This window comes from Prunus avium, chromosome 7 (genome assembly GCF_965620075.1).
Source record: "Prunus avium chromosome 7, drPruAviu1.hap1.1, whole genome shotgun sequence".
NCBI lineage: Eukaryota > Viridiplantae > Streptophyta > Magnoliopsida > Rosales > Rosaceae > Prunus > Prunus avium.
The window spans coordinates 28,058,927-28,119,257 of record NC_142290.1 but is presented as its reverse complement, the minus strand read 5'-3'; the positions used below and the strand labels follow the sequence as shown (position 1 = coordinate 28,119,257).

General features: G+C 36.9%; 11 protein-coding genes across 19 annotated transcripts; 8 read left to right on the top strand and 3 right to left on the bottom strand.

The window, feature by feature from the left end:
- The first annotated feature begins 1,480 nt into the window (after nt 1-1,480).
- Nucleotides 1,481-10,585, top strand: LOC110754980 (ubiquitin carboxyl-terminal hydrolase 8-like). Its single transcript, XM_021956116.2, has 13 exons — nt 1,481-1,866; nt 1,981-2,166; nt 3,033-3,174; nt 4,441-4,500; nt 4,590-4,685; nt 5,185-5,541; nt 5,654-5,794; nt 5,920-6,090; nt 6,235-6,492; nt 6,821-6,969; nt 8,939-9,487; nt 9,722-9,995; nt 10,203-10,585. The coding sequence occupies exons 1-13, from the start codon at nt 1,547-1,549 to the stop codon at nt 10,317-10,319; spliced, it is 2,820 nt and encodes a 939-aa protein (XP_021811808.1). The 5' UTR covers nt 1,481-1,546; the 3' UTR covers nt 10,320-10,585.
- Nucleotides 10,586-11,217: 632 nt separating this feature from the next.
- On the top strand, nt 11,218-14,117 carry LOC110754984 (dihydroneopterin aldolase 2). Of its 4 annotated transcripts, XR_002526427.2 has the most exons (6): nt 11,218-11,512; nt 12,124-12,286; nt 12,363-12,479; nt 12,711-12,915; nt 13,261-13,524; nt 13,732-14,117. XR_002526427.2 is itself a non-coding variant. In XM_021956118.2 (5 exons), exons 3-5 carry the CDS (start codon nt 12,398-12,400, stop codon nt 13,463-13,465), a joined length of 492 nt encoding a protein of 163 aa, XP_021811810.1. In that variant the 5' UTR covers nt 11,219-11,512; nt 12,124-12,286; nt 12,363-12,397; the 3' UTR covers nt 13,466-13,638. The 4 variants fall into 4 exon arrangements, 3 of the variants coding, with proteins under 3 accessions (XP_021811810.1, XP_021811814.1, XP_088100301.1); XM_021956118.2 differs by lacking the exon at nt 13,732-14,117 and having other exon boundaries at nt 11,219-11,512; nt 13,261-13,638; XM_088244175.1 differs by lacking the exons at nt 11,218-11,512; nt 13,732-14,117 and adding an exon at nt 11,702-11,875 and having other exon boundaries at nt 13,261-13,638.
- Nucleotides 14,118-14,618: 501 nt separating this feature from the next.
- Nucleotides 14,619-17,240, bottom strand: LOC110754983 (uncharacterized). Of its 2 annotated transcripts, none has more exons than XM_088244173.1 (7): nt 17,083-17,240; nt 16,809-16,949; nt 16,648-16,730; nt 16,400-16,558; nt 15,611-15,721; nt 15,252-15,318; nt 14,619-15,167 (listed from the first exon to the last, which is right to left on the bottom strand). In XM_088244173.1, the coding sequence occupies exons 2-7, from the start codon at nt 16,924-16,926 to the stop codon at nt 14,887-14,889; spliced, it is 819 nt and encodes a 272-aa protein (XP_088100299.1). In that variant the 5' UTR covers nt 16,927-16,949; nt 17,083-17,240; the 3' UTR covers nt 14,619-14,886. The 2 variants fall into 2 exon arrangements, with proteins under 2 accessions (XP_088100299.1, XP_088100300.1); XM_088244174.1 differs by having other exon boundaries at nt 17,036-17,212.
- A 4,515-nt stretch (nt 17,241-21,755) lies between these two features.
- LOC110754975 (agamous-like MADS-box protein AGL62) lies at nt 21,756-22,403 on the top strand. Its single transcript, XM_021956110.2, has one exon. The coding sequence runs from the start codon at nt 21,756-21,758 to the stop codon at nt 22,401-22,403; it is 648 nt and encodes a 215-aa protein (XP_021811802.1).
- Nucleotides 22,404-23,206: 803 nt separating this feature from the next.
- On the bottom strand, nt 23,207-26,074 carry LOC110754972 (L10-interacting MYB domain-containing protein-like). 3 transcript variants are annotated; one of them, XM_021956106.2, is made up of 5 exons: nt 25,759-26,074; nt 24,708-25,047; nt 24,492-24,624; nt 24,026-24,357; nt 23,207-23,947 (listed from the first exon to the last, which is right to left on the bottom strand). In XM_021956106.2, exons 2-5 carry the CDS (start codon nt 25,038-25,040, stop codon nt 23,393-23,395), a joined length of 1,353 nt encoding a protein of 450 aa, XP_021811798.1. In that variant the 5' UTR covers nt 25,041-25,047; nt 25,759-26,074; the 3' UTR covers nt 23,207-23,392. The 3 variants fall into 3 exon arrangements, with proteins under 3 accessions (XP_021811798.1, XP_021811797.1, XP_088112083.1); XM_021956105.2 differs by having other exon boundaries at nt 24,026-24,363; nt 25,759-26,073; XM_088255957.1 differs by lacking the exon at nt 25,759-26,074 and adding an exon at nt 25,144-25,353 and having other exon boundaries at nt 24,026-24,363.
- A 1,648-nt stretch (nt 26,075-27,722) lies between these two features.
- Nucleotides 27,723-32,452, top strand: LOC110754985 (polyketide cyclase/dehydrase/lipid transport superfamily protein). 3 transcript variants are annotated; one of them, XM_021956125.2, is made up of 12 exons: nt 27,723-28,188; nt 28,368-28,409; nt 28,604-28,835; nt 28,976-29,106; nt 29,629-29,737; nt 29,843-29,882; nt 30,120-30,209; nt 30,328-30,427; nt 30,547-30,683; nt 30,770-30,872; nt 31,094-31,782; nt 31,930-32,452. In XM_021956125.2, the coding sequence occupies exons 3-12, from the start codon at nt 28,697-28,699 to the stop codon at nt 32,213-32,215; spliced, it is 1,824 nt and encodes a 607-aa protein (XP_021811817.2). In that variant the 5' UTR covers nt 27,723-28,188; nt 28,368-28,409; nt 28,604-28,696; the 3' UTR covers nt 32,216-32,452. The 3 variants fall into 3 exon arrangements, with proteins under 3 accessions (XP_021811817.2, XP_021811816.2, XP_021811815.2); XM_021956124.2 differs by having other exon boundaries at nt 28,299-28,409; XM_021956123.2 differs by lacking the exon at nt 28,368-28,409 and having other exon boundaries at nt 27,724-28,188.
- A 1,192-nt stretch (nt 32,453-33,644) lies between these two features.
- On the top strand, nt 33,645-37,246 carry LOC110754991 (DNAJ heat shock N-terminal domain-containing protein). The gene is made up of 8 exons (XM_021956130.2): nt 33,645-34,075; nt 34,391-34,487; nt 34,595-34,684; nt 35,138-35,203; nt 35,852-35,920; nt 36,142-36,284; nt 36,772-36,856; nt 36,965-37,246. Exons 1-6 carry the CDS (start codon nt 33,729-33,731, stop codon nt 36,277-36,279), a joined length of 807 nt encoding a protein of 268 aa, XP_021811822.2. The 5' UTR covers nt 33,645-33,728; the 3' UTR covers nt 36,280-36,284; nt 36,772-36,856; nt 36,965-37,246.
- Nucleotides 37,179-40,677, bottom strand: LOC110754990 (Pentatricopeptide repeat (PPR) superfamily protein). The gene has a single exon (XM_021956129.2). It carries the CDS (start codon nt 40,453-40,455, stop codon nt 37,312-37,314), a length of 3,144 nt encoding a protein of 1,047 aa, XP_021811821.2. The 5' UTR covers nt 40,456-40,677; the 3' UTR covers nt 37,179-37,311.
- Nucleotides 40,678-41,545: 868 nt separating this feature from the next.
- On the top strand, nt 41,546-43,432 carry LOC110754970 (Mal d 1-associated protein). Its single transcript, XM_021956104.2, has 2 exons — nt 41,546-41,773; nt 42,827-43,432. The coding sequence occupies exons 1-2, from the start codon at nt 41,580-41,582 to the stop codon at nt 43,203-43,205; spliced, it is 573 nt and encodes a 190-aa protein (XP_021811796.2). The 5' UTR covers nt 41,546-41,579; the 3' UTR covers nt 43,206-43,432.
- A 1,292-nt stretch (nt 43,433-44,724) lies between these two features.
- On the top strand, nt 44,725-48,908 carry LOC110754978 (calcium-dependent protein kinase 26-like). The gene is made up of 7 exons (XM_021956114.2): nt 44,725-46,504; nt 46,917-47,060; nt 47,180-47,332; nt 47,611-47,726; nt 47,814-47,981; nt 48,162-48,386; nt 48,486-48,908. Exons 1-7 carry the CDS (start codon nt 45,517-45,519, stop codon nt 48,609-48,611), a joined length of 1,920 nt encoding a protein of 639 aa, XP_021811806.1. The 5' UTR covers nt 44,725-45,516; the 3' UTR covers nt 48,612-48,908.
- A 6,040-nt stretch (nt 48,909-54,948) lies between these two features.
- LOC110754979 (TPX2 (targeting protein for Xklp2) protein family) lies at nt 54,949-59,147 on the top strand. Its single transcript, XM_021956115.2, has 9 exons — nt 54,949-55,266; nt 56,278-56,524; nt 56,639-57,001; nt 57,090-57,145; nt 57,323-57,400; nt 57,514-57,592; nt 57,945-58,016; nt 58,148-58,255; nt 58,448-59,147. The coding sequence occupies exons 2-9, from the start codon at nt 56,288-56,290 to the stop codon at nt 58,904-58,906; spliced, it is 1,452 nt and encodes a 483-aa protein (XP_021811807.1). The 5' UTR covers nt 54,949-55,266; nt 56,278-56,287; the 3' UTR covers nt 58,907-59,147.
- Nucleotides 59,148-60,331: the final 1,184 nt, after the last annotated feature.

The window sequence follows — 60,331 nt, the reverse complement described above, 5'->3', positions numbered from 1 at the left end:
CGAACCGGGATGTCACGAACTTCGTCGCCAATGGTCCTACTACGGTTGCACATGTGTACCATGGTTGTTTGGCAGTATTATTGTTGTAGTGTGAAAACTTGGTGTCCGTGGAGTGGCAACAAGGGCATTGGGGGGGTTGGTTTGGGGCGGTGGTGCCAGACCCAAAAAGGCTCGTTTTGGCATCTGGCTTCTCGAGAGAGAGTTTCAGTCTGAGTGGGTGAGGGAATGTGAATAAAAAAGGAAGAAAGAGGAAAAATGCGGTCGTGAACCAAACAAGGCCTTATAATGTATGTGATAACGCTCTTCTCATTAGGAAAGGTCCTAAAAAAAAAAGTGTCATAAATAGTCCTAATCAGGTTTGTCCTCCAACATGTTACTTATAAAAATTTGAAACTTAATAGAAATTGGCTTAGACAATTTGAAACTCTAACTTTCGAATATTGGTCGGCGATATGCTCCTGCCTTTAATTGGTCGTGTTGTGCATCCGGTGCTGTTACTTTAAAGAAAATAGAGTGCTCCAAGCAAGCTTACGCTTTGGATACATTAGCATGGGATAACATCATAGGATTTCGCTCTTATTCTATTGGACTTTGGGATCAGAGTAATGATTAACAGGGATAGTTGGGGACATTCGTATTTCTTAAATAGGGGGTGAAATTCTTGGATTTATGAAAGGCGAACAATTGTGAAAGCATTTGCCAAACATTCTTGTCCCTAAGTTTTCTTGTAACTTAGGCTAATGATGTTTCTAGTGTGGCCACTGCTAAAGTTATCTCAATGTAGTTTCATTGTTGTTTTCACTTTAATCCAACTAGTAAAAAAAAATACGCACAAATTTGTGTCTTTACATTAAATCAAATAGACAAAAAAAAAAGAAAAAAAAAGAGGGACAAATCAAATCAAAATTCGTGTTTATTTATATGGTTTATGGGTAAAATATTCCCTTATAAATTATTGGAAAATGCTAGGGAGACCAACTTGGGATACCAACTCTCTAATAGAGCGTGGGACCCATTGTATTGGTGGGCTCCACCTCTATTAGAGAGTTGGTACCCAAGTTGGTCTCCCAAGTTGGTCTCCCTAGCATGACCCTAAATTATTTACAAGAAGAAGATAACTTTTCAAAGTCGATTTTTAGAGTTGTCTTTAAATCAAATGAGGAGATCTTCAAATGACCCAGAACATTTGAAATTCCTAGACAAACTTGATTGATGATGATGACGATCATAATTTGAAGCTTTGATTCGGAACAAATTAGAAATTAACAACAATTAAAACTTTTGCTAAACACAGTAAAGAGATTAAGCAAAGAAGAACCTTCTAGCCTTCCCTCTCACAAAAACTCTAGAAACGCCTCAACTCCCCCACCCTCAATTTTGCGCGTGCACTACACTCGTCCAATCCACTCATATATAAACACGGGTGGGTCCAAAATTATTTTGGTTTTTATTTTATTTAATTGGAGAAAGCCGGTGTTCGATTGAATATTGATTGTGTGGCGATGAGTGAACAGGTAAAGGCGGGCTCTGACTCACTCTTTCTATTATGACCCGACTCTCCGAGAAGCTCCGTCTCTCTCTCTTCCTGTACAAGCCAACCCGCTTTCTCTCTCTAAACCTCCTCCCCAACCTCTCTCTCTCCTCCACGCTCCACCTCTGCAAGTCCCTCGCACGCGCCCTCGCCTCGAAAACCCTAGCCTTCTTCTCCTCCTCCTCCGCCATGGACGACCCCTACTGGGACCTCGATTTCCGCCCCAGCTTTCGCTCCCAGCGCCTCCGCCTCCACGACGACTACGACGACGACGACCGCTCAAACGACGACGTTTCGCACAATGCCGTCGATAAGCTCTACCTCGTTCCCTACAGGTGCGCCTCCAGCGAGTGACTTGGCTACTGAATTGCTCTCGAGCCCTTGTTTGAGTTGTTGAGATGGTTCTGTTGCTGCATTGGATTTCATTTCGTGTTTTCGTTTGGTTTCAGGTGGTGGAAGGAGGTTCGAACCGAAGACGATCAGATGGGAGGGGTCTTGTACACTGCGTCTACGGACGACGATGCTGGCTCGGAGATTTTTCTGAATTTGAAGAAGAAGGACGTCGCTGAAGAAGGGTTTTCGGGGCGTGAGTATGCATTGGTCCCTGAACCTACATGGTGTCGCGCTCTCAGACGGTGAGGAAGCTTTCTGTCTCTTATTTTGCAATTCTTTTTCTCATTTTAGATGGTCCGAATTGTGGTATCTTAAGTTGCCATTAGATTAGGGTAGGTCTTAATGGAGGGTTCATTGTAAGTCCTAACTGTTACTCTAATGCTGTCAAATGAGGCCCATTTTCAATCATTCTGGTAGCTTGCCAAAATCTTTGATTGCCCGTTTACTAGACCTTTAATGATAATAATAGCACATTTCCCTACTTAGCCCTTTTTTTTTCTTTCTATTTTTCTTTTTTGTGGAAAGAAAAGGGGTGTAGTAGTTCTGGGGAAATGTGGTATGATGGCAATTTTCTTGATTATAATGGCGTAAAGGAATAGGAGGGTTTTTGAGAATGTTCTTGGTGAAGAGGGTGGAGTGCTTATGGGATTAGGGTCTGCTTTTTGTCTTCTTTGTGGGCGTCTATGGTTTGGAGTTTAGGGAGCTGTCTTTCTATGTTATCTTATCGGATTCGAAAGCAGATGTTTTGTAGTTTTTCCAGAAGAGGACTCCTTGTTCGCTATTTGTACATTTTTTTAGTACTTAATGAATAGTTTTGTTTCTCATAAAACAAAGTTGCTCAAAGCGTAAAAGGGGTCTTGATTTCATTGTTTAGGCTTATGTTTACTGTGCTTCCTGGGATTATAGGAGAAGGTAGAAAACAAACTGATTTTCTTATGCGTTCAGGGATTTCTTTCTTTCTTCTCCAATTTCTCCTGAAGTGCCTTAAGTTATTGTTATTTTTATGTCTATATGATTTGACAGTGATTTATGAGAATGGAGCTTTCTCTCTTTATTCTCCACCACCTCCTAAATAATAATGGCATTGATTTGTCCACTTTTCCTGTAGGCATAATGATTTCTACGCGGCAGCAAAGGATAACGTGAGCCTTTTTGGTGCAGAAATTTTCTTGAAGGATGTGTTTTCTTTACAAATTAGGCTATTTGTCTCATGGGAAACGAATTCATTGGTTGTAAAGATCAGCCAAAGGGTTAGTTTTGTAATTTAGCCTTATTTTGCATCCCTTTCCCTCTCATTACATTCCTGTATTGGATGAATTCTAAAAAAATTAGTTATGGAAGTTGGATACCTGTTGTACTTTGGAAAGGAATGTCTGGGAGAATAATGCCTCAGATTAGAGTTGGCATAATCTAAAGTATGTAAATTGATTTCGTAATTTTTTTTTTTTTTTAAGAACTTGTGATGCTCAAAACATTATAGGTAGGTGAAGTTGCTGGATAATACATGCATTAATCCTAATTTAATTTGAGGTAGCAATTTACCAACTGTGTTTTGTGGACCAAAGTGGTGAGGAACAACAGAATGATATAGTTATTGAACAAGATGCTAAGAAGATGAGTAAAAGAGAGAGATCAAGAAGCGGAATGTACTTTGAATAGCAAGGATTGTAGTCCCAATAAGTGATGATGAACTATTTTTTTATATCAGCTTATCAGATATTGGATTGGAATTGTTGTGTGATGTTTGGAGGTGGCATGAGTCAAAAGGAAGGTTATTTGAGCTAAGAGGAGTCAGATTAAGAAATTAATAAAGAATCAGAATAGAAAGCACACGGTTGATGGATTATGACTTTTAGCAGTTTGACATGAAGCGGAAGAGTGAGCTTTTACAATTTAAATGTTTGAATGTGGTATTTGTGTGGCATTGGGATCCTACTGAAACTTGGGCTGTGCAACTTTCACTTTCTTTTCTTTAAACTTTTGTATGTTTGTGACATGCATATGATTCTCATTATTGCACTTTTTTGATACATTCCCTTGTTTAAATGTGATTGTTTCTATGGTCTTGGTCACAACATCAATTTAGGAAAGATGTTATCACTTGGACCCAGTTAGTTGGGGGTATAATGGAAACACAATCCAGTGAATGGACTAGCAGTTGTTTGCCTTAGAATCTGCTGGAACAGTTGTAGTTGGGAAAATTCCATGCAACTAGGCAACAAATCAGTAGATAGTTATGCAAGCAACAAATGTTTTGTTTTATGGACTCTTGCTTCACAAACACTTACAAGTCTTTTTGTCTGGCATATATGTTGTAATTACTAGGAAATAGTGATGTACATGCCTTGGAATTGCTATATATATGTGCCCTTGCTTAATAGGGTTCATATGCTGTCATATAGAATACATCATAAACTGTGTTTTACTCTTCATTTTAGTAAAGTTAATAACCACTTTTTATTTCTTTAGAGTTTCGATTGATTACCTTCTGAATTTGACTAGACTGCAATTTTCAGGATAATACAGTTGATTCTTACAAGAGGGCCTGCAATATTTTCAGTTCAGAGTATGTTCCGGTGAGTTACCGATGAGTGACAATTAGTCATTTACAATTGGTCTGATATGTATGTGATGATATTTGCTCATCCATGGATTGATTTTACAGTTGCATATTTGGGACTTCTCAGGGCAGACAACCCAAATTTTCATGAATGACAGTATTAATTTGCCAAATGATATTCCTGGACAACTGAACAAAGAGGTGAGTGATTATAATGTATGGTTCTTATTTATTTGTTAACTCTCATATTTTGTCAATCTGGTGGGTGCCTTTCACCAGAAATCGGATAGATACTTTCTACATGATATTTCATAATCTACTGGAGTGTAGCGGCTCAACTTTTTACTGTTTGTGCTACCTTTCTAGCTTTGGACTTTGAATTTTTAATTCCATTTACTGAATTTTGGAATTGCCATACTGTCTGAATTGCATTGATGGTTATGTTAGTAAATATTATTATGATTGGAAATTGGTTGGCGTTGAACTTTCGCACCAGCACGCCCACGTTGATCCTTTGTTACTGGGAAGTATGCTACATCGAGTCTCAATTTTTTTCTTAAAAAATGGATCCAGATTTAGTATACAAATATCTACCAAAATTAATTTTAATTCTCAGTGTTGCAGTTTATATATATCTTTACATGCAGATTAATTTCTACAGTTTAGTTATATGGCCTTTCGTTTCATGTTGTCCTTTCAGATTCTCCTTGAACTGCGACTCCATGGATTTTCATATTATATGAAAGGTAGAGATTGGAGGAGCGATGAAGTGGCTGATAAACATCCCAGTATGGATAGTTCTACTTATGGTGGCTCTATGAAGATGAATGGGAGCACTGACTATGTGAATCCTTATTTAACTCCAACCAACTCCTTGCAAAGTGGTACAATCTATAGAGGAGCTGGTTCCTTAGGCCTTATCGGACTAGAAAATCTTGGGAATACTTGTTTTATGAACAGTGCCATCCAATGCTTGGTGCATACCCCAAAGCTTGTTGATTATTTTCTAGGAGATTACCGGAAGGACATAAATTATTCAAATCCACTAGGAATGAAAGTATGTAAATGGGTTAATCCTTTAGTTTTCATTTTAAATGGCTGCTTTTTTGTGGCATGTTTTGCTTACTTTGATTGTTGGCTCTCCTTTTTACCATAGACTTATTTTCCAGGGAGAACTTGCTTTAGCATTTGGAGAGTTGTTGAGGAAGTTATGGGCTCCAGGTGCAAAGCCAGTGGCTCCAAGAATGTTCAAGCTAAAACTTGCGAGTTTTGCTCCCCAATTCAGTGGCTATAATCAGCATGATTCCCAGGTTAGTTCATTTGGCTTTATGTTTAGTTTTTCTTCTTTTCTTTTTTTTTCATAGGCGCAAATGTTTAATTTTGTTGCGTGGGAAATAGGTTTATAAATTGTAATTTGTCGAAGTGCCTCATGTAGGAACTTCTTGCTTTTTTGTTGGATGGTCTCCATGAAGATCTAAATCGTGTGAAATGCAAGCCGTATATCGAAGCTCAGGATGTAGAGGGTCGTCCAGATGAAGAAGTGGCAGAAGAATATTGGCAAAATCACCTTGCTCGCAATGACTCCATCATTGTTGATGTGTGCCAAGTCAGTTTTGTGGTTTAAATGCATTTGTAATTCGTAGATTTAAGTTTCACCTATTCCTTCTTAAGATAAGTTTATTGGGACCAACTTCATTAAATTTATTTTTTTAACACTATATTGCAATTTCTTTTCCCCTTGCTACTGTAGGGCCAGTACCGGTCAAAATTGGTTTGTCCTGTTTGCAGCAAGGTGTCCGTTACATTTGACCCATTTATGTACCTTTCTCTACCATTACCTTCAACAACAATGCGGACTATGACTTTGACGGTCCTAAGCACAGATGGGACTGCATTGCCATGTACATTTACTGTGACAGTGCCCAAGAGTGGAAGGTCGTTGGATCTGACTAATGCCTTAAGCACTGCATGTTCTTTAAGAGATGATGAAACCCTAATGCTTGCTGAGGTATATTTCTGGGGCTCTGTTTTTAGAGTTATTGAAACATTGCTGTATGTCATTGGAGCGAGGGGGTGGGGTGGGAATGGGAGTTGTCATATGGATGACATGCATGCATAGTAGCTACGGTCATGGAGCAGTCATGCAGTGTTGTGCGTGGACTCTGGTTCTCTAGCACCATTTGTTGGCATTTTGACAATTACGTGGCCTGTATTTGCTTTTTGCATGCCATCATAGTAAAGTCATGTCCATGATTGATTTTGTAACTATTTGTAATCTTTTAAAGATCCTTCACTGAGAGGTTAAGAATGCTAAGGCATTGACCCTTTGTTTGTAGGTATACAAGTGTCGCATTTTTCGTCTACTGGAAGATCCATTTGATTCATTAGACTTGATCAGAGATGGTGACCGATTGGTCGCTTATCGGTTACCAAAGGGTTGTGAGACGTCCCTTTTGGTTACGTTTATTCATCAGCAGATGGACATGTAAGTTTGGTTTCTTGAGTAAATCATCACTGCTTTATCAGTTGCCTAACTCAAATTACTTTATTAAAAAATTAAAAGTGATAATGCTTCTAATTTTTGCTATAACTAGTTCAATGACCTTTTTCCCCTTGCATTTTAAACTAACTAGGTTAGTGAACTCAGTGAGCAACCTAAAGAATTTTTATGTGATTGCCAAAATAGCTGAGGGACCTTTTGGGAAATGTTCAACATGATAATTTCAGTTACCTGGTAAAATCAAGGTATGTTGTATGCCTACTATAAGTTTAGACATGAAAGGACACATGATGCTAATAGCAATGATGGTGCCTGGTTCGCACAATTCAATAGAAACTGTGTACAAAATGTACACTTTGTGATATGTTACCCCTAAAACGGTACTTGCTAGTATGTGTTATTGCTCGTGTAATAGAAGCTGCTGTTGAATAATGCAAGTAGTTGGTGTGGTGAGAAGTATCCCTTTTCTTATTTATGTTGTCAAAATGATGGAAAATCTGGTCAGACTCCCAGAGTATATTGTAACATTTTGATTCATTTGAAAGTTTATGGCATAGAATTTGTCTTATGGGATGGTATTTTTGATATATACATTTTTTTTGTTTCTTTTAGTAACTAATGATATTTTTTGTATGCCAATAAACTCAATTCTACCAGACTTTGATATGGTAATGATAGAATTAAACAAGCAACCTGATTCCAGGCTTGAATCTTTGGACACTTTGAAATCTCTGTAACCAAGAAAGAAGTCAATTTGCTCCTGAACCAATTTCCTTCATTTATGTACTTGAGAAGTCTATGATTTTTTGAAATATAAGATCTTCCTCATAAAACTTTACGACCAACATAACAGTTAGTCTCAGGTCCAGATGGTAAGTTGTCACTTTTTATCAAGCATTTCATGCGTGAATTGTGTTTAGGTTTGAACCCAGATTTTGTTACTCTTCCAACTATCATCTTCGGGTGTATCTTGTTTAAAAGTCTGTATGAAGCATTGCCTTGTCAAATATAACATGAGTTACAGCTTACATATTGTTTTTATTTATTATTATTTTGGTATCTGGTATTGCGAACTGTTTGTTGAAGATTTTATTTATGTTAGGGAATGATTGCATATAGAAACAGTCCAATTTTGTTGGCTTGTTCATTCCATCTCATTCTGACATGTTGAGTCATTTTCGTTCACACCTTATATGTCATGGCTGAAATTATTTTATCGCAGAAATAGAAAACAAATTTAAAAAAAATGAAGTTGAAAGGTCTTGAGCAGCTGATGACCATCTATGAGTGATACTGGTGGTGCGTAATATGTTTTTGTTTGATATAGTTGGGTCTGTTTAATATAAATCACAGCCTTTGTATATGCAAGACAAAGGGTGGTTCAATGCATGACACTCCTGTGGAGTTTGAAGTTTTGATTGAATTCAGGGTTCTATCTCTATGCAAACTTTCTGAATTTTGGATAATCCTATATGTATTTAGCAGATGTTTGCAAATGTGTACTGAATTAATAATTTTTAAATGTTTTTATTACCCAACCTTGTAACTATCTCCTGCAGTAAATTGGGCCTTCTCTGTAAGTTTCTTGACCGATTTGAAAGTCTTCCCTTATTACGTTTTTAGGTTGTAAATAAATACCACTGGCTTCCTGTTCTTTGGAGGCCATATGGCCACCAGGTTTCAATAACTATTTTATTACAAGTACATGTGAATGATTTCTCTGTGGAAAAATGCAATGGACCTCATAAACGTAGATAATGATGTTAATTTGTTATGTTGTGACCGTTATGTGTTGTGATGATAATGTTTTTATCTTTTCCCTCTGTTATATGATCTCTTAAAAGGATACAGCTTGCATTTCTATGTTTTCACTATTGAAGATATTAATATTATTATTACTGTCTTTGCTTTTTCCTGTAAAAAAGCCTAAATACATATTTTTGTCTGGGATCAGGTGTCACAATAATGGGGAGATGAGATTAGTCCCACAGGCGTTTGGCATTCCCCTTGTAGCAACATTGCCTGATGTTTGCAATGGATCTGATATTCGTAACGCGTTCCTGAAAGTACTAAATCCATACTTGATGAGCCCTGGAGATGTATTGAATATTTTTGATGATGATTTTGCTAATGAAGATTCTAATGCTACTACTACTACTACTACAATTATGGATAATGATGCCGACTCAGACAGGGAATCAAGGGATGAAGCAAATTCAGATACTGACTTCCAGTTTTACTTACCAGATGCAAAAGAAGCTATAGAAGATACCTTGATAGAGATGAATGAGCCAATCGTGGTCTCAGGGTTGCCTAAGAGGTTGAAGGTGCTTGTTTTATGGTCCGATAATATGACTAAAAAGTATGATACATGCCTTTTAAACACTTTGCCAGAGGTTTTCAAGCCCCAATTTTTCGTGAGGAAGCCTGAAGAATCTGTCTCTCTGTACAAATGCCTTAAAGCCTTTATGAAGGAAGAACCTCTAGGACCAGAGGATATGTGGTTAGCATCTAACTTCATTTGAATTACAAGAACAAAACTGTTATGCATCCTCTTGACTGTTGTTTCTTGGCTTAATCTAGCTAGAGATAGAGCATGCAGTTTATTTTGTTCATTAATTATGTCATCTGTGCAGTTTGTATTTTTTGGTTTTCAGAATTTTTTAAATAATAGATTGTAGTCGTATACCTGCTGCCTATCTTAATGCTAGCTTTTGCAATGATATGTTGTTTACAGGTACTGCCCTATCTGCAAGAAGCCTCAGCAAGCTAGCAAAAAGTTAGACCTTTGGAGATTGCCTGAGATTCTGGTTATTCATCTGAAAAGATTCTCGTACAGCAATTTATTTAAGAACAAGCTCGAAACATTTGTTGATTTTCCAATTTATGGTTTAGATTTCTCACCCTACATTAGTCACCGAAATAGCCAGTTATCCAGCCAATATATGTTGTACGCAATTAGTAATCACTATGGCGGCATGGGTGGTGGTCACTATACAGCATTTGTTCATGTAAGTTCTGTTTCTCTTATTGTTAGAAAATTCCTTAGGTTTTTGTCCAAGTTTCTCAATTGAATCCTTTATACTCAGTGAAATCCAGACTGCACTTAGATGCTCCTTTTTTTTTTTTTTTTTTATTACATGCATTTTATCCCCAAGTTTTATTCACTTTAGGGCTTTCTCAATTGAATTGGTAAACAATTTTTGTCCCCTGTGCAGCTTGGTAATGGTTCGTGGTATGAGTTTGATGATGAAAAGGTTCTTCCTGTTGGTCAAGAGAGGATCAGGACATCAGCTGCATACGTTCTTTTCTACCGAAGAGTACCGGATATATAAACACATAGACAGACAGTTGTATAGTAAAGTAACAGTTGGGAAGCAGGTTGCCGGCGGCAGGATGCACCCGGTTTAGATATTGGAGAGAGAGGATATTTTGTAGAGAAAAGGAGCACAGGATTCATGATGTACAGCTTTTAATGGCGTCAGTGAAAGAGGCACAATAGAAGTATTACCTTTTTTGGTATTTGTTTACATTGTATATATATACTTCGACCCAGAAAAATTATTCAAATCCCATCCCTTGTTCAACAGGGTTATCTTTCCCTCTTTCTTCAGTATTTGTTTTATCTATGTTTCTCTTTTACGGAGGAGAGATTCGAACTTTCCACTTTTCCCAACGTTAAAAGAGAAATGCCATTAGACCTGTCTAATTTTTATATGGTGCTAAAATTGAAGAACGTGAGAGGCATTCATATTATTATTATTATTATTATTATTATTTTATAGAATCTTTTCTATTGAGAGGGGCGATAGAATACTAACTCACACACACTACACGGATGCTAGGATTCGAACTTAAGATCTTTGTTGGAGGGAGTATTTACTCCAATTCACTATACTTCTGGATTCTTTGCACAGGAATTTAAAGTTAAAACTAAATGATAAGGCCCTATTTGATGGGTCGAATTGGATTGGACAGATCCAATTAAAATTGACATAAATCCTAACCATTGCACAGGAATTAAAAGTTAAAACTAAATGATAAGGCCCTATTTGAAGGGTCGAATTGGATTGGACAGGTCCAATTAAAATTGACATAAATTCTAACCATTGTTTGGTGTGCTTAAAATATAGAGTGCTGCTTACCCATTTGTAAAATGACTTATAAGGACTTATACCAAAATATTAATAAAACAACTCTTTTCCTTTAAAATAATTTAAAATGAAAAAAAAGTAAAATAATAAATAAACAAATAACCTTCTCAGCCGCACCAACTTATCCCAGGCCCTCTCCCCGACGGAGCTCCCCCACCCCGATCTTTCTCTCCTCCACCTACACCACCTCCTTCTATCTCTATTCTATGTTCTCTGTATCTCTCTTTCTCAACCTCTCTCCTCCCCAACACCCCGAGTTTGGTGGTAATGCGCTTTTCGCTTGAAACAACTACTGTTTCCTTCGTCAAATTTTGGATTCAAAATGAGTGGGTATAGTGATTTGGAATCTTGACCAAAAATGAGTCTGGGGATTGGTAAGTTCTCGAAATTCCTTAACCCACCGAAAATGTGTTATGAGATTATAATGTGATACCTTTTCATTGTTTTTCTTTTCCCGATTTCAGTTTCTCAACAGCCAATATAGAGGCTAGCTCTATCTCCCTCTCTCGCTAAAATGTCTTTGCAACAGTTTGTAAGTTGATCATGTTTCAAAGAAAATGGTTTATTTTTTAAAGCAGAAAAGGGAAAAAACATTGGTTATGGATTGGTCAGGGCCTTTATATGGGTACAAGCTTCAGATCTGTCTCCTCTCTCCTCTTTTCTATTCTCTATCTGTCTCCTCTCTCTCTCCCTCTCTCTCGCAATATATATTTTTATTTGGCTCGAACAAGCTTCAGGTAGATCTCTCTCTCTCTCTCCGTACTAAAAAAAGCTTCAGATTTCTCTCTGAATCTTTGTTTTTTAATATTATTGTTAAATATTTTAATATTTTGATGAGTGTTGTCTTCTTTTGGTTTTGTTGGACAAAAGAAAAGAAAAAGAAAACTAACTTATCAATTGATTTGATATATAAAAATTAAATAAAAACAAACTTGATTTGCCATTTGTTGCTTACGTAATAACGGTCTAGCCAATGACAATGCAGGTGTAGCGCGCGCTATCTAGTAAGCATCTGTTGAATAGTGTTCGATTCTTTGTGGAGGAGAGAGCGAAATATTCTTTGTGGGTTCAATTCTCACTACACAGGCGCTCTCGTGGCTGTTCTGCGCCGAATATACATATAGAACTAATGGCTGCGCACACTTCTGGTAAACTGGAATTCTACTCATACTGCTTACTTTTCTTGTATTTTTCATATTGAAAAGGTGTATATTTGAGATGTAGGTAATGGGTTCTGAAGCCTTTGTGCTTAGGAGCATATGGGCATCACTGGGTTCCTCCTGGATTTACTGATATTGAAGAGGAAGATGGAGAGAAAACAGGGAAAGATGTCTCTTTGTGGTGGGTCCTTGGAATTTTGGGTATCCCAATTCCGTTAAAAACAAAATTCCCATTCCCACATAAATAATTCTTGTCTAGCTTAGAAATCCATGTGGGCTATTAGGAGTTGGGGATAGTTTACAAGCAAAGAAGTAGTTTTTAATAACTGGTTTTGTCTGTGTGAACATGAACTTTGTCCCTTGTGTCTTTCTTTTGATGGTTGGTGTTATTGTGATAATTGACTTTCATCAGGAACAATACAGGAAGATGCTGCAATAAGAGGGGGAGATAAGCTCGTATTAAGGGGCTTGAAGTTCCATGGATTTCATGGAGTGAAGCCAGAAGAAAGGACGCTGGGTCAGAAATTTGTGATAGATGTTGATGCTTGGATGGATCTCCGGGAGGCTGGTAAATCTGATCGTTTGTCAGATACCATTAGTTACACCGAAATTTATCGGTTCGTAACAATATGAAAACACCTTCATTTTCCGTTACCTCGAAACTTGGCATGTATCATGTTTTAGTCTAGTCTAGTGCTGCAGTCCCATCATTTGCATATTGTTGTCAAATATTTACCTCAATTTGCAATGGCATTGAAAAATTATATTCTATATGGGTCCTTTTTTAGTTCGGTCTGTTTTGATTCAGTGGTTGTGGTCTTATAGAAAATGGAGATGCAAAAAGCTAGGAATTTGTATGTCCAGAAGAAAAGATTAAACACAATATGCTTATCGTTTTATATCTAAGGTTTTCTCAGACTGATACTAGGTCACTTTTGATGTTTTGCGTTTGTAAACCACAGCATTGTAAAGGAAGTTGTAGAAGGGCCACCTCATAATCTTCTGGAGTCTGTGGCTCAACTCATCGCATCTACCACTCTGAAAAATTATCCCCAGATATCTGCTGTCTCTGTCAAAGTTGGGAAGCCGCATGTTGCTGTTCATGGTCCTCTTGACTACTTGGGTGTCGAGATATTTAGATACAGAAGTGTTGATGCGCCAAACTAAGATTTTATGAGTTACTCAAAAAGAGGCAAATCTATGCCCCCTGTGACAGCCTGACACAGGTTTGACTTGGGTGTTATTTTGTTTTCTTCTCTTTTGAACTTGTTTGTGGGGATCCTTGTTCCATATTTTGAACCAGCGACAGTTATTGTTTATGTAGTTCTTTCTTGTGCTTATCCTGTATTTTTACTTGGGATTTCATCTTGGTTACATTCATTTTAGTACTTGGTACACCTCTGAACTTCATTTTATTGAATTTCTTTGTCAAGATTGCAGCAACGGGTCAAAACCCGAACTTATGCAGCAAATAAGAATTAAGTCAGATGCAAAGTCAGCTGGTCTCGACTCATGGGTGAAAATAGTTTAAATCGGTCAGCATGATTTGTTAGTAGTTGTAATGAGTTGCAAATGTGGTGGAAGAAATGATTGGATCTTGTCAACAATAGCTACTATGTAGGCTATCTTTGGAAGATGACAAAGTACATTCTATTATGTATTGCTATGCCGAGAGCACTCTCTCTCTCTCTCTCTCTCTCCCTAGAGTTTTCCAAGATTGCATCTGTCTTCAGTTGTGTGAGTCTTGTTGGTTTCATTAAAACGAGCAACCATGGGCAGCTTCTTTGATCAAAGATGATACCAAGATTTAATTCATTTCCTTTTGTTTTCCCCCCATCATATGATCATATATATGCTTAGAGTCGGAGAAGTTCTTCCCAATAGCTTTTGCAGTCAGAATCAGTATGCTCTCTATGCTTATCGTCTGGAGTCAAAATTTGAGTTGTATAATCGTTGCTCCCACTAGTGTCTCTAACCTTTCCAAAACATTTGAAGATTCTTATACAAATATACAGCTAATATACTAAAATGGACACTTGGAATATACAGCCTGCCGAGAAATGTTAAAGCCCCACAGTAGTCTGTACGGTTTAAACTTAAAAAGGAAATACCAATATCCAAAAGAGTTTAGGGGCTGCCATTTTCAGTCGTTCTGTTTGTGAGAATTCTGGAACCAACAGCAGTGCAAACACAAACTCCATATTTCTTTTACTGCACTATCTAACGGATAATTTGGTTTTTCATTTGTTTACTTGTGAACTGCACTTAGGCGTAAACATGAGCAAGAGCTCATTCTCTGCTTCAATAAGAGGCCAAGGAAGAAGGGGAAAGGGTAATAATTTATTATCTCAAATGAAGCCAACTAAGAAGGGACTATGACGATACTCAACATATCAAGCGTTCAAAACTATAATGGCTAAAAAAACACATTTAAAACTGCATGCAGCCACTACCAGAAACTGTGACAAGGTTGCTCTTCCTACTCTGGCACTTCATCATTCACACTTGGAACATTATCAAAATTCAAGGACACAGGAGGAGTCTCAAAACTTTCTTTTAGAATATGAAAGCATGGGAAGGAAGCTTGCTCATGCAGCTGCACCATTTCGTTCACGCTCACGGGCTTTGCCTTTGCGGTTCCAAATTGGAGTTGTCTCAATAAGCTGGTGAGGAACAAGCCTTCTTTCGCGCTTTGTGAGCTTCACGAAATTCTTAACTTTCAGTTTGGCTATCTCTGCCTCCTCGTCAGGGGTGATCTCCCTTACTACCACTGTCAGTCGGCATTCTGGTCTCACTTTAACTCCACATTTGCCTTTAGCATGGTAGGACAGTCTCTTTTTGAAGTATCCCTTTCCAACAAATGCCTCAGCTACAAATAAGGAGAGAATGCAGAATGAGGTTTGAAATTGGAAACAAAGAGAACGAGGAATTTAACTTCACTTTCATTATTTACCAACAAGGAGACGGTCTGGATCCAACCCATGATTATGAGTAGCATTTGCTCGGGCTGAGTGAATGACCTGCAAATGGTAGTTTCTCACATAATGTTGAAATTTTGTTGTAAGTTCTATTTCGTGTTAGTAAGACATGAGCATAATGAAGCCATCGCATGTGAAATACCCAACCTCTATACCGATTAGAACTATTCTTTAAAGTAAAATTAAAAATAAAAATTCTCAATGATACCACAAGAAGATGCATCTCTCACATTCCTGTCTTCTCAGAAGTCAAAATAATTCAAAAAATAAATCACTTAAATGTTCAATCCATTCATTCCTGTCCTCTCAAAAAGATGCACGATGGCTGTATCACCTGGTACACAGTTTTGGAAGCTCGCTTTACTGTCACTTGCAACTGCAACAATGCATCTTCAACACGCATACCACGTACCAGTGCAGCAACCAAGTTAACCTTCTTAGGACTCTGTGAGTGAAAGTGAGTGAGCTAAAATCACTAAAAGTATTTACGTATAAGGGGGAAACTTGAAAATAATATCAACTATACAACTTTTAGAACAGCCATTTAGGTGACCAGGGATCCTTTACGTTAATGTCTAAACTGCAAGAACACGAACTATCCAAGAAACAACTCCAATGGTAGGACCATTAACATCCAAACTGAATGAAAAAAAAGGAATAGACATATTTTTAACAAAAGGCATGCCTCCCTGTGGCATAGAGAAGGTCGCAAGATTACTGTTTTCACTGTTGTCCTTTCTTAAATACATCACACACACCCACATAATCAGAAAAAAGGAATAATATTTGTTTTCAGAGGAACTTGTTCAGTCAGCCATCCAATCATTTCTAAATACATTACACACATAATCAGAAACAGGTATGATATTTTCCTTTCTAAGAATTTGTTTTCACCACCTCCCCCCCTCCTCCCTCTTCATTGGTCATCAATTCTAAGGTGAAATTGGTAGTCATGCATAAATGTTTACCCAAAAATAAAATTTGATTATTGGGCAGCAAAGGAACATACCACATGATAGAACAAAGTGTTTGATGCCCAGATGCATCAAAAACCAAATCCCATAAAACTTTAGAATCCATTACAAAGCTTTATAACGATGCAACCAGAGTGCAATATCAATACCTGTTTGATGCCCTTTAAGATAGCTTGAACTTTATCAGGTTTAGTCAGTGATTTTTGCTTGTGCTCTTCATCTTTTCCAGTCTTTGATGTCAGAAGAGGAGTCAATGGAGATGGAGAAGGTGTTTCCTCAGCTAGTAAAGTCCTTGAACTCGAAATTCCCTGAGACAAAAAAAGCCAAGACAAGTTGAGGACAATACAGAAATGAACACTTATCGAAAGAACATAAAAATTACAGATATCACAACTACCAAGTGCTGAAAATATTGATGAAGGGGCCTTGAAATGGTTGGAGAAGATGGTTTGCAAAGTGTTTGAAAATAAGGCAAGACACCTGCAACATTAAGATTCTTATTAATCAACACTTTCTTATAAAACCAGCTAAGCAATAGGACATTTTGAAGCTACTAACCCTCTAAGCGAGAAGAAGAAGAAGAAGAAGAGAAGTTAGCAGAAGGGTTGTAACTACATTCCACCCTTTTCCCAATTTGACGGATTGCTGACTGAAGATGCCTCTGCCAACCCACCATGGCTGCAACAGAGAAAAACCCACCTGCCAAAACACGAAAAATACACACATTCAGTATTATATTTGTGCATTTGGCTGAGAATCTGAGACTGGGAAATCTGAAAGTTCACTTCTTTTTGTTGATGGCTGCTCAAAACCCAAATCGACCTACTCCTACCTGAGCCTTCTTTCAAACCAGAACGGTACCGCAAGCCTCAAGCTTGAAGTCTCTCAAAGCCCTCTTACCGCTGCAAACCTAATACTCCCATTTCTCTGTATTTTTACGGGACTAAAAGTTTGAAGGCTGAAGCTTTTTGGAAAAATATTTTAGAAAATATTTATTTCATTTAGAATTTATATGGTTTAAAATTATCCACATAAATAAATAACAAGAAGCTCATTCTATTTCTTTTTTTTTCATAAGGGATTATAATATAAGTAAAAGGATAAATAGTCTTTTCTTTGTGGAAAAAAGGATTACACAAATTAGTTAATTAGCTTATCCCTGATAGTAATATATTTTTAAAAAAATATCAAAAGTGCAATAGCCCTATTTTTTGCACAACCATTGATCTACCAACACAATGATGGATTGGAATTTGGATGTATAGTTTGGCTAATCGATAGAATGGCAGATGGCTCCTTTCCATTATGACTCCACAAATTAATTAAGTGCACTCTTAGAAATGTAATATACTCGTATGCATCAACATTTTAAGCATCAATATCATATCCATGGCCCTTTTTGTGAAATTTTTGCGCCCTCATGGGAAAACATCTGATGAACTCTTCTTTTTTTACTAACTTACCCTTATTCTAATATTCAAATATCACTTTTTATTAATAATTTTTAATTAAAAAATAAGAGTATTATTGAAAGATTGAACAACTTTTCATTCATAATATTGCACAAACCAAATTTAAGAATGAAAGAAGATAGCCTCTATTAGACGTCATTTCCTAGCATTCCCAAACACTGTAAAGAACATATTTCATTCTCATCTTCATTCCCAAAAAATTTATAGAAATTTAGTGAAATACCCATTTCTAGACATAAAACTATAAATATACCCTATACCATTCATTATATATAAACACACCCAAAATAAACCCAAAAATCAACAATTGTATATTTTTTAAATTTAATTAATAAGATCAAATACCTTTATTACACTTTTTAGTATTAAATTAGTTTTGGATCTCGTTTAGAATCTATAGAATGCAGAGAACATTAAAATTCAACAAAACCACTCCCTGAGGTCTGAAGCCTCAAGCCCCTCTCCTCCTTCAAACCCACATCTCTCCTATGTTCTCTCCCTTCTTCCCTCTCTATGCCTTCAAAGTAAACCAAACAGTCTCAAAGCCATGGACCAACACAAGACCGACGACAATCTCCGTTACGTCGGTGGCCTCACACGTGTTCTCGCCGCCGATGCCTCCATTTCTTTTGCAGGTTTGTTTCATCTGCTTCAATTCGTTATTTTCCTTTTGATTTTTGCTTAATTTACTTGAATTTTGACTCGATTTCAGTTTCTTCGTTGAATTTGGCGCTAATTTCCATTTTTTCGATATGAACAGAGCTAATGGTTAAGCTCGCGGAGTTCTGTGGCTACTTTGTAGATTTGAGGTGTCAATTGCCGGACGAAGGCTTTCAGAACGCCGACGCCGGTGGTGATTGTGAGAAGAACGAAGATGAAGACGATTTCTCGTTCACCTGCACCAATCCCGACGAATCGCCAATTTCCACCGACGATATATTCCAAAATGCCGTATATCTTCTTTGTTTAATTGGTAGTGATGTCTTGCTCTGGTTCTGAAGTTTCTTTTGATATATCACAGTGATAGTGGTGTGTTTATCGAATAAATGGTTGTGTATCAGTCGGATCAAGACCAATCGAGGGCCAAATGGACAACATTTTGTACCAAAATATTTGCAGATTTGCTGGTTGAGCAAATACGGAAAGGAAATAGGAGTAGCGGTGCTTTTTCAAAGTTAGCATGGAAGATTATCCGAGATGAATTCAATAGGCAGACTGGTCTCAAGTTTGATAAACAACAATTGAAGAACCACCTCGATGTTCTGAGGAAGAGATACAATTCTGTGAAGGCAATTCTTGATCACCCTGGCTTTACTTGGGATGCTTCTCAGTCTTGTATGGTGATTTCATGTTTGATTAATTAAGTTGCTGATTAGATTTTCATTTTTAATTTTTTCAGTCTTGGAGTATAAATTTGACATGCAGATACTATTCTTCTTGATTTTATCTGTTTATTTTTGTTATTGCTGAATTGGAGGTAATTTATTGGATTTTCTGATTTCGTTCTAATTTGTACTTAGATATTCGTTTGAGTTTTAAATTGTGATTTTAATTTCTTTTTGTTTATAATTTGGATTGATTTCAGATTATGTTTGGTTGTGGATTTGCTGTTTGAGATGTGGTTAGAAATTTGTGATATTCGGTTTGGTTTTCATACTAATTGAGGTATGCTTTTTCAGTTGAATTTGAGTATATTCGTGTTTTTTCTGTTTATCACTGTAAAGTTCCAGTATATGGTAATAACACTGCTTGTTTGCTATGAAATCCTATTTCTAATGTATGTATACCACTGTAAAGTTCCAGTATAGGGTAATAACACTGCTTGTTTGCTATGAAATCCTATTTCTTATGCATGTCTACCACTGTAAAGTTCCAGTATAGGGTAATAACATTACTTAATTGCTATGAAATCCTATTTCTAATGCACGTCTACCACTGTTAAGTTCCAGTCTAGGGTAATAACACTGCTTATTTGCTATGAAATCGCACGTCTACCACTGTAAAGTTCCAGTATGGGGTAATAACACTGCTTGTTTGCTATGAAATCCTATTTCTAATGCATGTCTACCACTGTAAAGTTCTAGTATAGAGTAATAACACTGCTTGTTTGCTATGAAATCGTATTTGTAATGCACGTCTACCACTGTTAAGTTCCAGTCTAGGATAATAACACTGCTTGTTTGCTATGAAATCCTATTTCTAATGCACGTCTACCACTGTAAAGTTCCAGTCTAGGGTAATAACACTGCTTGTTTGCTATGAAATCCTATTTCTAATGCACGTCTATCACTGTAAAGTTCCAGTATAGGGTAATAACACTGCTTGTTTGCTATGAAATCATATTTCTAATGCACGTCTACCAATGTTATTACCACATACTGGAACTATACAGTGGTAGACATGCATTACAAATAGGATTTCAGAGGAATCAAGCAGTATTAATACCCTATACTGAAATTTTACAGTGGTATACATGCATCAAAAATAGGATTTCAGAGGAAACAAGCAGTGTTATTACCCTATATTGGAACTTTACAGCCATTAATCAGATGACAGTAAACTAGCGACTAAAATACTGATAGTAAGCAGTCAATGCAATAGTGAAATCCAATATAGTTTCAAGATTTTGTCCTTGATTCGAATCTAAAATACTGTTATTACCCTAGACTGGAACTCTATAGCAATTAATCAAAATTACAGTGTAGGTTTGGTTTGTAAATGTCTTACCTTTGAAGCGTTTTCTTGTTGAAATTATTCTATGAAATTTTGTCTTGGTTTTGTAGGTGGAGGTCAGTGTGTGGTGTTTGTTTTTGAAAGTAGATCAAGCTTGGTGGTGGTTATGGAGTTTCGGTTTCGAGAGATGAAGAAGACACTTTGATGAAGACGGTGACTGAAGGGACGTTTGGCAGAGATGGTTAATTGAAGTCACAGGCTGGAAGTTACGTTTTTGTTTTTCATTTTTTTGAACGAAATTATGGTTTTGGAGATGGTAAAATCTTTGGGCTTTTTTATAAGTTTGGGCTGGGGTTGTTTTGGGTGCTTTTTGAGTTTTTTTTTCTGTTGGGCTTGATAGTGGCAGTGCTTGTAATTTATTGGAACTTCAACACTAATTTGTTATTTAATAAATGGATTTTGGGTGTGTTTATAAAGTGTTTTCCATATGGGGTTTTTTTTATAATTTCAGCACCCATTTTGGGTATATTAGTGAAGCTCCCAAAAATTTATTCCGCAAATCAAATATGAGATTTTGTTCTTTTATAATTAATAGCAAAACTTCAAATATGTTATAACTAAACATGTAACACCGCATTAAGTCAATCAAGCGGTCCGAGCACAACATGAAGTACAACTAAGCTGGCCTTAAATGTCTCGTCTGGCCCATTGTAGACCTAATATTAATAATAAGCAACATTTTGAAAAAAAGAAACAAAAATAAACTTAGACTAATTACAAATTTATATACACTAAATTATAATGGAAACGGATCAGAATGATAAAAAAAACTGTAACAGGAATGAATTTGAACAAGGCATTACCATAAAGTGCTTACAAGTAAAATCCTAAAATTGGAAAACGATAATACTCTTACCATATTTACATGCTTACTAACTTGTAGGAAACAAAACATTCTGATTTTATTTTTATTTTTTTTTGCCATTCCTAAAATGCTCTCTTGTACATAATCTTCATTCCGAGCAAGTAAAATTGTTTTTTTTTTAAATTATAAAAGAAACCAAAGGTTACCAAAAATAATATTGATTGAAAAATTACATCCCCATTTGAAATGGGGACATTTTGGATATATATCAAGACTAAATTAAATCAAAAACGAAGAAGGAAACCGAAACTGATTTTGAGAGGTTTTCCTTGCCTAATCAAGTATATATCCCCTCAAAGGCGCTCTATATTTCTTCCTGTATATATATATATATATATATATCTCCTCCTCTATAGAAACACCAACCCTACCCTAGTATACATCGCCTGCTCAATCAATCTTTTCTCTCCCTCCATTTGTTTTTTGGCTAGAGATATGTCAGACGATTCTAGTAGCACTGTTACAAAACAAAAACGCACCATAGGCCGCAAAAAGATTGATATCAAGAAAATACAGAACACAAGCTCCCTCCAGGTCACTTTTTCCAAGCGAAGAACCGGCCTTTTCAGGAAGGCCAGCCAACTCGGTGCCCTCTGCGGCGCTGAGGTGGCCATCCTCGTCTTTTCTCCCCACGGCAGGCCGTTTGTCTTCGGCCACCCCTCCGTGGACTCCGTCATCTCCCGCCTTGCAGGCACAAGCACCAGCGCTGACTGCATGCATGCGAGTGGTGATGACGAGGATACGCAAAGTAGTATAGTCCAGTCCAATCCGTCCCACTCTGGTACAACGTACCAAACAAGTCCAAATCAAGAAAGCCTTTCGTTGCGATTGCGAATTGGTGGAGGCGGAAGCATGGGACTAGTGAAGGAGGAGACACAGGAGGTGGCGGAGGAGTGGAGTGGAGGCCGTGGGTTTTGGTGGGACCAGCCGACTGAGAAGATGAAGTTGCATGAACTCAAGCAGTTCAAGACATCCCTAGAAGATATGAGGGCTAAGGTGGGCATGCAGTTGGATGAGATGGCGAGGCGTAAATTGGCTGCGAGGGATTTTCTGGGTGTATATCGTAATGGCCGCTGTGGTTAATGATCTTTGGTTTTCATGGAGGCGCGGTAGATTAGGTTAAAATGTGTTTAAATTTTATCAATTTCGTTTTGAGTTTACGAATTTTGATTTCGATTTGTTGTCATTTGATGTCGTTATTAAATTCTTGATTCTTTTGTTTTTGGTAAGAGTTAGATATTATTTGATGCTTTGACCATAAGCATGGAAAGTTTACTACACACATATATGGAATGTTTATTGTTCTTGCAAACTAACATTAAGAAAGAAAATCGCATGACCTAAATGGAAATTTTATCTCCAAAACTTGTATTCAACAACGGGTAATAAACGTTGTGATGTCCTTTGACAACACGCTTGCGTGCACTTTTAATGTCTCTTTGATGTTGTCGTACGTATCGATGCACGTTGTTTAAACTTATTTCACAATATTTCAAAAACTGAAACTATACCATTCTTTTAACATCCTATGAACATCCTATGAGCGTTGCAAATTAGGTTTTCACAACATGCTTTTAATGTTGTCATGTTGCTATACACAATGGAAATATGTGTGTTGTCAAATCCTAAATTTTTTTTATATATAAAAATATATATAAATTAAAATATGTGAATCCTATTCATTCAAATCGTATGATATAAACATAAATGAAATAGTAAAATTTAGCAATTCTTGATTAATGCATTCAACAGACCTATCTACCAAAAAGATCTTTTGGACTCACAGACAAGGAAGTTCAAATTTGAAGGCCATTTTATGGCTGCGCATAAAATAAATTCAATACAAGAGCAAGGCTCTAGCCCTAGTAGAGACAGAGAAATTAAAATATGTTGTCAAAATAATAGAAAATAAATTAAAATATTACTGTCATTAGATTTAACCCTACATCAACTAATTCAATGACCCTTACTACAACCCAGAGCACAGTATAATGACTATAATTCTTGACTACTTTATTGGTGAATTGAGAAAGCTATACACTTCTACAGCCAATGGGGAGGAAAAAGATAGATTACTGTGGACGAAGCTTTCTCATCAACCACTTCTTTCGGAATGCAGCATCCAGTGCTAAAAACATTCTGGCTCTCCCTTCATCCTCTAAAAAGTCACAGGCATCTAGTAATAGATCATCGTCGATGTCTGGTATAGACTTCAAGACACCAATAACCTTCTCTATGGATACAGATTCCTCTTTCTTTAGTTTCTTCTTCAATGAAGACACTGCGACTGCCATATCTTCTAGAGCATTAACGGCCTCAACTCCATCCGTTCTTTGTGCTTTTTTAGACTGTTGTAAGGTTTCTGGTATTTGAGGACAATGCCTTTTCTTTTGATCTGATAAATTCTTGACACTGCTTGAACCTAATGGTTTTCCGTGAGCATAATGTTTGTCAACAATAGGCATAGCTTCTCCATCAGTTTTTTTTGCAAGGGTTCCCTTATCAAGAGCTAGATTGCAACTTGAAGTAGCTTTTTTCAAAATTCTAGCTTCATTTCCACATATGATGCACATATCAGAATAATATGGCATAGCTTTATTTCTATACATACGAAAACTGGGATGTGCCTGCATTCATAACAAAGTAAGGTACAAGCAATAGACAGTGTTTTCCCTTTAATAATTAATCAAGAACAGTTCATATACCTTGATATATTTATTCCAGACCCGATCATCAGCTACCATCTTTTGTTCTGTTTCATCCCACTTAAACCCCCTTTGATCAAGCAGAATCTTAATGCTACTGTAATGCCTCCTAAATATACTATACCGGTTTTTCAAGACAGCCCTACCACGCTGAAATCCGAATTTCTCATTAAAAGATGTGATCATGGACACCCATGATTTCTTCTTGAAAGAGCGACCGGCCTTATTCCCTTTACACACCTCATCCAACATAAGTTCAACAAAAAATTGGTCCATAGTCTGTGACCACTCAATTTTAGGATCATCATTAATGGGATCTTGACAATCAATTCCTATTGCTACAAAATTTGAGAAACATTAATAATGTTGCAACACTGTTTGCAGATAATGATCAAATAGAAAATTAGCTTAACTAAAGATCACCAAATTGACAGTGATGAATAGCAATTTCTCACACTATACGTACCTTCGTTTTCAAAGTCTACATCATAACATGAAAGACTGTATCTTCCATCAGCAACTGCATGCCCACATATTATGCACAACTCGTTATAATATGAAACGACTTTTGTTCTGTATGGTTGCATTTCAGGGTGGGCCTGCATGGAACATATGCAATCTAACTGCAAAATAACTTACTTTGTGGACAGTGGAATTTAAAGATTTAGGTAAAATGGTGTACCTTGATATAGTCATTCCATACACTATCATCAGCTGTTATCATCTGTTGCGATTCATCCCATCTAAAATTACCCTGATCAACAAGGCTCTTCATCTCACTGTACTGCTTCCTCAATCTTTTGTATCGATTTTTCAGAATGTCTGTATCATACTTAAATCCAAATTTGGTATTAAAGAGTACAATCATATCTGCCCATGCTTGTTTCCTAAATCCATGACCAGTTTTGTTCCCTTTGCTCACTTGTTCTAGCAAAAGGTCAATGAAGAAGCTGTCTTGAGGTGGAGTCCAGTTAGCCCTCAAATGGTCACCGGTGCTAGAAAAACCAGAATTCATCCTTCACCTGCAATTTTAAGATTCTTGTCAATGAAAAGAACAGCTGATGCTAATGAAAATGCAATAAACTTAAAAGAGGTACTTAAGTCACAATTGCTCATACTGCCTAGATGAACACCAGATTTGTAGTTGTAAATAACCGCATGCTGCATTATATTGCTTTTAATGTCAAAATTAGACATTCATCCACAACCACTTAGACCAACAATGCAACCACCATCAATCTCACTGCTAACACAACCACCGTGCCGCTTTGTGCTACACTAAAGGCTCATCCATTGCCACCATTTGCTTATGCTATTGCCCCCCTTCCCCACCAAGACTGCCCACATAAACTTGTCCACCATTAGTCAAGACCCTACTACTCTCAGTCTTATAACTCTTTTTTATTTTATTTTTAATATTGATAAGATTCAGCCTTATAACTCCTGAAGAAATAATTTATTTATTTATTTTTTTAAAGTTCTTAGGGCTGCAAAATTATTTTGGCCACATAACTTTGATTGGATTTCAAATCTTCGACTAACCAACAACGCGTAATTGCTTCAAAACAATTAGATAGAAACCCTAATCCTCTGCTTGGTTGCCGAGAAACCGTTTCCGGACGATTTCTCAAGATTCAGAAAAATTAAAATTCACATACAAGCAGAAATCATATGGAAAAAGGATAAAAATCAGAACTTTGATAAAACAAGCAGCGGTGAAGAATAGAAAGTACCTGTTGGATTGGACTGGTCTTGAGCCAACGAACTGTGGGTGGCAAAAAAACGGAATAAGATTATCCACGGATAAGAGTGAGAAAACTGGTGTTTGGCTTTGGATTTGGCTTTAGCTTAATTTTAGGAATGGGCTAAACTAGCAGAAAAACTTACTTGCAACGGGTTGGATTTTGAGTTACTCAACCGAACCGATCAACCCAATCACAAAACATTTAGGTTGAATTAAATTGGCCTAAAAAATAATCATAAATCACTATATATCGGGTTGGATTACGAGTTGAGACTAAAATCGATCCAACTCAGCTCATGCCCACCCTTAATTGTTCTAATCAGGCCCGACCCTAACCCATAGTAGGAAGTGCGACATTCCTGGGCCCTAGATTAAGAGAGGGCCCCAAAATAATTTTTTTTACATTGTGAGGTCATATTCAACGCCAGCTGTGATGGTGATGTCTAGCTTTTAATTCAAGTCCTTTCTTATATAGAGATATATATAAAATAAATGATATTATATCTTTCATTTTATAATATTCTACACCCATATAGATTTTTCTTGTGTGGTCTATTTTCGGCGTCGCTTCAGGCCTTGAAAATCTCAGGGCCGGTCCTGGTTCTAGTCCCTCAAATCACATTCGTTAGCACCATTGGTCATATCGTCATATTTGTTACTTTTTATGTTAAATTTGGGGACCAAATGTAAAGAATCCACCATCAAACTGTAAACCCAAATTCCTACCGCCACTAACAAAGAACGATCTCTTGACCCAAACCAACTAACACCATATTAGTATTCTATCCCTTTTTTCTTTTAAGAGAGGTCCATTTATTTTACTCACCCACCTACTTGCAAGTGGCAAAACAAGTGTGATGAGTGGAGGCCCATAACATGATGTAGAAAGAATGCTCTGTTCTTTTTTCGGAAAATTATCTAGAGAGGGAGGGTGGAGGGTTGGTGGATAATGAACTAGTCAATTTTGCTCACCCCATTTAAATACTCAATCGGCGCGTGGGGGAAAGCGAATCTAGGGGTCATGCCATTTCCACCGCCCCAACAAAGTAAGAAGCATTCCGACGTCACCTAATTCCTTACGTGCGACACTGCTCATGCGAATAACACGCGTCTGACTCACTCACCCGTCTTGCTCAAAAACAACATCATTCTAAAAGTATAATGCACTCATCAAACTTGATCGGGGAATTTTGTTTCCGGTTAGTATCACGTTATCACAAATACCACTATTACTATCAATTGAATCGATAACTAATAGTTTTAATACTCTTGATGTGATCATTCTGAAAAACAAACTAGTATTTATATCATCTAGATCAGAGATGTGTTAAGTAATGTAACTCATATTTTATTGATATTTTTTATATCAACGATATACTATAATGATGATACTTACAGCATTCACTTTTTATTTAGATGTGACATACCCTAAAATTCATAGAGCAATGCTCGGACATGCACGTGATCAACTGAAGTAATCATAATTTAAAATACATTTATTTTTACTTTATTTATCTCTAACGTATAAGATCATCATGAAATTAACTTGTGATTGACCAGGCTATCGTCTACCCGAATTTCTTTTAAATTTTATCTTTTCTTCTTATTAGAATTTAATCCACATACCAAATAGTTCTCAATCCAAAACCATCTTATGCGTCCAGCCCAACCAAAAGGAAAAACCTAGTTCCGGCACACTGAATAGATATCGAAGAATTATTTTGCAAGTAAACTCTATCTTGGTGAATTTAACATTACTGTTATAAGAATTGCGAGCATACAAATGTAATTACCGAGTTATAAAATTGTCTATATCTCCCATTACGTGACAAAGAAATCTCTTGTAATTGCACACAACCATAATAGGGAAGAATGACTCCGACTCAGATTTCATCTTTTACGTATTTGCTATAATTTGCTAGGTTTTTTTTTTCTTCCGTACCTATTAATTTTCCCCCACCAACCTTATTAAGGATGTGGTTAGCAGGCACCTTCAAGTGTTGCCTCACCCGCCCGACACTGTTCTTCATCCTTGTCTTAAAGACAATACAAGTACAACTGCAAACCAACCGCATGAATTCTCTACTGCCATTTTTATTCCATTTTCATTTTTCTTAAAACAAATACGTTTTGTTTTGTTATTTACGATTATATTGATAGTTTAGTTATCTGCTATGCGTCAGCAGTCCGTTACACCCAAGGAAAAATAGGCCTTCCATGTTCAACATCCGTCTGGGCGGTATCAACGTCAGCTGGCCTTGTCTCTCGTTAGAGAGCTGAGAATCATTCCTTTTTATTGAGATCTGCATTTGAACAGTGAAGATTTCAGGTTTTATAATCTGGGTTCTGTTCAGACTTCAGAGCTGTGAAGCAACTGGAACTGGGTTCTGTTCATAGTTTTCCGCAGAGTTAGCTTCCTGTGAGTTAAAGTTTTATGATTTTGAATTATGGGTACTTTCATTTTTGTTATTTATTCTGTTGTTTTGGATTGGTTTTTGATGATTTTCATGCTAACTTTATATTTGCAAGGGACATGAATTAGTTTCTGTTTCATTTTTAAATTCAACTGGTCAAAGCTGAGAAATTTTATGCTTTCAGTTATTGGACTGATAGTTTCCTTCAGCTTCTATTGGCTCTCAGGTAGTATGCTTGTAAATTTCGATATTTTTCAGTATTGTTTCTGAGGCTAGCTCATTGTGTATGCTCAATGATATGCTTAAATATCTATTTCTGGTTGCTGGTGATTGAGAATTCTATTGCTACTGGTGATCATAGAGAGCTTCCTTGATTGCAGTTTCTAATTTTTCTTTTTGGATGTAATTATAATAAATCAGGGTTTGAAACTGAAGTCTGTCAGGAATACCAGGCCTAAATTTCCCTCATAGCTTTGTTAGGGGGGCTCTTCCCAGTTCGTTGGAGATGCAAAGATGGAGAAAACACAAAAGATCACTCAGTACAGAGAGAGGCTGGACAGGACACTGGCATCTCCTAATCTAACAAATAAGGAGGCCTTAAAACTCCTTGTCAAGAAACAGCTGATTCGTTCTTCCGAAAATGAAATTGGAGGTTGCTAATTATTTTCTTTTTGTGTTCTTTAATCAGCCACCGGTTGTATGCCTGTATCTTAAAATAGTGTAAGAAAATATTGACAAAAGCTAATTGTATTCGGCGAACACATAATAATTTTAGCTTTATGGGTCCTGCAGGATGTAATGAGAATGTGATAGAAGAAAAGACTGCTGAAGTATCCAATTTACTTGACATGTTGAGGAGTGCTTGCATTGTTGATGACAAGGGATTGACTACTTGTGAGACCACATCACATCCTGAATGGAAAGTATGCTATCTAATCTGCATTATCTTCTTCGAATCCTGTTTTGCTCTGGAACTGTTTTCTTGGTTATAATATTTTTCACTTTTTCCTGTATTGTATATGTGTGTAAGTCTGCTTGCGTCTCTCCCTGACAGCCACACCTATAAATTTACTTCTATTGAATCAATTCTGTAATAAGTGAGGCTGATGAGTTTCATTGTTATCATTCATAAAGGATAAGAGGTTCTGACTTCTTATGTCTGTGGTTGGGCCTTTACCGATGCTGTTTGAGTCTCTTTTTTAATATGTACAACTTCTATAACTTCAATTTGTCATTAACATTTTAAAGTTGTAAATTGTTACATTCGCATGTTTGAAACTTATTTCTAAAATTATAAAAATTTAATACAGTTAATTTACTTAAAGCATATTTCATATTTTAGTCTTGAACAGTCGTCATTAAACGTTATTGAATTTGTACTAATGAGGCCTTGTGACCCTTATATTGTGAAACTTACATAGTTGCAAATATACTTCATTCTACAGTTAAAACATGATAATGAACAGTTCCGTGTTATGTATCGCGAGGGAATCCAAGGCACTCCCTTTCATACATTACTTGTTGAAGGCTACGTAGACGGGTCTGTAGATGACTGTAAGTTAAATTAAAACACTTGAAAGTTCGTATGCCTCATGCTACAATGGTGAACTTTAAATAAGTCAAGTCTTTTTGAGACAAACAAGTTTCATTTTATTGCAGGTTTATGCGCCTCATGGGAGGCAGACCTTTACAAGAAATGGTAAGTCATTTCAATCATTGCATGTGCATTTCATTTATCATCTCACTTGTAATTAGATCTGGTCAGCTTGATGGAAATTTATGTTGAAATAGTTGTTTCGTGTTACCGAACGTGTCTGTCATCAATAAAATGTTGTGTGTATGAGAGACAGAGACAGAGATTACAAAAACTCTTATTCTGTAAGAAAGGAATTTAACTCTTATTTATACAATAATTTGTTTTGTATCCTTCTCCCAGGTGGCCTCAGTCTACCATTCCAACTTTCAAAATTCTCTCTGCCAAATGTTTGCAGAAGGTCCGGATTGGTGAACAGATTTCTTTAGTGAGGTTTGTCTAAAATAAGGCATAAAACCAAATCATATGTTAAAGATTCTTTTTTTTTCTTCCACTTATGAGAATGTTTCCATTCAAAATGCTGACTTTTATTTATATTTTTGGAAGAAAGGATGAAGGTTCCATGGCCACTTTCACCTAGGGAGGCTGTTGTACACTATTTTATGTTTGAGTACTTCCAAGAAGATCTGATTGTTGTTCTCTTAAAATCGGTAGTTAACTGAAATAGCCTGTTGACTTCAATTGTTATTTTGCTTTCCATATGTCCAATCTTCCTGGAATTCCAAGATAGAAACCTGAAAAACTGACTTTATTGCAAATCCTGTTTCAGGTCTCTGATTCGGAAAGCATTGATGGTGTTCGTGGTCTCACAAATGAGGAAACTGCTGGAGCAAAGGATTTGGTAAGGATAGATGTGGTGGGTGGCTTTGCTATACAGAAGGTTACCAAAGAAAGAAGTTACTTTCGGTAAGCTATGGCGACGTGAATGTGAAATTTGTTCACTTTGTTCAGTTGTTTGTAATTAAAGCCCTCAACATTGTCAATTTTTGTAGGACAATAGCAACTATGGATATAAAAATGGACTTTGTCCCGCCATCCCTTATAAATTTTTTCTCAAGGCAGCTCATTGGCAATGGTTTCCGACTCTATCAAAAGGTTATATGGTTTCCGGCTCAGAAATTTCCTTTGTCTTTCCATTTCCAAGATCCAAAGAGAGCCTTCAAAAAGGAAAGGGGTGGATAAATTTTTTGAATTTACATGTTGGCCATTTTGCTGAAACTGCATGGAAACATCGCTTCATTCTCATGACATGAGACTCAGTTTTTATCATTTTCTTCTCACATTTTCCAATGCTTAACACCGTTACAAACTTACAGGCAGTGTCTTCTAAGCTTAACTGTGATGGAGATTACAGTAAGGCCTTGGAAGGCCCGCTGTACACTCAGATACGTGAAGCTCTTTTTCCACTTAATGAACCAAACAGACCTCTGGAAGGAGAAAGGCTAAACAGTGACACGTCCAATCTCTCTGAAGAACATCTAATGAAAAATCAGATGAGTGACTTGAAGTTGGTGGATATGGATCAGAAAGTTGAAAATGATCAACCTGCAAGTGAAGCTGCCCCAGATGATGCACAAGTTCACCCTGTAAGTAAATTGATGTCAGATGATGCATTAGTTACTGGCAGAAGCACTTTTGGTGAGATTGAGGAGGTAGAGAGCAAAGACGGCTGGCAGCTTGAGAATCAAACATCCAACAGAGTTGCAGAAAAGGGTCTAGTAAATGGAAAGAGAAATGTTGTTATCAGTTCTGAGGTAGAACAAGCTTTAGGAACATTAGAAAAGGTAATTTATAAGGTTCGAAAAAATGGGTTGAATGCTCAAATTCGGTCCTCTTCTGGCTTCACCAATGAAATCCCCCGAAAGGAAACTGATGGAGGTAACCCAAAAGCCTTAGAAAGTGGAGTGTGTATAAGTGGTGAACGTTTTGTTGAAGCATCTAAAGAAGTCATTGAGAGGACTTTGCCTAAGTCTGTGACAAATAGCTCTGGCATTCACAACTTAAGGTAATTAATTATGTATATTATTGATCATAATCATTTCCTGCGCATTTTCCTAGAAATTTGGGTTCCGAATCGTATACCTTCCTTTAACACCATGATTTTATCTAGGAGCCAAAAGGTTAACCTTTTTTTATTTTTCTTATGTCCCAGCTATGCAGGATCAAATTCTCTGTCAAAGGAAGTTAACCAGAACAGAATAGTACCTACTTCCCTAGAGCAGGAACTTTCAATATCTTGTGATAATAACCAGTCTGCCTTGCGTTCCTCCAAAGATGGGACTGCAGAGGTACCAGTATTGGACTTGGATGATATTATGAACAGTACCACCAACCACATGAGCTCCAAGGCAAATGACATGGATGAAAGTGGCCCTAATAGAGCAAAGAAGATGAGGCAGCAACGAAAGCATCGGTACTGTTGCTTCAGCATGAATTAAAGACAGGCAATTTTTTTGGGAAGTTGAAAATGCAAGAGTCTTAGTTTTGTTAAGTCACTCTACATTGTAAGCCTAATAGATGACTGAAGAGTGGATTTGTAACATTTTACTTATAGAATGTTTAAATGTATAATACATTGTTTAGAAGGTCCACGAGGCAGTGAAGGATGTACCAATATCTTAGAATAATCATTTACATAATAAGTAGTAATGCAAAATTTATTTTTTAATATAGAACATGGGACTTGTTCTTTCATTGGTTCTGTGATGAAAAATATTGTTCTTATTATAGTTGAGAGTTGTGATTTGAGAATACTTTTTAGTTCCCATCATGAAAGTACTGCTAGTCCACTTGGATGAGCCATGCTCGAGAAATAAAACAGTGAAAATGGCAGAGAACAAGATGCTCACCTGGTCGTGAATCTTCTCTTGTCCAATTGTCTGGTAACACAAGATGCTTACCTTGTCAGTATGAACCACATAAGCATTTGACTGACAACAGACATTATCCTACAAAGAACAATAGAGAACTTGTACCACTGATCACTTCGGTTTTTGATTTTTGATTTCTTATACAAGCGATACTTGAGAAAGGGAAATCAAACTTAGGAACTCAGGTGCAAAGATAAATTCAGGTATTATACACATAATTTTCGCACATTATTAAATAAAAATAATATATATTTAAAAAATTTAAATAAATCTTATTAAAATATTATATAGTGGCTGAACTTATCAGTTTAATGTGCAGTAACATAATTTAGTAGCACTTGAGAGAACGAGGTAGACCAAGGGCAAACATTCCCACAAAAAAAGAAGAAGAAAAAATTGAACTCCCAAATTGATTTACGGTGAAATTTCTCTCTTCAATATTTGCTTTGGAGATGTCGAAACTAGCAAATTAATATCTATAAAGTATAAACTAATGCAACTAGAAGGGTCATTTTCTCTTATTTATTTCTTTAATAAATAGTATAGCTGTGCGGCTATACTCTTTAAGTATATTATATTTAATAGCCGCACGACTATCCTATGCTTGTTATATAAAAAAAAATCGTATAGCCGGGCGGCTATACCTTTTTGACACGTGGCGAAATGGCACTAGGCTCAGGCGGGTCCTCTTTTTAAAATATAAAAAAAAATTCGTATAGCCGTGCGGCTATACTACGGTTTTATGACAAAGCGGGTGCTTCGCACCGGGCGGGTCCCCCTTTCTTGATTATATAAATAGTATAGCCGCGCGGCTATACTTGGTGTTTTTTAATAAAACTAGTAGAGCCGGGCGGCTATAATACGGTTTTTTTATTAAGTATAGCCGCGCGGCGATACGCGGGATTTTTTTTTAAAAAGGAGTATAGCCGATCGGCTATACACTTTGCATAAGACCCCTTTTATCCTTCTCCTTCAGTAAAATTCCTCCTCGGTCCCCTAAAATATTGCCATTATTCCTTGAACCCTGGAAGTTGTAATGACACTTGTTAACCCAATCGCCGGTGGTCTGTGAGCTCCAACAATGTCGAACAAACACCTACTAACTTCTCTCTCATGCGTTCTCCGACGAACCCTAACTCTGAGGTCTCATTTCTCATTCAATTCCACCAGGTGGTTTCAATCCGGCACTTTCTTCTCACCCAATGTAAAAACACACCAACGCCTTTTCCCGTGTAGCGGATTGGATTTTCTCGGGATTCACAACATTCCCGGAAAATGTTTTACCTCCTCCCAATCAGCGGAGAAAGCCAGCGCCAAGTGTTGGAACTGTAGTGCAGCTGCTGAAGCGGTGCCATTTCTGTTGTGTTCATCTTGTCGGTGCATTCAACCTGTGGATCAGTCGGTGGATTACTTTCAGATATTTGGACTGTAAGTAATTGAATCTTTGAGAACTATAAATTCTTATTAGTATTTCGTGAATTCAGTTGTTGTTTTTTTATTCTCTGCCTTGAATTTATGGTTCGCATTTGTTTGGTTACCGAGAAAGCGGAGAGGGAGGTGGAAAGAAAGTGAAAATTTTGAAACTTGGTTAACGAATTATGGTTTCAAATCTTTAGTTTATGTTATTCTGATTTGAGCATTTCCTTTCACAAATTTAAAAAGAATGAAAATTTGGAAGTTTTAGCTAGTGTTCACTCTTCAATGTGATTTCCCTTTTTTTCTTATAAAAATTAATTTTGACAGGGAGAGAAAGTATGACAGTGTGGTGGACAATCTGGAGGGAAAGTATAAAGCCTGGCAGAAAAAATTGCACCCTGATCTTGTTCATACAAAATCGAAGGTATTTCTGATACATCTTTGTATTTCAAAATATAAGATATAAAAATAGTAATTAAATTATATGAAGGAGAAAGTTTTGTTTTGCTTTAATGTTTATTATGTTGTTAGGAAGAAAGAGAGTATGCTGCTGAACAGTCTGCTCGAGTGATTGATGCATACCTCACACTTAGCAAGCCCTTGGCGAGGGCAATCTACATTGTAAGTGTACTTTTCGCCTATTAGGTTTGTATTCGTTGTTGTGCTCAGAGTTGATTCATTTTCATGGTACTTTGTAATTGTATAACAGCTAAGCTGAGTCAGCACGAGATTAGTTATGGTGTCACGTGCTGTTAGTTAAGGTGTTACTGTGTGTGTTAGAAGCTAAGCAAAGCTAAGGCTAAGTATATATTGTAATCTCTCTGTAGAAACTGATTAACAAAACAATTCAAGGAATACAATTCTCTCTGAAATTTCCTTTCTTTTTCTTCTTCTTCTCATCAATATCATGAATGTTATCACTTTGTTGTGTTGAAAACAATGTTACGAGAACCGCACTGTTAAGCAGAAAATGGTCTTGGTCGAATGTGGTTACTTGGTAAATATACACACACACATATACATTTATATATATACTACGGGTTTTAGAATTTAATTGTGCTATTTTGTTTTCAGTTGAAGCTTGAAGGTGTGGATGTTGATGAAGAAGAGACACTTTCAGAATCAGAGTTGTTAACTGAGGTAATTTGCAAAAGTTGACTTTGTTGTCTTCATGCAGTATATTATCTCCTTGTTTTTCCAGACATAACAACTATATCTGTTTGTAACTGTCGCGTTATAAATTATAATTTTTCCCATAGTCCAAAATTTTGGTGCAAAGTGACTGAAAATCTGCAAAAGAGTTTGTTGCTCTATATCAGATGGAATCTTTGACATTTAGAGTGCACATGTTTTGAGACAAATATCACCCATCAGGGTCTGCCCCATCTTGACAAATCTTTCATGGTGAAAATATTTTGTAAACTTAAAGATAGTTGATGCATGCTTCATAGAGTAATTTGCATTGGTATTTGAGGTTATCAATATGTCCTTGGCTGTTGGGCATGTTGCAAGTGACATGACAGTTTTGTGGTGGAAGTTTGGCATGGTTTGTAGTGGAGATAGTTTCTTTTTCTATAATTTTTTTCTTCAAAAAATTAAACTTGGGTTATAAATATTGGAGAAAGCATAGTATTTATAGACGTTTTGGAGTCACTGACTTGTATTTATTTTGTTTGCATGGATATACTGAAGTTGATGAGAGTCATTGAGTCAATTTTTTCTTTTTCTGATATCTGGTCTGCATTTAAGACTTTGATTTTCTTATACCTTCTGACTTTGAAATTGCAGATTCTGGAAATCAGGGAAGCTGTTGAAGAAGCTGCTGACTCTCAGGCTTTACTTCAGATTCAGTCTCAGGTATGACCCGAGACCTTTCAAATACATTTGGGAATGATTAGTTAAACATCATAGTAGCATGGCACTTCTCTTATCCTGCCACATATGTGCCTTGCAGTCTAATTTGTAGAGCCTTTTTAATTCACGTGTTAAGTTAATCAGAATATGCATGATGGCGAGTTTAGTGCCCTTTCATTCATTTTATTTCTTTTCTTAACTAACTTTTCTTCTTGCTCATCCAGATGCAAGAGAAACTGAAGCACTGGTCTAACTCTTTTGCAAATGCATTTCGAAGCCGGAACTTCGATGAAGCTCTAAAAGCTATCCGGAGAATGACTTACTATGAGCGTGTAAAAGAAACTATTGTAAAGAAGCTGTAATCAAGGTAGTGTATACAAGTCCTTAGCCAAATAATCAATATTCAATAGACATCATGAGTATAGGAGACATCATATAGGGCAAAGTGTATAATTATGTCCGTGTACAAACCTGAGTTTGGGTAAAGGGCTCTGTTCTATCCAATTCATGTGTTTGGTCTTGCTCTGTTCTATCCAATGCATATGTGTTTGGTTTTCTCTGAGGCATGGTAGTCTACGGTTGTGCATGCCTACACACACACACACTTCATAGGTATCGACCCAGAAAACTCTTTGACCTCCTACTTATGGGAAAATGAAGGGCACCATTTGCTCCATATGGTTATGAACTTATGTTGTCATCCTATAATGTCAAGTAATAAATCGAATATACAGAATTGCCAGTTGGTTTTTCTAGAAATTTCTTTATTGGAAAAGATTGGAACTTTATTTATTTATTATTATATTATGAACATATGAATAATTCTAATGAGCCTGTCATTTGGTAACTTTCAGGCACTTCAGTTCTGAAATTGGTATGGTTCTGGAGCAAACCAAATTTAATTCCATGATTGACAAGTAGAAGATTTGATGGCAACATGTGAGTATATTTGGATTTTGGAAAAACAATGTGATGCTTTGTTATTTTCTTTTATCCTCTTTTACTTTACATGGATGAAAGCTGATCCTAGATTGTTCCTCATTGCAGCCAGATTTTGATTGACGACCTGGTTGAGATTTGCCCGGCATCCTTCCGAGAAAAATTAAATGTCAGAAAATACAAAGATTGGGCTGACATTTGGTCCAGCAGCAAGTACTTTTCATCATACTATTCTGTAACCTCTTATGATGGTTTAGAGATAGCTCTTAATAATACGAATGCTTGTTGGATGAATTGTCCATGCACAAGCTGTACCTGGCAAGCACTCTTCTGCAGAATCTAAGTGTTCTATTTATCTTGTTATAAAATGAAAAGATTGTTCCAAATAAATGCCACAGAAGAGTGAGACAAATCAAACACCATACCAGTCATGCCCGTAAATCAAGGATTAGGAATTATGTTAACAACTTACGTTTTCTTATTAAAGACAACTTTTGCTGCATTACATTGCGAGCCAAATCTTGCTTACCTTCTCTGTTAAGCCCGTAAAATACGGTTCGAAAATTGACCACACTGGGAACAATCCCTGTGTTCAACATTTCAGGTATAAGCTGCATGGCTTCTTCAGATTTACCCACCTTACAAAGACAAGAAATGAACATTGAATAAGTTCTGAAATCAGGCAATGGCCCTTTTTGTTTCATCTTGTGGAAGACTTCCCAAGCTTCAGCAAACATTTCCATGTTCATGTACCCTCGAATGAGCGCAGAATACGTAACAATTGTTGGTTCACAACCCTCCTGTTGCATTTCCTTGAAAATTTCTAAAGCTTTTCCTATCTGCTTCTCTTTGAAGAAATGAACTAATAAAGATGTATATACATGGACGGTTGGATTTATGCCTGCTTGCTTCATAGAATCCACCTTGGCCAGTGCTGCTTCTAACTGTCCACTCCTCAGAAGTCCATGAACAAGGCTCCCATAAGTGTACTGATCCAGTTTCGACCGGTCCTCCCTGACATCATCCATCAATGCTTCAGCTTCTTGCAATCTCCCAGCTCGACAAAGAGCCCTAATGTACAAGGAATAACGAAGTGGAATTGTAAAACCAGTTTTAGAGAGCAAATCTATGCATCTTCTTGCAACTGATAGCTCACCAACTTCACATAAACAACCAAGATAAGATTCAACCAATTCTTTGTCAGGTACATGATTGGCACGAATCATCTCCTGGAATATTCTAATTGCTTCATCTGCCTTTCTACCTTTTCTCCCACAAAGAGATATGATCAAATACTTGTAGGTACTGCCAGTTGGGCTGTAATTATTAGACTTCATCTCTTCAAAAATCTGAAGAGCAATCTCTGTCAGACCTGTTCGACCATATTGCATTATCATTATTGTCCATGTATCTGCTGTTATTGAGAAACCTTTTCTTCTCATTTCATAGAAAAGGCTTCTCATGTGTTTGAAATCTTTCCCTTGTCCTGCGATTTTGATAGCCATGTTATAAGTTTCGGTAGTGTGGCTATAACCAGTTTGCTTTCCCACCCATGAGAAAAATTGTAACGCTACCAATCCATGCATACTGCTACTCCTCAAAATTTCCAGAACGAGCCCTGGAGTGAAATCAACAGAAGAATTCTCCAAAGCTTCCTGAATAGAGCACCAATCTGTTGACGAGGACAGAATTCTACAAATTTCTTTCAAGTCTTGCTCATCATAAGCTTTTGAAAGTGGCTCCAATAAAGGATTGCGATCCATCCTTGCTGGTTCTGAATGGTTAAAGTCCAACCCAGTATTGAGCTCCTCTCCCTTGCACAGATCCTTACTAAATACCTCTTCTTGTGGTTGAAGTTTATAGATTCTCTGCATCTGTTTTACTTTTTCAAGGTTCTCCGTCTCTCCCTTTTTCTCCATATGATGTATAGCCAAGTTAAATATGTCATCTCGAATGACTATATTAGATGCTTGCATATCATCCAAGACCTTGAGAATCTCATCTGTCCTTGAAATTCTGCATAGCTCCTTGATGAATACAGAATATGACTTGACAGTGGGCTCGATGCCTTTCTCCTTCATATTATTAAATACTTTCCATGCTTCAGATATATGGTTTTGGCGGACATGACCTGCAACCAGAGCTGTGATTGCCACACTATCTGGTTCAACTCCACTTTCCAGCATCTCTTCATAGAGCTCACAGCCTTTTTGATATTCACTCAACTTAAAAAGGTGTTGCATCAGCTCTGTGTAGGTAGAAGTCATAGGAAAATATCCAGATTCTTTCATGCTATGAAACAGATCAAGTGCTTTAGAAACATCATTTATTCTTAAGTACCCATTGATGATAATCCCATAAACCTTCCCATCAAGAATATTTCTTCTCTTCATGATATCCAAAATTTCCAACGCGTCTACAATTCTATCAGCCCTACACAGTCCTTTCACCAAAGTCTCAAAATACTCAGGGCCAAGAATAACCTCTCTGTTCTTAAGCTCACGAATAAATTCTAAAGCTTCTCTGATTCTTCCAGAGATACAGAAACACTTGAGGACAGAACCATAAACAATGTGTTCTGGAATCTGTGAGACTCTAATCATGTCATCTGAAACCAAGGCAACAGCACCAGTCTCTCCGGATCTAGCTATACCATTCAATAACAGCTTGTACAAATTCGTGTCAAGCCCAATGTCCTTCTTTACCATCTCCTTGTAAAATTCCATTGCAACGTCAGATTTTCCAGCAGCACAGAGTGCACGTATCATCAACCTATAAACCACTGCATCCGGTTCGTAACCGCATTTCCTCATCTCTTCATAGACCAACAAGGCTTTGCCAATTAACTTAGCCTTCCCATACTGTGAAATAAGAATAGTCCAAGTCTTAACGTCTTTCTGGCACGAATTCTTTTCCATTTCATCCACCAACTTCTCCACCATTGCAAACTCTTTGGCTTCCCCAGCTATAAAGAGCATGGTATTATAAGTCTCTGTGGTATGACGAAACCCTTCTTTGAGCTTCACCCAATTGAAGAATCTCAAAGCCAAATGTGGCACTTTAAAGCACCTCTTCAAAACTTTGTCAACGATCTCTGAATCTAACTGAAAACCCAAGTTTTCTAACAGCTCTTCCATAGAAACCAAACCATTTTCCGCCCTGACAATCTTTGTAACCTCATGAACAACCGGGCTAACATCAATTTCAACCACATTTTCCAAGTGGGCATCTTCCAAAACCGTTGTATCTTCCTTTTGTTGCAGTACACTACCCTCCGCATTTCTACGAACAGCTAGCGTGCAAGGCGGGCACTCTTCCCCAATCTCACCAACCCTCACCTGGGCTTCTTCAGTTATCAAAATCCCAGACGGAGTTTTCTCCGCAGTAACATTCTCAGCGCCCAAAATCTGAGTTATTTCACTGAAGAGCGAGCCAAAGCCGCTGCTTTCTGCTTCTTGTTTTGAGTGGGCTTTCTTAGGCTTAGATGGTTTATTGAGTGTTGCAAAATGATCAGCCTTGTAATACTTTGAGAAGCGGAAATGAAGTATCTTGCTGGTTGAACTCGAACACAAGGACTGCAGTTTGATGAAGCTTCTCATGATTTGCCTTCAAATTCTCTTCTTAGCGGGAATTCATATACACATGATACATCTCATCAATCAACAGAACAACAAAGAAAGTGTCTGACCAAAAAGAAGACCAGAAAAAATAAAAAGGCGAGGAAATCACGTAAAATTGTAGATATTGTGGTGTGAAAGCAAAGGCGCCCGTGGCCTAATGGATAAGGCGTCTGACTTCTGACCGGGGGATTGTGGGTTCGAGTCCCACCAGGCGTGACTCTGCTCAATTTACTTAAATTAATTTCTGTTTTTTAAAAGAAAATTATACGGTTATACCAATAATAAGCTAACAACTAATTTTCCTTTTGTAATGTACCACTTTTTATTTCTCGATTAAAAAAGTAGAATCAATATTTTTTCTGAGATGGCAAAATGCAACAAACACAATATAATCACTGTATTGAGATATAAATAATAAATACTTTGGCAAAAAAAAAAAGATAGAATAATAAATACTACTTTGCATTGAAATAATTTAATTCCCGTAACTTGAGCCAAATTTTATTTTTCGCAAAAAAGTATAATTTAAGTGACTGAGAGCTAACTCTTGCACATAAAGTTATATGTTCAAATCCCCCTTAATCTAATATCGCTTATATAAATAACAAAAAAAAAAATGCTCATTTTGTCTACAAATTATCTCAAAAACAAAGATAATAGCTTAATTCTGCAACCAAAGAAAATCTGACATAATTAGCATGTGAGTTCCATAATGCCAGAGTGAAGGGAGCGTGCCCGCCTCCTTGCACCTGAGTTTGATCCCCCTTTTCGTACATTAGAGTAGTTTAAAAAATAACTTTGTAACAAAATAATAATAATTTGGGACTATCTACCAACGATTTCTCGTTCTTTGACTTCAATGTGATTTTTAAATTCAATTATACGAGATGTCGGTTTACGTGGTCGGGCCGAAGTCCCTTTTACAACCAAGTGCACAAAGGCCCAAATCTAGCCCAACGAGCCGCCTTGGAGCCCAAGTAAAGCAGCAATCTTCCCGGACCTTCCACCGAGTAGTGAAAAATCGAAGAGAGATTTTATGGAGTTCGCGCGAAGGCACACAGAGAAAGAGGCATAGAAGGAAAGCAAACAGAGAAGAAAAAAAAATGGGGTGGGTGTGGAGGGACGATGAAGACGACAACAATTCAACTGCGGGTGAGATAAACCCTCGATCGGACGGCGAGCGATGCTCGACGAGGAAGGTGGTGAAGACGCAGTGCAAGACTGAGGAGGTGGAGCCTGGAAAGTTCGTCCGAAAGTGCGAGAAGACCGAGCAGCTTTTCAGGGACTGCGCTGGCAGGTTTGCCTCTCTCTCCATTTCCCTAAAATCCTGTGGAAAATTAGGAGTAGTTTTATCTAGGGTTTCAATGAATTGCCTAATCAAAGCACTGGGATTTTAGCGGCCTCTATCTTTTATGCTTTGATATACAATTTCAATATATTTTTTATATCACTAGTTCTAACCCTTTTGATCTCTATTTCAATTTGGGGTTTTTTCTTTTTCTCTGTATTTTTTGTGTTATGAGGATTATGGGTTAGGATAAAACATGTTAAGAGTCATGAAATTATGATATTTGAAGCAAAATTAAAGAAGCAAATGTTGGTTATGCTGTGATGATTATGAAAACACAGTACGAAAAGAGAATCAAATTTCTTTCTTCTGTCTTGTTGACAATACATGATAATATGGACCATGTTTTGATGCCTGAGCTAGCTCAAGTGCGCTTGACTTACAGTCTAGCAAAGTATGATAGCATGTGATTATTTATAGGGTTGTTTTAGTTTTCTTCGTTCCAATCAGAATACAAACAGCTAAGACATCTAACTTTATTTTACAAAAAGTATTATGGTTTTGGCTACAGTGTTCCGATGAGTATGCTCAGAGGTCCTGTAATGGTCATGCAAAATAGGTTGTTGACGTTCTTGTTAGAGCCAATATAATCAAATTCCTTACATTGGATTGGGAATTAGTTTCAGAAATTTGTGATGCTACCGGTTACTTGATAAATTGTTTTTTAGATTAATTTGAATGATTCCACGACAACATGTGAACAAGTATGGCATGTCAAATTGGTTTAGCAGTTGATGAAGTGATTTATGCTTATTTAGACAAATGGCATGGACTTTAAAGCTGAATACTATGATTGTTCAGTGGGTGGATGAGATACCTAAGTAGGAAAATCTTTCTGTGAGCATCATGTCTCCCAACTCTGTCTTTGCTAGCCTCTGAATGTAATTGGAGCTTTCCTCTACATAAAAAGTATCCATCTCTTTTTCTTCTCCCTGTTTGAGCATTGGTATTATTTATGTTACTACAACATTGACCAATGTTGGGTACTTTACTTTTTGTTAGGCCTGTTGAAGTGGTGCAATCCAATAAAGAGTACACTGAAGATGATGTCACGGAAGAGGTGCTCAAAGGGTCTGTCTACTTTGGGTCATCACAGCATGGAGCATTTGACTTCCCTGGGCTACGCAGTGATATTGAAGACATTGAACGTACCTTTATGGGTGGCCTCAGCCGTTTCTTTGATGCTGCTGAGGAGATGAGGAATGGATTCTTCAGTGCATTTGGGGTTCCACGCATCTTTGATGAGGGACCCTCTTGTTCACTACCAGCTAAGAGGCAAGAGGTACCCATTGAAGGCGGTCAGCAGGAAGCTTTTCCTAAAGCAAATGGCGGCAACAACTCAGGGCAAGTTGATCTTTCTGGGTTGGCAAGAGATGTTTGAAGCAAGCCCACGGTAGGTCACATCAATGTTGTCCGGTAGCTTGTTAATAGAGTGACCATCAGCCTTCCGCTGTTATTTTCCTATCTTCCCGTTCGCCTCAAAATAGAATACACGATATATCTCACCTGTAGTAGAATGCAGTTCCTATGATGGCTTGACTACAAGTCCATTTGACAATAATGGGTTCTTGTTATAATGCAATGGTTTCTCAATGGTTTTATGTTTTAGCATGAATCATCTTTCTCGCCCTAAGATACGAATGTGCCTACTAATGTTAGAAAAATCCTATTTTCTGATTAGCTCATCAATTATTTTCTCACATCAATTGATAGAATTACCAAACAGGGATATGCTTATATGACATCTTGATGACATATTATGCTGGTCTTGTTTAGAATGAGAATGGGCCAGTCGATGCCTAGTTAGTGCCACACCTCACAGTATTGTTGGATAAAATATAATGTTTTTTAATCTAGGACAATTTTAGGATCCTCTGTTTTTGGCGAAGTTTCCAGTTACCTACCAAAAACCAATACCAGATAGTGGTGTAGCACCACTACAAAGCCATTATTGACCAAGGAAAGATTTATCAAACCAAAAACACAGCCAACCTCGTGGAGTCAAACAAGTTCCTACGGTGTTATCTGAATCACATTTGGATCAGTGTCAAGTCAAGTCATTGGTCTTCTCTCTCTCTCTCTCTCTCTCTCTCTCTCTCTCTCTCTGGTATAAAATAGATGGTCATTTCAGTTGTTAACAACAATAATATTCGCATGGAGAGAAATGGAAAAAAAATTTGGAAGACTACATTTATTAGTGCTTGGCATGTCATATGGTCTAGGAATTTGGAAGGAAACTTCTACATTACCTAGAGAACAATCTAAGAATGAATGCTCTAGAAATCGGCATGCTTTGTGAATATTGCTACCAACCCCAATTTGTTTACCAAAAATTTTATTCGAACAAAGACAAATTATAAATCTCACTTATTTTTATTTCTGATAAGGAAGATACCGATCAGCTAAGAAAATTTGGCAATTCTATTAATTATTAGTAGATTTTTCTTCTATGATTCTGTTGTTAATGACATAACCAAAAGCGGTACAAACATAATTCAATTGCTAACTACATTTTTCTCAACCAAGTAACAATATTCATATTACCCTCCAATTGTGGTAATTGAACAAATTAAGAAAATAACCGGCTTGGGTCGGCAGCCGGCGGTAGCCCGGCCCACTAAGATCCCGCACCTAACCGGACAAATCCATGTTGTACAGCTGTAATAACTTGATGGTGTGCCGGTCATAACAAAACAATCTGAAATTCCTCCAAATCACAAGATCTCAGCCGTCCATTCCGCTTTGCAGTCCAAGATCATACATATATTTTATCAAGTGGGTCCCACCAGGAAGGTAAAAAGTTTCTGTTGGGTCATCACAGTCAAACATAAGGCAAAGAAAGAAAAAAAAAAAACGCGTCTTTATAAGTTTTGAAACATTCCAACAGAAAAACCTACCTTCTCTCTCTCTCTCTTCCCCTTCCTCCCTCTCTCTTTCTCTCTCTTTCGTTCCTCAATTTCCTTCCTTCTTCTTGTGCATGATTATATAAATTTGGAACAAAGGTAGAGAGAAAACCCTAGTACTCTTTTTCACAATTCAAAAACCACACAAGACGACTGTGTTTTCATTTTTTCCTTTTTCTTCTGCCATTGTTCATTTCTCTGTTTTTTTTCCCTCCTTTCAGAATCTGAAAATTTTCTTCCTTTTTTGACGTGGAATTTGTCAATATAGTTGGCCTCAAAATATTGGGTTTCGTCGAAGTTTGGGTTTTCGATAGTCTTTCTTCTCCGTGGGGTAATGCATTGGAAGGTTGAATGGTTTTTGAGGAAATTTTATGTTTTTTTCTAACTTGTAAGAGAGTTTGGGCAATTGGGTCTTTTGGGTTAGCTTGATTTGGTTGATGTGTTTGGACTTTTTTTGGCTGACGCTGAGGCTGAGTCTTTGTGTATATTTGAGACTCTTGCTGGGGCAAAGCTTTTGTTTGAGAAGATTATAATATGTTGATTAGAATTGCTTAAATTCTTTATTACAGTGAGCAATACAGAATTCTCTGCTGGTTGGTGGATTCATTTCAAGTATTTATTGTCGTTAAAGTAATTGCGATTGAGTTGGTAATTGGTGGATAATGCTCCATTTTTTGTCCTTCCATTTTAATATCCATTACCTTTTTGGGAGGAAAGAAATGGGATTTTGGCCTTTATATGATATGTCTCTGCTTTTAGATTTTTGATGAGAATATAGATCAATATCCGATGGGAAACAACTGCGTTGGATCGACGAAGGACGGTCTCTTCCATTCCGTCTCGAATTCGCTTTGGTGGTCTCGATCGACAGGTTTTGTTTCTCATGGCAGTAGAGGAATTAATAGTACTGATGCAACACCACAATTGAGTCAGAAGAACTCAGAAGCTCCTCTTTATGTTCAAAACAATGCCCCGGAACAAGTTAAAATAGAAAAGGAAGACTATAAGCCGGTGCAGCCTTCAAATCAAAAGGAGAAGGTTCAACCAGACAAGCCTAAGGAACCGGCACAACCTCAGAAGCAGAAAGAAGAGACCATACTTGCAAGACAAGTAACACTTCAAAAAGGAGAGACTAAACCAGCACAACCAAAAATTCACAAGGAACCAGGACAACCAATACCACAAAAGGCAGAGACTAAGCCAGCAGTGGCGGCGAGACCAAAGAAGCCTCATAGTGTCAAGAGGGTAGCAAGTGCAGGGCTTCAGGCTGACTCTGTCTTGCAAACCAAAACAGGTCATTTGAAGGAGTTCTTCAATTTGGGCCAAAAGCTTGGACATGGGCAGTTTGGGACAACTTTTCTTTGTGTGGAGAAATCAACTGGAAAGGAGTATGCTTGTAAATCCATTGCTAAAAGGAAACTGCTGACTACAGAAGATGTGGAGGATGTGAGGAGAGAAATTCAAATAATGCATCATTTGGCAGGGAATCAAAATGTGATCGCGATTAAGGCAGCGTATGAGGATGCTGTTGCAGTTCATGTTGTCATGGAATTATGTTCAGGGGGTGAGCTGTTTGATCGGATTATCAAGCGGGGCCATTTCACCGAAAGAAAGGCAGCACAACTAACAAGGACTATAGTTGGTGTTATAGAAGCCTGCCATTCTTTGGGTGTCATGCATCGTGATCTTAAGCCGGAGAACTTTCTTTTCGTCAATGAGGACGAGGATTCGTCCCTTAAGGCTATAGATTTTGGATTATCAATATTCTTTAAGCCAGGTATGTCTTAACAGTTGTCCTCTTTCTTACCTTACAGATCAATTCCTTTTTATGATTTTATTTACTGTTAGATTTTCTCCCATCTGAAGTGATAGCATATATTATTAAGCAGGGCGTTACACCTTTGATGATTTTAAAATTGATAGCCTTTGACATTTTGGTGACTGTTTATGACAAACACCTATCAGATTGGTATTAGAATTCTGCTATATAATATATATATATATACTTCTTTTACTTTGTCAAAACATATGTAGCTCTCTTAATTATTGGTTGACTTTTAGTTAAACTGTGATGTTTCTTTGCATGCTTCCCTCTGCTTATTTTCATGCCTACAATATTTTATAAGTTTTGTGGTGCTGCAAACTACTTTTCTTTGTCTTCTCTATCATTGACACACTTAAATTGACAGGGGAGATTTTCAGTGATGTGGTTGGAAGCCCGTATTATGTTGCACCTGAAGTCCTGCGCAAGCACTATGGTCCAGAAGCAGATGTATGGAGTGCTGGTGTTATCATTTACATTCTCTTAAGTGGGGTGCCTCCGTTTTGGGGTGGTAAGAGTTTTACAATGTCTTTCCTTTCTCGAGTGTGTGCGTGTGTGTGTGTGCCTGTGCTTTTCCACAAAGCACTTGCCATTTTTCTCTTCTTATTCTCTCTTTTCCATTTGAAACAGAAACTGAGCAAGAGATATTTGAAGAGGTTTTGCATGGTGATCTTGACTTCTCATCAGATCCCTGGCCTAGTATTTCTCAAAGTGCCAAAGATCTAGTTAAGAAGATGCTTGTTAGAAACCCGAAAAAGAGGATAACTGCTCATCAAGTTCTGTGTAAGTTTATACATTTCTATTTATTATCAAGAAAGTGAGACTAGGACAATCCCCTTCGTCAAGAGAGACACAAATTCAATTACATTTCTCTTAGAATCAGATCCTGCAATATGTTTAACCTAGATTGTAGAATGAATTCTATCGTCAGGGCCATTATTGGTTTAAATGAATCTTGAGGCTGTGCATTTTTATAAGGGAAAGATTGGTCTCATATGTTGAAGGATGCCATCAGCATTGCAAAACAATAATGTTTGTTACTTTGTTCTGATTTCTTGCAGGCCACCCTTGGGTTCAGGTTGATGGAGTGGCTCCAGACAAGCCTCTTGATTCCGCAGTTTTAAGTCGCTTGAAGCAGTTTTCTGCAATGCACAAAATTAAGAAAATGGCTCTTAGAGTAAGAGTCTTTGCCCTTGTATTTTATACTTCCAAGTTCATTAATTCTTGTGAAGCTGGCTTCTAACTCTACTTGTATTGCCTGCAGGTCATTGCAGAGCACCTCTCTGAAGAAGAAATTGCTGGTTTAAAAGAAATGTTCAAAATGATAGATACTGACAATAGCGGTCAAATTACTTTTGAAGAACTTAGAGATGGACTGAAAAGATTTGGAGCTAATCTAAATGAGTCTGAAATATATGATCTTATGCAAGCTGTAAGTATTTATATCAGCATTATCCTTCTAAACTGAATGATGCTACCTATTGCCTTTGATAGGTTTCTGGAAAAGTATGCCTCAGAAACAAAAATTTGCAATTCCACATAATTCCTTCATCCAACTTGTTTGTGGATCTTCAATTGTTCTTATGCAAATGTTACTTGTTCTGAATTGCAGGCAGATGTTGACAATAGTGGCACAATCGATTACGGGGAGTTCATAGCAGCAACTTTGCATCTAAACAAAGTAGAGAGAGAAGATCATTTGTTTGCAGCTTTCTCATACTTTGACAAAGATGGCAGTGGCTATATCACTCAAGATGAACTTCAACAAGCCTGTGAGGAGTTTGGCATTGTGGATGTTCACTTGGAAGAGCTGATCCGGGAAGTGGATCAGGACAATGTGAGTACTTCTGTGGCACATAGAGAGAGTAAACTCAGAACTTTCTGATAATTTACATGAAATAATTTTCAAACTTGTTTGTTTCTTTTTTTTTTCCAGGATGGTCGGATCGATTACAACGAGTTCGTTGCCATGATGAAGAAAGGCAATGCAGATTTTGACAAGAAAGGCCTTCATACAAGTGCTATTAGCATTGGATTTAGGGAGGCTCTATCTGTTTGTTAAAAGGCAGTGAGGAATTTTTCTTTGGACACATTTTCCTTCCACCTTTCATGAATGTCTGGAACTTTTCAAGGCTTACAGATAGATCATGAGGGCTCTGGTAAATATGAATAGATGCCTGCAACTTCACTGCTCCAACATTTGAATTTGCCCAAATAGTTCTCATTCACTAATTTGTATTGGAACAGATGGGACAATAGACTATCTTCGCATGTAATATATGGTAGAAAGAAATCACTGTACATAAAGAGGCATAACCTCATTCTTGTTATTAGTTTATGTTAATTTTTTTTTTCTTAATGGTTGTTATTAAATCAAGAGGAAGATTTTTTAAAGATAATAAAAAGGATTTAAGTATATCTATCGCTCATGAGATTTGAACTTAAAACCTCCAACAAAACATATATTGTGTGTCGAACATGACTGATGTGCAAGTTAATGCCCTTTTCTATTGGACTAGACCCTGTTTAACATGCTTGAGGTTTTTTTAGGCACTTTTTTTTTCTTTTTTTCTTTTTTTCTTTTTTAATGCAATTGACTAATTCAAAGCAAATTGTATATAACACTTTCATGGGAATGAATAAGACATAAGAGCAAATTATATAATCTTTGCCCAAATTAGGGATCTGAGTTAAAGCCATTTGTGTGGAACAAATCGCCAGTATTTGATTAAAGGACATTATTGAGTGATGGTGGTACGATAAGGATCAATTCCATCATATATCTAACTAAGTGGGGTTTGTTTGGTGCATTACAGGATAACTAATATTAAAACCATATCATAGTGGGGGCATCCAACTTAATTATTCACATTAATTAATACTTCGAATTCCTATTCTCCTATTATCTGTTTATATGTGTGTTTTGTCTAATAAAATTTCTTTTTGGCAACCCATTAATTGATTTCTTATAGAAAAACCTTATACATTACTATGTATGCACTTGCATTTCAAATTAAAATATGTTTCCAACAATTGAAGACAACCGATATAAAGTCTAATTGAGGTGGCGAGGGGAGTGTGTAAAACAGAGAAATTTTTGTGTGAAGTTGTTGCTATTACATGTCAGTAATGAGTGATAGAATAGTCGAATTACTGTCACGTGGCAAAACAGTTGAAATTAAGATAGGTCATGAATTCGATCTCACTCGATAGATTAAAACGAGATCTACGCATGTGTTGCTCAGATTGAAGACCAAAAAGATTAAGAAGAGGAGTAATTTATCCTAAGAGATGCTTATGATACATTGCATAATAATAATATATGGTTTATGAGAAAATGATGCTCGGCAATGGGGACATTGACACTATCTGGCCACTGGCCAATGACCAGTTTGTCTACGCTAATAGACAAGTCGTAGAAAAACTGCAGTTTAGACTACAAACAACGCATGAGCTTCACATTATGGAGCAATGCCAATTATGTGTTCATTTTTGGCCCCCATCCTCCAAAACTTTTTGGTCCTATTTCTTTTTGTTTTTTGTTTTTGGTCTCAATGGGAAAGGTGGGCTCTTATTGTTTGTTTTCTTTGATATTGCCCATGGTGCGGTTGTTTATTTATTTATTTTATATAGATAGTTATATTATAGAGAAATTGAATTAGTAAAATATGTTGTGTCCATATTGAGAAGCTCAATTTGAATTTATTTTTTCAACAATACAACAAATTTTCATCCATAAAATTTGAAACCGAGACTTAATTTAACAAAATAAAAACTAAACGTCATTAGCTCAAACGGCCATTAGCAAATGCCAGGTCTAGATTGAAGTTCGCTTTTCTTCGATTTTCATTTCGGGTTAGTTTATTATTTGTAATATGGCCCCTTTAATTAAAAAATAAATAAACAAACAAATTGTCAATGAATCAATAGGTGAAAATTGGATGAAAGAAAAAGAATGTTTTTTTTTTTTTTTCTTGTGGCATGAGGGCAAAGTGCCAAATCACAATTGAAGAGGATACTTGAGAAGCCAGCCTAGCCGTTGAATGCAACTCACCACCTACAAAATCCCAAAAAAAGAAAAAAAAATTCCAAGTTCTCCCCAAACGTGGAGCATGCTTGACCCCCGAACGGACGGCCAAGATTGTCTGGTTAAACGGAACCAGCCGTAGGATTGGCTGTGCGTTTGTAATCTCCCACGCACGTTGTTACAGCTCACGCGCGGTTGGTGGACGTGGGTGGGGTGTCCAGGTTGGCCTAACGTGAGACCAATCATGTTCCTTGGTCGTACCACGTCAGCGAGAAAGACAGCAACGCCACCTGTGACCCCAACACACATAAAAACACTCTCCGCTCAATTCCCAACGTTCTCCAACAGTAACCTCCCTTCCGGCTGTTTTCAATCATTGGTTCCTTTGTAATTTACCATTTTGCCCTCACAGTTCATTCTATTGGTTTATGTTGCCTGACCATAATGCCCTTTTGCTTGCTTGCTCTGTTATTTGACTTCAACTTCATGCTGATGAATAATGATAAAACCCAACTTTTCTTGAATTTGATAATCCAGTACCATCAAAATCAAAATCTAAAAAATTAAAGGAAAAAAATAAAAATTTCTCTTTTTTAAATTTTTTTATAAATTATTTATTGCTTTGACACATCACAATGGTGTTTTGAGTAAGCTCCATCTAGTGGATGATAATATACCCTACAATTAGTTTTCTTTGTTTGGTATTGATAAGAGATATATATATATATATCTTCATCTGATTGTCTATCACACCCACTATTTGAAGGAGATTGACAATGAAATAAGATAATCCACTAACCAAAAAATTGAGTGAAACATTGATTCATACTTTTGATCATCCTTGTAAATTGTAGAAGATTGGGGTCATGCTAGAGAATTTCTGATTAAATATGATACATGACAAATGTTGGATGGAATATGAATACTTCACTTGTTTTTTAAAATTCATACTCTTAGGTTTGGAGATAAAATGCTACACTAAAGCTATAATATCTTGCCAATTGAGTCTAGTCCAATAAAAAATGGCATTGACTTGTAGACCAGTGATTTTAGGTTTGAACTTTTATGGCACATTGATAGTGTGTGTGAGAGAGAGAAAACTACCCTCCCCTAATATCGCTCGTATAAAATTCAAAAAAAAAAAGCTATAAGATCTTATGCTTCGTGTCCGATTGTACCATATTCATGTTCATGACCTTTTGATAGTGTTATTCAATTTTTATTTTGTTGAAAGAGGTGCATGAATTCAAATCTCATATATGACAATTTTTGAATGAAATACAATAAAAAAAAGTGTACCTTATTCATCGGCTGCCATCCTTCTTGCCATTAATTTGAAATTAGTTAGAGCAAATAAAAACTACAAACTGCCTGGATATTTCACTTCTTCCATTTTAAGGTTTTGGAAGTTGATTGAAATTATTATAAAGAGTGTATCTTTAAATCATTTATAATTAAGAAAATTGTACTCGTACGTACGTCAAGGAAGATGAGAATAGTTTAAGTTAAAATCTTCCTGCAGGAAACTAACAACAACCCTTGTACTCCGAAGTACAGAATGACCCAAATTTGCTGCTTGATATGGCATTGTGTTGCGTCGATACAGCTGCACCAAAATGGATTCAGTTGCATCCTCAACTTGTGATACTCGCAAGTGCACGAACCGTTGGTAGTTTAGCGTATGTAAGTGCGAGGTCGATTCCACAGGGATTGGTGATTGAATGATCCAATTTAGTTTCCCTACACAAAATAGAAACAAAAACAAAGAACATAAAACAAGGAAGAAAGAAATAAGTAACTCAAGCAAATAAGTTCCCAAGTTCAATTAGATTAATGGATTGATTCTAGCTAAAGTATGATTAAGCCATGGTGTGTGGTCATAACCTTGTGTTCCTAATTCCCTAATTTGATCATTTGTTGTCTAACCTAAAATTAAGCATTAGGAACCCATTAAGCATAGAAGAACATTTTAAACAACCAAGCATGTATCTAATCCCTGTTGTCGAATGTCCATACATACTCTTCCTATTCATAGTTCAATTCGAATTATGGCATGGTGTATACTCTTAATTCAAACCAAGATAGCTAACATGCAAGCCTAAATGGTGATCAATCATTCAAACTAGCATATTAACTTATAAGCATAATGAATAAGAACAAAAACCATAATTGAAACTTGGAAACTAATTAAACTTGAATACTTAAGAAAGAATGTACATTACAAGAAAAATAAATTACAACTAAGAAAACATTAAAGAAAGCTAGAATTGAGAACTAGAAAGCAAAACTAAGAGAATTTGAGGGAGAGAAGGGAAGGGAGCTCTAGAGAAGTGCTTGAGAGCTCCCCCCCTTGGGGTGTGTTTACAAGCTTAGAGAACTTCCCTATTTATAGGCCTAGGGGAAGTGAAAATCTGAATTCAATATGGCTAATGCATACAACACTTGTTTTATAAAATCTGAAATGATTGATGCACTTGTATTAGAAAATCTAAATTGGGTGATGCACTTGTATTAGAAAATCTTGAATTGGTTGATGCACTTCACCAATAGATCCCACCAGCAGCCCTAGCTCATCTTCATGTCACCATGACCAAGCTTCCAACCAGAAATGATAGCTCATACCTAGCTCACCATGACCAAGCATCCAACCAGCACATGCTGAGGTCAGCATGACCAGCAACTTCAAGGGCTTACAACTTGGGCTTCTCTTAATCAAATTAGGACTTTAAGCACTCTAAATTGAAGTTCAGAATGTCTTCTTTCCAGCCATATGTTATTTGGGCCAATCCAAGGTCGGAGGAAGAAGTTAAGGCCGAAACAAATTGCTAACTCATTTTCCGCGCTGATAAGATCCATCCTGAGCATGGTTCTGTGTTTGCTAGGTAACGGACTCCAGATTTATCCAATGGGGCTGAATTTTGGATATGTTATAGTACACACCAATTGGAGCAACTTTCATGAAGAATGTGGCCTCATCCGAGCTATGTAGGTTGCTGAAACAAAGCTTGCAATATGACCTACGGAACTGGACTGGCAGGGGGCTGTAGCCATAATGAATTTGTCTTTAAGCTCTTCATCAATTCATCCAAATTAGGCCTTAACATGCTTGAATTGCATGAATTATGTTCTCCAAAGCCATCATTGTTACCTAAAGCTCAATTAACTGAAAGATAAACACAAAAAGGATTAAAAGCACAAGTTTAACTAAAAAACATAACCAAATCATAAGTTAAAAGGGTACAAAATGATATGTAATTTATGCACCGATCACATTGGCATGCTGAGACTTAGAAAACTAGCTTCAATATAGGTGAGTTTTATTCAATTTCAACTCTTTTTTATTTTTCCTTTTAAGACAAGATGAGAGCTCCATACCTCAAAGCAAATGTGAAGGGCAGTAGAAGCCTCCACCATTGTTAAAACAATATTTGTTTCTAAAGTTCCAATGCCACTTTTTGAGTGAAACACAAAATGAAAGGAATTGTTTGAAGAAAAAAAATGAATGGAATTACATTTTTAAAAATCTTCATATTTATTATTTTGTATTTTCTTTAAGCAAACCCTTTAATTATAGTTTTCAGAACTTGTAATTTTTTTTATATCAGTGGGTGAGAGGGATTCTAACTTGGGACTTCTTCTAAAATTAGAAAAAGAAATAACACTAAATTGCTAGGTAGTTTTAGAACTTGAAGTTGAGACATAATGAATTGACATAAATAAGTTTTTTTTTTAAAAGCAAAATCAAAGTTGACAATATCCCTCCAAAGAATTGCCAGAAATCATTTACAACATAATTCATGACATCTTATACTTGAGCTTGTATAAGAAACAAACAAGTGTCTTCTCGCTTATACGTACGTGTAAGCTTTTCTATAATATGGTTAACCGCATTTGCAAATAAATCTAATTTTGTATCTTGGTAGCCGTTCAACCGACAATGCAAAAATAGATTATCCCCAAACACAGTTAACCGTATTACAAGAAATCTGATGTAAATTATCTTAGTTGTTAATAACCGATTCAACGGTCGAAAAACTTGTCCTCATTAGAACGATAATCGAGAATAATTTTCCCTCCAAACCTCAGAGCTGCATAAATGGTATCCAAAAAAAATTCAAATTACTCAGATTTGAGCAAAATCCATGAACTTGTTTGCCATAATCTCATTATAGAGGAGAGAAAATCCTAATGTCCTTTTTCTTACCTTAACAAGAGAAATTCTGACAGCTTCCTACTTCACAAGATAAGCGAAGTGAGATTATAAATAAGTAACTCCGTTTCCCTCCATCATCATTTAGAATTCAAAACTGCTAGTAACTTCCATAGTGGCAGTTTAGTCATTTCCTCACTATTGCCCATCTCTATCCATTTCATTGAGATACCCCTTTCTCTCTCTCTCTCTCTCTCTCTCCCGGAATTCTCGAAACCAAACCAGAGCGTGTCACCAACTCTCTGTAGCTTTCATGCTCAACTATCACCAAGTGCTTCTAATCTAAACCACTATCAATATATTCCTATACTCTCTGCTCTGTTCCTATCTTCTCTTCTTCGTTCCCTCTCTATCATAATTCCATCTTGAAATTTTGTTTGCATTGCCCCTTTGGTCTCAGTATCAATCAGTCTTTGAGTGCTTATTTAAATCACTTAAGCCCAAATTCAAAAACCCAAGTTTGGAAACTGCCTAATCTCTGTAAGTTCTATATCTCTTTGATGTCTTGTTCCTTGGAAATTTGAATTCTTTAACCTCTGTTGCTTATTGTATTGGGTATCTGCTCTTTCTTTGTTAATGTTGCTTATCCTTTTCTGGGTCTGTTTTGAGAATTTTGCATGTATTGATGATCTCAAGAAAATTGGGTTTACTTGGAAAATGTGAGTGCACAAGAACTTAAAGCCATGAGCCTGGCAGTGTGTTCTCTATTGATACTTGAGATTGAGAAAACAATATTGACTGCAGTTGACTTGTTATACAATTTGGTATAATTGGTCAGGTTTCCTTCTTCTTTTGAAGTAATTTGGAGCCACATAACTTTTGTTGTTCAAGGCTGTGAGCCTGGTAAAGGGGTTATCTTCTACTGCTTGTAGATGCTTGGTTATTCGACGAATTTTGCAGAACTGTTGTCATGTTGAGAGTTATGCATTGTGGGTCTAGAACGATATGTATTATGATTTAGAAATTTCATGACTGAAATTATGGGAACTCTTTCTTGGAGGCTATATTGGGATAATTTCAGAATGAAAATTTTCATGGTTGGTTAGTCATGCCACAGATTGTGTTTTTACGCTTTCTTTTGGATGGGGGCTCCTCATCTTGTTATTTGGTGCATAGGGAAATAGCAGAATAGACCCTTACCCTTTTGAGGATATGATCAGTAGTTGAACATGATAGACATCTTATTACATTTCTGGCTGTTGCATGCCTGCCCATGTGGGTTTTCTGGATGTTTTATGTATTGTTATTTCCTGCCCCTCATTATGTCTTGCTGGTATTTACTAAAGTTGCATCATCGATGTCAATCGAAATGGCATAAAACATAAAGTTTCTTGGTTTTTTGTGTTTTTGGTTTCCTCTTTTTTTCTGAAAAGGTTCATAATTCGCTGTCAATATTAGTTTTGTGATTTGTGGAGTAAGCCAAGTGTTATGCTCTTTTGCATTGTGGAGATACTGCCCGACTTTGCTAACTTTTGTATTTCTGTTCTTTAGTATTTTCCGAATGGAGTCTGCAAATGGGATTACTTCCGAGCAAGAGAGTTGTGCTATTGAGGAAAAACATGTGGATATGCCAGTACCGGATTTGAACAATGATGGTAAGAATGATAGTAATGTAGAAGTTCATGCCGTGAATGGAATATCTGAACCTGGAACAAAAGATGAAGGCATTAACTCTTCTGGAGTTGCAGTTGAAGCCTCTGCAACTGTTCCGCCTGGTAAAAATTTTAAAACCGCGAAGGTACTGCAAGCATGCCAAAGTTCTTTGTCTTTTGAGCTATTTCTCTTATAAATTTGCATGACACAGACATGTACTAAATGCACCTTTTCTCTCCTACTTGTGTTTTATGTTCAGGATCCTCATGCTCCGAACAATGGTTTTTCAAAGAGCAAACTGGCCAAGGATAAACCTAACTTGAAAGGCATAACTCAGATTCCTCGTAACCAGAGGGCAATACTTTCTCAGAGCCTTTCTTTCCCGTCAAGAGGATCTCGTGCAGATCATATGAAGAAGAGCATTGATGTGTACCCAGTGAAAGCAGTAGCCAAACATGCTCGAGGAAATGCAACCAAAGCTGAGGCCCCTTTTTCAGTTTCTCGCTTGAATCCAAATAGGCGGGCATCTACAGGAGTGCATTCAAAGGAAGAGAACACAACTGGTGGAGGTTCCTTTAAGAGGAATTCTTTAGCAGCAATACCTAGCGTTAGATGCTCTTCAGTAAGGCTTTTTCGATATGTTGCATCTACATTTTACTCTTCTTAATATCTTTCTTAATGTAGCTAATCTCCATTCTTAATTGTGTCAGTCTGGGAAGCCTGGTTCTGTGAATACATCTGCTAATAGCCCATCTAATGTGATCCGGTAGGTTACAACCTCTATTCAGTACAGGAGTATACTTAACCTTTCTTATTTTTCGTTCAAATAAATAGGTCGATTTTACTGTTCCATTTTTCTTCTGCATGATTTGTATATGGGAAAAAAAATGCATCCGTGGCAACTGCTGAATCATTCATTTTATGATGTTTTATGTAATTGCAGAGCAGTTGATCAAAGTTTAAATCCTGTAAAAACAACTCTGCCGATCAAAGAGGATGATGATGCTCATTCCATTGCTTCGTATGTCTCATATCCTAGAACGTTATTCTTATTGTTGCTCATCTATTTACTGCCAGTATCTGAGTTATCCAGTCTGTTTTATTCACACTTCCATGTATACTGTATTTTATCAGAAGTACTACGCCAAGTGGACGGCGGAGCAGTGGTTCTTTTGCCTTCAGGTTGGATGAACGTGCTGAGAAACGGAAGGAGGTTGCTTACACATACCTTTAATATCTGGTTGATAGTTTTTGATAAAGTTTCTTGGTTTACCACTATTCCTTAAAACTTTTAGGATGTGAGACAGCAATTGTTTTGTATTCTAAAACATCCCCTCACAAGTGGGTCTCTCTCCGCCATTGGAGACCAACATGTGGAATTCCACTTATTGGGAGGATGGGTTTGGGGGGAATTCACACAGGATCTCCTGCTCAAATACCATGATAAAGTTTGCTGATTCTATTCCTGGAAGCTTAAGCTTTAGGATGTGGGCCAACTAGTGTTATATGTTGACAGTTTTATTTTCAATGTGTAACACTAATCAAACTTATTCATTGTTTATTAGTTCTTTGAAAAGCTAGAAGAGAAGATACAGGCTAAGGAAGCAGAAAAAAATAACTCACAGGCAAAATCGAAGGTGTGGGACTAATTTACAGCACTTATTATATTATACCTTTGCCGTTTATATATTAATTTGTTTATTTCTATTTTCCTGTTTCATATGTGTTCCATTTCAGCATATTCACTCTGTTTTCTATATGCTTACAGGAAAGCCAAGAAGCAGAGATCAAGAAACTAAGGAAGAGCCTAACATTCAAGGCAGCACCCATGCCAAGTTTCTACAAAGAGCCTCCTCCGAAAGTTGAACTAAAGAAGGTAACTGTTAAGAGTTTATCTGATGCGAAAAATCCTACTATTTCCAGATCTTTTCACAAGCTGAAGTTCATTTTTCATCATCATTTTTTTTTTTCAATTTTCCATTGCTACTCTCCTCTTCCACCTCTGCTTCACTTTGGTTGCTTTTGTATAGCAACATTGTGTGTGACTCTTCTCTACCAATCAATTTAGATACCAACTACTCGTGCAAAATCTCCAAAGCTTGGAAGGAACAAGAGCTCCATTTCTTCATTGAACAACTCTTCCGAAGGTGGTGGGGCGTGTCTTAGCCCTCGTCTGAATCGAGAACTGGATAACTCAAAGAAAGCATTAAAGACTAAAAGCGAAAAAGATGTCATAGACTCAAAGAAGCCTATTAGGAAGTCCCACAGCAGGCTTCATTCTCAGGAAAATGTTGCTACCAAAGTTGAAGCAAAATCTGTTAAGTCCCCACCAAAGGCTATTGGAGAAGAAAGAAAATACCACAAAACATGCACCACAGAAACAGAAGAAGGTCAGGATCAATCTGGGCTTCTTTCTGAGTGCAAAGAGAAGATAGAGTCTGAAGTGAATGTTGCCGAGATCGAAGAACCAGTCCTCAGTGCACCTACTCCCGATATCATGCCTCATGAAGTTAGCATTGGAGCTTAATGACATATTTGTGATGCATTCTGTTCATAGTCTTGAAAGTTTTAAGTTTCATATTGTTGTGAATATAGATATCATGGGATGCTCCTTAAAGTCATATATAATGTAGTTTATATGTGAGTTTTTTTTTTCCAATCATTAAATTACTGTGGAAGTTTGAAGACATTATGCTGTCTTCAGCAATCTATGGATTATGAGTCTTTCATATATAGTTTGATGATTGCCATTTCTCCCTACATGTCAAGTTTAGTGTGCAATTGATGATTCTCCACTCAAAAGGTTTTGTGTTTTAAAATTGCATTTGATGGAAATTGTGGTCATTTTTTGCTGCTTTTGGTTTTTTTATTTTGGGAAGCCATTCTTAAGACACTCTGGGTTTCTTGAACCAGTGATGATGCTTGTCATGAAATGAACACCATGAGCTCAAGTTCAATCCTGTACGGATAACCATTCCTAAGGAAATTTCAAGCACAATATTGCTTGTAACCAAATCATCAGTAATTGCAAAATAAATTAAATTAAGGCGAATTTATTTGAATTCTCTTGTTTGGAAGAAATGAAGAATTTTATTATTTCTTAACTTAATCATACCATTGTTAAAGAAACACAACTAAATTGGCCAATCTGAAAGGAAATTAAGGGCTGCCGATGCCGTTGAAAATATCAATCATATGCCAAATAGTTATCGCAAAAGTACCTTTTACCAAGAAAATCTTTGTAAGCAGGGGTTGCTCGGCCTAGGTTCATTTGGGCTAGTTTTTAGTTTTCTTCTCTTTTTAGGCTTTGGGCCCCCATACAGAAATGGACACAAAAAAAAAACAAATTTCCTTCCAAATTCTAAAACAATTTTTTTTTCAGTGTATGGGGTGCCCTTACTAACCCGAGGGGTATAGGGCATGATGAATGCAAACTCACACGCTACATGACTGTGATTTCACTAGACCTATTTTACCCGCCTAGCTTAAATTCCGTCACAAAGCAATCACTTTAATAGCATAAAAGCCCACACTACAAGTTTCGGCATTTTAAAACAATTACACATTGCGCCAGCTATTATAGCTTGTCTATGATAGTCTAGTTCATGTATTTAAAAATTTGAAGAAAACAATCATAAAGTTACGAATCGTTACACTATTGGCCCTCTCTATAAGAATAACCGTGAAGTCAAATGTTGCTTTTTTGACGTAGCACTTGGAAGGCGAATTCTTAGCTGATATGGAAGTCATATAGATTTTAGGGTTATGAATGAAATTAATAGATTACCATATAGTTAAGGAATAATAAGTTCTCTTTTAAAGAATGAAGAATTGCCTCTGCTTGATCAATCTGGCATTCTCGGGTCAGTGTGACCCAAAATGTTTACAACTATCAGATCCCTTTAAAAAGGGTCAACAAATTAAATGTACATGTTATGATTTTGTCAGTAAT

What these genes read in the sequence shown, in the direction of transcription:
- LOC110754990 (XM_021956129.2), bottom strand. Translation starts at nt 40,455, where the DNA reads ATGAGAAGCTTCATCAAACTGCAGTCCTTGTGTTCGAGTTCAACCAGC.
- LOC110754970 (XM_021956104.2), top strand. Translation starts at nt 41,580, where the DNA reads ATGGGGTGGGTGTGGAGGGACGATGAAGACGACAACAATTCAACTGCG. An exon ending in TTCAGGGACTGCGCTGGCAG is followed by an intron (nt 41,774 to 42,826) that starts GTTTGCCTCTCT and finishes ACTTTTTGTTAG; the next exon opens with GCCTGTTGAAGTGGTGCAAT.
- LOC110754972 (XM_021956105.2), bottom strand. Translation starts at nt 25,040, where the DNA reads ATGAATTCTGGTTTTTCTAGCACCGGTGACCATTTGAGGGCTAACTGG. An exon ending in TATGGAATGACTATATCAAG is followed by an intron (nt 24,625 to 24,707) that starts GTACACCATTTT and finishes TGTTCCATGCAG; the next exon opens with GCCCACCCTGAAATGCAACC. An exon ending in TGTAGACTTTGAAAACGAAG is followed by an intron (nt 24,364 to 24,491) that starts GTACGTATAGTG and finishes CAAATTTTGTAG; the next exon opens with CAATAGGAATTGATTGTCAA.
- LOC110754985 (XM_021956125.2), top strand. Translation starts at nt 28,697, where the DNA reads ATGGAGAAAACACAAAAGATCACTCAGTACAGAGAGAGGCTGGACAGG. An exon ending in TTCCGAAAATGAAATTGGAG is followed by an intron (nt 28,836 to 28,975) that starts GTTGCTAATTAT and finishes TGGGTCCTGCAG; the next exon opens with GATGTAATGAGAATGTGATA. An exon ending in AGACGGGTCTGTAGATGACT is followed by an intron (nt 29,738 to 29,842) that starts GTAAGTTAAATT and finishes ATTTTATTGCAG; the next exon opens with GTTTATGCGCCTCATGGGAG.
- LOC110754984 (XM_021956118.2), top strand. Translation starts at nt 12,398, where the DNA reads ATGGGCATCACTGGGTTCCTCCTGGATTTACTGATATTGAAGAGGAAG. An exon ending in GGGAAAGATGTCTCTTTGTG is followed by an intron (nt 12,480 to 12,710) that starts GTGGGTCCTTGG and finishes GACTTTCATCAG; the next exon opens with GAACAATACAGGAAGATGCT. An exon ending in AGTTACACCGAAATTTATCG is followed by an intron (nt 12,916 to 13,260) that starts GTTCGTAACAAT and finishes TGTAAACCACAG; the next exon opens with CATTGTAAAGGAAGTTGTAG.
- LOC110754980 (XM_021956116.2), top strand. Translation starts at nt 1,547, where the DNA reads ATGACCCGACTCTCCGAGAAGCTCCGTCTCTCTCTCTTCCTGTACAAG. An exon ending in TCATTGTTGATGTGTGCCAA is followed by an intron (nt 6,091 to 6,234) that starts GTCAGTTTTGTG and finishes TTGCTACTGTAG; the next exon opens with GGCCAGTACCGGTCAAAATT. An exon ending in ATTCATCAGCAGATGGACAT is followed by an intron (nt 6,970 to 8,938) that starts GTAAGTTTGGTT and finishes GTCTGGGATCAG; the next exon opens with GTGTCACAATAATGGGGAGA.
- LOC110754983 (XM_088244173.1), bottom strand. Translation starts at nt 16,926, where the DNA reads ATGGTGGGTTGGCAGAGGCATCTTCAGTCAGCAATCCGTCAAATTGGG. An exon ending in CTTCCAAAACTGTGTACCAG is followed by an intron (nt 15,319 to 15,610) that starts GTGATACAGCCA and finishes TACCATTTGCAG; the next exon opens with GTCATTCACTCAGCCCGAGC. An exon ending in TCCAGACCGTCTCCTTGTTG is followed by an intron (nt 15,168 to 15,251) that starts GTAAATAATGAA and finishes CCTTATTTGTAG; the next exon opens with CTGAGGCATTTGTTGGAAAG.
- LOC110754978 (XM_021956114.2), top strand. Translation starts at nt 45,517, where the DNA reads ATGGGAAACAACTGCGTTGGATCGACGAAGGACGGTCTCTTCCATTCC. An exon ending in TATATGATCTTATGCAAGCT is followed by an intron (nt 47,982 to 48,161) that starts GTAAGTATTTAT and finishes TCTGAATTGCAG; the next exon opens with GCAGATGTTGACAATAGTGG. An exon ending in GGGAAGTGGATCAGGACAAT is followed by an intron (nt 48,387 to 48,485) that starts GTGAGTACTTCT and finishes TTTTTTTTCCAG; the next exon opens with GATGGTCGGATCGATTACAA.
- LOC110754979 (XM_021956115.2), top strand. Translation starts at nt 56,288, where the DNA reads ATGGAGTCTGCAAATGGGATTACTTCCGAGCAAGAGAGTTGTGCTATT. An exon ending in CTAGCGTTAGATGCTCTTCA is followed by an intron (nt 57,002 to 57,089) that starts GTAAGGCTTTTT and finishes TAATTGTGTCAG; the next exon opens with TCTGGGAAGCCTGGTTCTGT. An exon ending in ACTCACAGGCAAAATCGAAG is followed by an intron (nt 58,017 to 58,147) that starts GTGTGGGACTAA and finishes ATATGCTTACAG; the next exon opens with GAAAGCCAAGAAGCAGAGAT.
- LOC110754975 (XM_021956110.2), top strand. Translation starts at nt 21,756, where the DNA reads ATGTCAGACGATTCTAGTAGCACTGTTACAAAACAAAAACGCACCATA.
- LOC110754991 (XM_021956130.2), top strand. Translation starts at nt 33,729, where the DNA reads ATGTCGAACAAACACCTACTAACTTCTCTCTCATGCGTTCTCCGACGA. An exon ending in TTGTTCATACAAAATCGAAG is followed by an intron (nt 34,488 to 34,594) that starts GTATTTCTGATA and finishes TTATGTTGTTAG; the next exon opens with GAAGAAAGAGAGTATGCTGC. An exon ending in TGGCGAGGGCAATCTACATT is followed by an intron (nt 34,685 to 35,137) that starts GTAAGTGTACTT and finishes TTTTGTTTTCAG; the next exon opens with TTGAAGCTTGAAGGTGTGGA.